We start from the raw sequence: 60,948 nt of genomic DNA, 5'->3' as shown, positions 1-60,948 counted from the left end.
GGGTCACAAAGAGTCGGACACAACTGAGCAACTTAACTGAACTGAATTGAAGAATGTTCAGCAAATCGGAATACGATTTTAATGAAGTTTGATTTCAGGAGGGCCACTTAATTATATAAACTCAAAACTCTTTTACGTTCAATCCGAGGAGGTAATAAAAAGTATCCAGCTCAACCAAGAGTCATGGAAATCGTGAAAATAGGAGCTCCTAAGACGTCTGCAGAGAGCTGTGAGCAGAGTACACAGCTGGGAGAGATGAAAACACAGCATTTTCCTGGGTATTGTTTCTCGGCACTGGATCACAGCTTCAAAATGTGTATGTCCCATTCTTAGCACAATGCTCTAACTTACACCCTAGTAAATATTTTTGCAAGATAATATTTAACGATAAAGGTATTTTGCTCACTAGACTTTCCCTGTCAGCAACTGGAAATTGACCTCTAACTTGGCCAAAGCTGAACAAACAGTGGAGGTGGCTATTTGCATCTGTGGCTTCTAAAATGCCTTCCTTTTTAAAATCTGGTATGAAAGAGTTTCCTCTAGTAAAAAGGGGAAAAAAAAAAAAAGAAGTACCAAAACAAAAGCCTCCTATTATTCTCTTTTTTCTTCCTTTTCTTCCCCTCCTTCCCCATTTTTTTAATGTGGGCCATTTTTATGTCTTTATTGAATTTGTTACAATCTTTTTTCTGTTTGATGTTTTGGTTTTTATGGTTGTGAGGTATGTGCGATCTTAGCTCCCCCACCAAGGATGGAACCTGCACCCTAGAATTGAAAGGTGAAATCTTAACAGTTAGACTGTCAATGACGTCCTTCCACTCTTTCCAGTTTTGACACGTCCCTTAGACCAGCAAAAGAGGAGTCTATTTTGGAAAGCCAAATAGTTAACATTGATGAGCCGAATGCCATTTGCAATAACTCCTCACCGTCTTGCCTAATTAAAGATGAGATTATGATGTGTGGAATTATGCCATGTTATCACAGGGAATTTGAATTTTTAAGTGTTTCCTCACTATCTCACCTCCTTTCCTCCCTCTGAAACATCTAGGGAAGTGATGCTGGAAGGTGAATATGACCACACTGCACTGAACTACACAGAAAAGCCCCCATCTATGTCAGGCAGAATGTTTTACCACCAAGACATCATTCCCTCGGGGGTCCAGGATCTGATGTTGTGATTTTACCACAACTTTCCTAAAAGTCACTTCCCTTCTCTAAGCCTCAGTTTCTTCTCAGTAAAATGAAAAGTCTAGAAAGACATGTTTTTGGCATTTGGCAATTTTATGAATGGTAAGAGGCAACAACTGGCGGCAGAAATTTTGCAGAAGACCTTGCTTTTGCAGATTTAGAACATTCAGGCCAGTTCTAAGAGGTCATGTTCTGTCCACATCTGACCTCGACCTTATGGAAGAAAATACGAAGCGTACAGTGTAACACAGCAACTCATTTGTTGTGAGTTTGGTGTTGAATAAGGGATCTGGCAGACTTATTTTTTTGGATTTATTTTTGGATTGTTTTCCAAGCACCTCGGAGCACCACTGGACCCCCCGGAGCAGTTTGGAAGCTTCACCTCAACCCAGAGACCATCAGCTGTGGGCAGCCTTGGGGGCAGGTTTCACTGTATCTATGGGGATTGAACTGTATAGGTGGGATGTAGATCCAAGTCCATATACTATGGAGAAATACTCCTTCCCAAAATGGCTCAGGACTATTTTAAAGTCACAGCTAATGATTTACTGTCTGACGCCCTGGGGCTCGCCTGAGTCTAAAAATAGTTGTTCTCTCGCTTGGGGAGGGAGAATGGCTGAGAACAGCGAGAAGCAAAACCTGAACCACCAGGAAACACACACCAAAGTCACATCCAGCCCCCGAGATCTGATTGTCAAAGGGTGGCTGTGACAGTTGATTCCCCATCAGTTACATTTGTAAAGGTGTTTTGAGGATGGAAATAAAATGAGAGCCAACCGGGCACGTCCTTTGGGCTTAAAGACCAAGTCGAAAATTGTATTACATCACCTCTGTAAAAGCAGCTTAGTGACATCAGAGAAATGACTGCAGCGAATGGCCCACTGAGGGCTGACAATTGCCCCTTGACCCAGGTGGGGTCAGCCCTCAGGCTCCTCAATTCCAAAAGATGGACTTAACGCTGGAGAAAGGCTGAAGCCAGCCTTTCTCTCCCCAAAGCAGACCATAGGTTATTTGGCCCTTATCCAAGGACTGAAAACAACACTTTGTCCAGGCATTTCTGGGAGCTCATACTTGTGTAAAGGAACTGACACTGCTTTGTGTGTGTGTTTGTGGGGGGAGGGTGGTCTTTAAGGAATATTTGATTAATATACTTATGCTGAGACCTCCCTATGATAACTTAAATACTAGGAAAGGAAAATTCAGGCCAATTTTTTCTATTACTTTTGCTATTGTTTGGCTTCCCTCTGGCCATTTTCTACTTATCTTACAATACTTCTCTATCCATCCAGCTGTCCATCTATCTGTCGTAGGATGGAGAGATTAAACGGGGAAGTTTCAAGTTTCAGGTGGACTGTTTCACTTGCATTTCTATTAACATATTGTACAGTGACTGTTTAATCTTTGGGCAAGATATTGAGAGGAGGTTGGGGTGGGAGAGAGAGACTGTACTTGGGTGCTTGACTTACCCAGCTGGGACTCAGTCTTTATTTCCCGTGTGTCTATTATTTCGCTGCCTCAGACTGCAGTTGAGACTGCAGATAAATTTAGAAAGCACATTTGAATACAGGAAATGGTTTCTGATAAAGAAAAACATGCCTCCCCACCCCCCGAAATACACACACACACACACACACACACACACACACACACACATACACACACGGGATGACCTCCCCGCAACTCAGACATAGTCTGTGAGTCCTGTGTTGCAGGACGTCCTCTAGTCTGGGGTGAAGGACACGGTCCAGTATGGCTTGTTTTGCTGCTTCGGTTGAAGTTCAATTCCTTGAGTTAGGTTACTTTTACCCTCTGAGGTCAGTCATGATAGACAGCCTGCAGAGTTCCAGATGGGAAATTCATGGATTCCAAGCATTTCAGTTTCTTTTCATTCAAATGGATAAAAACTAAGGGAATACATGCCACTTGCATTGTCACATTGTATGGGAGCAAAAATATGATGCCATATTGTCTCATTTTATAAGAAAATCCTGAAAGAGTCTTATGTTTAAGCAAGGTACCAAATGCTTTATGAGGTCTCTTCTAAGGCATGATTTACCATGTAAACATCATGTAGGTGACTAAGGAAAATACGCACTGTGAGTTGTTTAGTGCTTAGAAGAGTTTTAAGTGGTGTAGCTTGAAAAGATATTACAACAATCAATTATCGATGTAGGGGGAATGCCACATAGTATTGGTTCTCTCGCACAAGTTAGGTTTTTCCATTGCAGTGTATTCCAGTGGCATTATTCCTTGATTTTTATTAATAATAAATTCAGTACAGAATGTTAAGAGAGTATTAGGAGCTATTTTAGAATATATATTTTCCCATTAAATTTACTCATAGTCTTTTCCATAAGAAGAAATATGTTCTTCTGTAAGAAAATATATAGTTGATGATAGAAACTTTTCCTCATCTCACTTAAAAATAAGAATATCTTATTTCAGGTTAGTCCTCACTCTAAAAGAGTTTAGAAATCTTAGAAATGTGTAAATCTTTTAGAAATACATCCTGTATCCCCTTTAATTCAATCTCATCTTTTTACCTTTAACATGATTAGACTCCTAAATAGTGGCCTTGCAGCAAACCAAAGAAAAAACAAGAAAGCACTCAGGCTCAGTTCAAGAATCAGAAATTTGAGTTAACTTTCTCAAGGATGTATCAATGTAGACTCAGAAATACACTCATTTGGAAGGAGGCAGAAGTCAGCTCAGAAAGTTATATATTAAGGCGGGATCCAGGAGGGAAATTCCTGTACTGTAACTCTACATTATTTGGAAACAGTGACAGGAGTGAAGGAGAAACTGTAGCCAAAGGGGAACAGGTGTTGGAGAAATTCCTGCTCAACCGCCAGGCCTTGGAAAGGACCCAAGGGACTCTGCTCCCTGATGGGCCGAGGTTCTCAGGTCAGTGCTGGTTCTCGTTGGACGCCTGCTGCCCAGAGAGCTGATACAGGACCATCTACACAGGACACAACAGCAAAGGTTTTTTCTTTTACTTTGGCCGCACCACGGGGCTTGCAGGATCTTGGAATTAGAGCTGGAACCTCAGTGAAAGCCCCGAGTCCTAACTGTTGGACCACCAGGGAATTCCCAAGCATCGTCTTTAAAGGTGCCATTGTGCACTGTTACACTGTACTTCCATCATTTATTCAGTAGGTCTCATGACCTATTTATACAGGTGGTCTGTGTGATAAAAACCACATGAGGACTCAAGAAAACCGCCCTATTTCAAAGTCAATTTCTTGTGAGAAATTTCTCCAGTTATTCTGGAGGAAGAAGCCTGCTTGTATGGCCCAGGAATGATTGGCAAACCAATAATAATACTCTGTTGTTGTTTTTCCAAAGAGAAGAAAAACATCTCATCAGAGAGAAATCTGAAGGCTTAGAACCGAAATCACGTGGTATTGTCAGCTGCTGTGTCAGATATGACCATCAAGGAGCGGGGACCTGAGGAACATGGTGCAGGGTGAGAGCTGGAGCTGGGCTGCTGATAGGAGAGGCTCCTGCCTGATCTCAGGGATGAGGGGTGAAAGCCTAGGAAGGTCCTCAAGCCCCAGGATGACGGGGTGAAGGTAGAAGAGGGCAGGCCGATTTCCTCCCATCTAACCAGCGACTGTTGGGATATTTGCCAACAACACGTTCTATGTTTCAGATTGAGAAGTAGAACCTTGAGGATAAAACTATCCTAAAGCATCCAAGCCAATGGTTCTCACCTGGGGGTGATCTGGCCCTTCCTCTCACTGCCTTTGCCAGGGGCCACTGGGCAGTGTCTGGACACATCTTGGGGGTCATAACTGGGGGTGCGGGTGCTACTGGCATTTAGTGGATGGGGGCCAGAGGTGTGGCTGGTCCTCCCCCAGTGCTCAAGGTGGCCCCACCTGTGGGAATATCTGGGCTGAACGTCAGTAGAAATGTGGAGACGTAGTCTAAAGTAGTTGGAAGGAAGTAGATTTTAAATGTATGTATATACACAATTATTAGCATGTTTCTCATATAATGTAAATTATATATAATCTATATAGTATATAAGTATATAGTTTATGTAATTTATATAGTAAAATATAAACATTTGTTTATATATAATAATATATTAAATGTATTATATATCATATTTTCACATATTATAATATATGAGCTTCCTTGGTGGCTCAGTTGGTAAAGAATCTGCCTTCAGTGCAGAAGACCTGGGCCCAATTCCTGGATTGGGAAGATCCCCTGGAGAAGGAAATGGCAACCACTCCAGTATTCTTGCCTGGAGAATCCCATGGACAGAAGACCTGGTGGACTACAGTCCGTGAGGTAGCATAGCGTCAGACAGGACTGAGTGACTAACACTTTCACATTATAATACATAAATATATTATGAGTATATTATAAATGTATTTATATAGATATATATTATTAATTATATAGCATTATATGATTGATCATAAATTTTATATAATTTATGATTATTTATAATTTGATTGTACATGAAAAAATATTAATAGTTATATATGCATGTATTTATAAGTTTATACATATATACATGTGCATAGGCATATGAAACAGAAAGAAAACTCTGGGTTAGAAAGCTAAACTTGTTGCCTTACAGGGGACGATAACAAGAGTGTGGTCCATGTGCCTGGCCCCCCACGAGCTCACATAGCCCGACAATCCTAAGTTTTCTCATCTGTAACAGTGTGATAAAAATAATGTCTACTCCAATGGGCTCAAGGATGTAACTGTATAACACAGGGAACATAACCAATATTTAGTAATAACTGTAAATGGGAAGTAACCTTTAAAAACTGTTTAAAAAATTTAAAAATAATGCCTACTGCAGAGTTTCCAAGAGTATTAAATAATATAAATCACTTACATTGGTGTTTTGTGAATAATAAACCTTGAATAGATATTTTCTCTAATTTTTCAGTTTTTAGCATTGCACCTGAGCCATTACATGGAAATGAACCTAAATTTGAGGTGTTTCAGAAAAATCATGTATTAACATGAGATCCTTAGTGTTGGTTAATAAAGAAATGAAATGCAATTCTCAGTAAGAGCTCTTGTTTTCTAGATCTTGCCACAGACTATAAAGGGAGTGAAGTGGTATCTGTTGGAAGAATCCCAAATGGAGCAGCAGGACAGGGCATGAACCTCAGCCTTTCAACTGGTGGAAGGACCCATGTCCCTCGTAACAGGCTCTGGTGCCTTCAGGGCAAAAGCCCAAGAGCCAGTGGTGAAGTGAAAGTTGTTCAGTCGTGTCCGACTCTTTGTGACCCCATGGACTATACAGTCCATGGAATTCTCCAGGCCAGGATACTGACGTGGGTAGCCTTTCCCTTTTCCAGAGGATCTTCCCAACCCAGGAATGGAACCCAGGTCTCCCACATTGCAGGCGAATTCTTTACCAGCTGAGCCACCAGGGAAGTCTGGGGACTAGCCAGTGGGATAGCCACGAAATCAGGGTTCACCATGAGCTCAGTCGCTTCTCGAGCCCTTCCAAGGAAAAGTTAACTCACCGGCACAGAAGTGTCCTTTCTCACCACTTCTAGTGGAGTGTAACATTTTTGAATGGCCTTGTGGAGCTTTCTGGGCTGTGGTTTATGCAAGAATGTTCCAAGAACCTAACCAGTCGAGGAGGTGCAGACGAGAAGGTGATGGGAGCTGCACACCCTCCCAATACCGTCTGCCCATGTGGAGAGGGACTTGGGACAGCTGACCCCGAGGAACCTCACCAACAAGCGTCCCGTGAGTGACTCAGCAGTGCACTGGCCGCTGTCCCGTCTGAATTTTCCCACGGAAGGGGGTCGGCGTGGAGCAAGGGCAGTGGGCTCCTTTTCTGTATTAACTGTGTGTAAGTACTTGAGGCAGATCTTTACTTTCCCCAGGACCCCACACAGCTCCGCCACTGGAGATGCTCCAGAAGAGGGAGGGTGAGTCCCGTCCCTTCCACACAGAATGGGGATGCATCCTTCTTTTTCTAATATAAATTATGAAGTTGAAGTTCCAGATTGAAAGAACAAGCGTTTTTTTTAAATTTTTCCTGTGAGAGAAATACCCCCTAAAAAGGGGCAAAGAATTCTCTAACATCTTACATGAACATAACACCCATTTAACTAAGAGACATACCCTGCAGGGGCCACACACACCTTAAAGTAGGTAATTAAGTCCTTGGGGCAGAGTCCCAGAGGTGGGAGAAGGTGCCTGTGGTGCAGATGGGAGGTGGTGCCTGGCTCAGCCTGGTGGGTGTGATGAGCTGGGTGTGTCCCCTCCCCTTGCCCGCACCCTCCTCCTTTCCCCACTCTATCTGTCACAGCAGAGATGCTCCCACAGCTGAGCACATTCAGGAACACGGCGCTGAGCTGGCTTTTTAAACCCAGGAACACGAGGATGGTAAAAGAGCGGCTTCAGGGATACTCAGCTCTGGCTTCACTGAACTTATCTGTTTTCCTTATTCCAGTTATTATTCGAGCAAATGGAATCACGTGGAAGATCTGACAGGTGGGTGGAAAGGGATGGAGAGCAGAGGACACCGAGTTTTTCAGGCACAAGAACAATAGCAGAGACGTCAGCGGGACGGCTCCATCCTTGGCCACGCTGGCTTGTGCTGCAGAGGTGCCTGGTGGGTCCCCGATGCTGGGTCACCTGAGACAGGTGTCCTGTGTGGCTGGCCTCTGTCCTGCCTGTTGACTTGGGGACAGCTGTGACTTGGGAGCCTGTTGCGCCCTCTGCCCCACCCCCATGTCCCAGCTCCCCCGGGGCAGTGGGACTCTGTGTGTCAACCTCCCACCCATCCTAGAAATAGTTGGTTTGCTCTAGGGTCCTCTGGATGCCGGGGCACCATGAACCCCCCTCTTTCCTTTCCCAGGATCAGACCCATGACACACCGTGTGGCCTCAAGATGGATTCAAGCTGCAAACCTCAGGCTGAAAGGGCCCAGCGAACATGTGGTGGACTTCCCCCGACCCCGTCCAAGGTGAGGTCATTGAGACGATGGGCTCCTAAAACAATCAAAGAGGCTTTTTGTTTTCTTCTTCAAATATGTTCCATGTTATATTCAGAATGATGTAGAGTGACAAGTGTTCTTGAAACTTTGCCTGTGTTGAAGGCCAGGATACGGAGTGATCATGACAAGAACTGTAAGACTGACCAGCAGGGTCAGGGGACACCTTTCAGGTCCCTATCTCTCCACCTCTGAGCTCACAGTACTTTTCTTTTAAAACAGTTTATGCTTAGGAAGGACCCTTATGCCTTCCTTATCCTTAGAGAAACTCGAGCTTAACTTTCAACACCAAGGAGAACACTGAACACTGGTAATGACCAGTCCTTTCTTTTACAAAGTGGCCCCAAAATACGTACACTTCTTTTCTCTCTGGTGGCTCAGAGGTTAAAGTGTCTGCCTGCAATGCAGGAGACCCGGGTTCGAACCCTGGGTCGGGAAGATCCCCTGGAGAAGGAAATGGCAACCCACTCCAGTATTCTTGCCTGGAGAATCCCATGGAGAGAGGAGCCTGGTAGGCTACAGTCCATGGGGTCGCAAAGAATTGGACACGACTGAGCAACTTCATTTCACTTTTCTCTTTCTTTTTTTTGGTACATGTTTAGGGGTGAGAATCTGCATAATATTTAGGATGAAGAGAAGCTGAACTTTTAATCTCTGAGCAAAAGGCCTTGGGTAACTTTCAAGTTCCTCTGAATCTTCTGATTTTCACTCTGGTTCAAAAACCATAGCTCCACATGCAGTTGAGAGAGCATTTTCTCCCATTTGTGACTTCTGCATTTGGTATCAACTCCCTGGTTATGTGCCTGGCTTCGGGAATGAGGCCATGTTCTCTTTCCAGCATCAGGGCACTTCTCTATGATGGGAAGAACAGCTCAGAGTGAGCCAGAGACCACCAACCCATCCAGGCAGCAGACACCAGTGTGTCCTGTCTTGTCCAAATGCTCATCTGGATGATGTAAGGGTGCAGAGAAGCTGTTCTTAGTGATACGCCTGATACAGGAAATGAAAGACGGAACCAATGGTTTCGACCAAGTCACAGCAGAACTGAAAGTCTGCAAATAAAAATTACAGATCCTTAATCACAACTTTCTCTCTGCTCAGACTGTATAAAAACACGCAATTCTATAGGAGACTTATCTTTTATTTTTTGTTCAAAATCTCTTGAGTCATCTTGACTTCTGTCTCTTGATTTAGGTTTGACTCTGAAAGCAAAGCAATAGTAAAACACCTCATTTCCCTGCTCTGCATGTTCTGCACTCGGGGGTATTCTTCACCCAGGGTCCCGCTTAGAGGACCATCCTTCCTTCACAGCCTCACCGTGCTCAGCTAGATCTACTCTCCGGGCATCCTTGAGACAGTGGAGAAGAACCTCAAACCCTGACTCTTTGTTTCATTTCTAAGCCACGTATCTGGGACTTAAAAAAAAGCGTATGGAGATAAAGCCATCACTGACTGTGCAAAGGCGTGTTAGCCAAAAAAATAAGTTGGACACATCTATTAAAAATTGAAGACTAAATGAGCTGCAATTATAAGCCAAGGTAATCTTTTCAAGACCCCAGCCCCAAATGTGTAAGCCTTTCATCCTTGGGGTTCTTGCTTTTGACTTGCTGAATCTGCAGTTAGAAAATGGGACTCAAACAATTTTTCAATTCTTTGAGCATCTATCTTTGGATCCAGACTCATTCTGAAAAGCGTTAAAAGACCAAATGTGTATGTTTTCTGCATTTGGGGGAAAAGGGAACTGATCGTGAGCAGCCTTCAGAATTCTCTCGTGGGCGAATAATGAAGCTCAGATTGCTGACGAGTGACACTGTCCTCCAGCATTTGTTCTCAGGAAACCTTCGGAGACCTGCAGCTCACGAGGACCCCCTCCCACCCATCTGCTCGCTGGAAGTGACAGTTGAATTAAAATTTGTTTTTCTCTCCATAAGAACATAGCAAATAGATTTCATATGGGAAGCGACTTGCAAACCCAAGCTCTTCTGTTATGAACACACCATGTCAAGATATTTTAGTAAGCATGCATTACTTATTGGACCTGAGAGCCTTTAAGCAGCACCTAAGAGTTTATTTTTTTCAGTCTGTAGATTTTATTGTTTTAATGGGAGGTACCTAAGGGCAAGTGGATTCCTCCAAGCTTGTCCTCAGTGTCATTCTTGCCAAAGCAGGAGCATGTGGTGGACAGAAGGATGGAAGCCTGAGAATTCTTAGGCATGACAGAAGCTGTTTAACAAATAAGGATAAAAACAGTTTCTTCATTGGATTAACTATAGGGATAAAGTAACCTTCTATATCAATTAACACAAAATTACCCCCAAAACTAATTATCCTGGAAATAAATTTTTCTAAGCAATAGTCATCTGTAAGGTTAGTACATCCCCCATCTCTGAGTCTACAGCGTGCTGCCCCACCTGACTCTACAGGCTGAATTGAACCCACAACTGTGAGGCCATGAGCTAAGCTGGGCTCTGCTTCACTGCCTACTCCCCAGCCTCCTGGACCGTTCCTTTCTTGGCCTCTAGAAAAGATAAGTTCCCTTCATTTGAGAAGAAAGGGAATTAATATTTGCAAATGCCTGTTTCATATGATTCCCAGAGAGTTTTGCAAGGAAGATATTGTCCCTTTTTCACAGATGTCACGCTGAAGGCTCAGAGGGGTTGAGTGACACACACACGGTCACATAGCTCAGGCATGGCAGAACTTGAACTTGGTTCTAAATCCCCCTGCATTCTATTGTCCCAGGCCTCCTCCCAGGGCACAAGTCATAACCCCACTATCCAGTTTTGTGAGGACACGCCTCGAATCTCTTCAGGTGTCTCACCCAGGTCCTTCCTTCTGGTCTGAGGCTGAGGGTGCGGTGCCTCTTGGACTCAGGCCCGGGAGACTAAGTCCTGATGAGATGCGTCAGGCGACCTTCCTAAGCCTGACCGATTTTCCCAGAACAGGTACGGATAGGTGAGGAAAGTGCAGAATCTTGCTCGACAGCCCCACCCCCAGGGCCCCCTCCTGACTCACGGGCCATCTAGGGGCGAGTTGAGGAGACCTGAGTCACTGCAGCTCCCAGAGGGCCGCGCCCCGTGAGCCTGAATAACACCCCAGTTACCCTGCAGTGCCAAGGGGTCACCAGCAGTTTAGCTGAATAAAGATCTGTGTGATGCTTGGGGCTCAGGGACACTGGCTGCTGCAGCCTTAGCCCCTTTCTTAGACAGGGACGGGGGCGCCTGCTCTCATGGGTTTGGGGGAGAGTGAAGTGAAACAGTATTCACCATGGATTTGTGGACACACTCAGCCCCATGACAGACATGCCATCTGAAGAGCAGCAGTGGACTCCGAAAGCCCAGGCTGCAATGGGTGCTGTTGCAACCCATTCTCCATCCCCCAGTTGTGGCCGGCCCACGACCTCCAAGGTCAAGGAAGCTGCCATGACCGTGACTCAGCAGGAAGCAGACAGAGTGGGGAGCCAGAAGGCCTGGGTTCTAACAGGGCTAACATTGAGGCCTTGCTAAATAAGAGTTCATGGCATTTGTATTTCAGATTCAGGGAGCAACACACAGGGAATAACAGGCAGAGAACAGAAAGCTGCAGCTCTGAAATTGGTCCCTGTTGAAGCTATATACTGTGGGGGTTAGACATGTGATATTTGAGGAGCCTGGGCTCTGTATCTACAAGACGTTATAGGATTGAGCTCAAAGCTGAAGCAGATTATACTGTCTGTCATGTGTTGAGCCCTTTGTCATTCAGTTGCTAAGACATATCCAACTCTTTGTGAGCCCATGGTCTGCAGTACGCCAGGCTTCCCTGTCCTTCACTATCTCCCGGAGTTTGCTCAAACTCACGTCCATTAAGTTAGTAATGCCATCCAACCATCTCATCCTCTGTCATCCCCTTCTCCTCCTGCCCTCAATCTTTCCTAGCACCAGGGTCTTCTCAAATGAGTCAGTTCTTCACATCAGGTGGCCAAAGTATTGGAGCTTCAGTTTCAGCCTCAGTCCTTCCAATAAATATTCAGTTGATTTCCTTCAGGATTGATTGGTTTGATCACCTTGCTCTCCAAGGGACTCTCAAGAGTCTTTTCCAACACCACAATTCAAAAGCATAAGTTCTTCAGCACTCAGCCTTCTTTATGGTCCAACTCTCACATCCACACATGACTACTGGAAAAACCATGGCTTTGACTATACAGACCTTTGTCAGCAAAGTGATGTCTCTGCTTTTTAACATGCTACCTACGTTTGTCATAGCTTTCATAGGCTTGTTGAGTCCTTGCCAGCAGGTAAATTCCTCCCATCTGGACTCTGCTTCCTGGGATGGGGGGACCTGAGAGGGAGATGTCCCCCATTTAAGAAGGGGACACTCCAGAGTATAAGGGACTCCAGGAGATCTCATCTTATGGTTAGAAACTTCCAAAGCTGCCCTTTGGCTCAGGTCTGCTGGATCCTAAAGCACTTCCACCTTCTGATCTAAGGCCTGTGCAGAGACTCATCCCCAGTGGTCCCTCACTCACTTCATTGCAGTTGTAGGAAGGGGATGGATGGATAGGTTTGGCCATTGACCACTGCACTAGGAGGGGCCTCAGAAAAAATGTTGAGTAATTGAACGGGAAATTTCACCGAAGTAGTGACCAGCCCATCTGTTCTGTAGGTATAAGCCTCGAGTGTGGTCTGTACCCACGGAGCAGATACTGTTTGTTTGCGGCTGTCTCTGCTGTTACTTGCTAGGAGTGGAGAGGTGAAGGAGTCTGGTCACTGTTCTGTTGTCCTCCAGTCCTGAACTCATCTTGCTCCCAAAGTTTTCTCTAACCTTAAAGCACAGCAAACACGAACCTTCAGGATGACAACATCGAGTGTAGGCAAAGCATGCTCTATCTGAGTTACGCAAATGAGGGTGATCTGACCATTTCATAACCAGGCAGCTGCCAGTCAGTTCAACCAGTGCTTAGCAACACCACCAACTCAGGAAACCTTCTACCAGCAACGCCTGTCCTCTTTATATGAAGAGAACTCTCAGTAGTGGGCCCATAGTAGAAACTGACTGATCGTTAGGCAAAGATGAATATTATCTATGTGACATGCGTATCCAAGACAGGGAACTACAGCAGCATCTCCTTGTAAGGCAGAAAGCAGGCAGCTGCAGTCCTGATTTCTGTCTTTCATTTTTTTAAAGTAACTTGCTGGAGCAGAGCTGGCAAAAGTGTAGGCATATTCAACAAATAGTCTTAACTGCTCAAGTCATACCGAGAATAGTAGCTGTATCTGTATGCACTATTTTAGACTGACATTTTTCTATATCTGTGAATTTCAGGAGAGTATTTTAAAATTATTTCTCCTGGATGACAAAAAAGAAAGCACAGCAATCATCTGAATCTGAATCGAGCAAACTCTGATGGGAATCACCCCCCTTGGCTCCAGGTCCCAAGCTGATCTCGTTCCATGGATCATTTCTAGTCCTAATGACAGTCAGCACCTTGGCTATTTATTATCATCCCCAGTGTCACAGGTGAGAAAATCAAAGCAGAAGGAGGTAAAAAAAAAAGGGAAGTGGGTGGGCTGCAGCATCCTAGTATTTGAGCCCAGTCTTCCAGGGATGCTGTAGTTCCAATACTTTGGCCACCTGATGAGAGGCGTCAACTCATTGTAAAAGACCCTGATACTGGGAAAGATTGAGGGCAGGAGGAGAAAGGGGTGGCAGAGGATGAGATGGTTGGATGGCATCATCAACTCAATGGTCTTGAGTTTGAGTAAACTCTGGGAGATATTGAAGGACAGGGGAGCCTGGCATGCTGCAGTCCATCAGGTCTCAAAGAGTCAGACACAACTGAGCAACTGAACAACAACTCCATTTGAGGTGTCTTTTCTGTGGGTTTGCTCCTGATGGCTGTGGCACCAGTCTCAGCGATCCAGGGAGACAGGCATCTCTGCCTCGGAGACATGGAACATCTTGACTGAAGTGACAGAGCTGGGGCTGACCCTGGCCAGGGACCAGCCTTCAAGCACCGGAGCATTTTATTTGTTGATGAGATGTCCTGAAAGGATGCTTCCCTGGGGTGGCTCATAAAAATCAATCGACTGGGAAAGTTGCTAAAAAAAATGATGGCATGTGAGAAAAGTTTCTACCCAAGGGATGTGAGACAAAAACAGCCTTTTATCTAAGAAAAGTGGACGTAGCCTCATTTCCTCTAGGTCTCCTGGGACCGGGGACAGAATCAGAAATGTTGGTGTGGGTCTTCTAGTCAATGCCTGCAGCCGAAGTAGAAAGGGCCCCTTGCTCAGGTGACTAGTCAATACCTGTGGCCCCTGTAGCAGGGCCCCTTCCTCAGTTGAGAGCAGGCTCAGAGCTTCTGGAACTCGTCCTGGTTACACAGATGCATGTGGGAGCAATTCAAAGTCAGTTTTTTCACCTCAAACGCTCACCAGATCATGTTACTTTCAGCAGAGAAAAGACTGCAAGCCCTGGTAGTGAGCGATCACATCCAACACATGATGAGTCACATGATGATGACAGCTTAGTCACCCACTTGACCTTGAAGGAAAGACCACCCCCCTGGACTGCAAGCAGCAAAACCGATTTCCAATGGCAGAATGTAGGAGCAGGCTGTGAGAGAGGAACTTGCAGACATTTTAACTGGTCATCAGGGACACCATGCCAATTGCTCAGTTGTGTCCAGCTCTTTGTGATCCCATGGACTGTAGCCTACCAGGCTCCTCTGTCCATGGGATCCTCCAGGCAAGAATACTGGAGTGGGTTGCCATTTCCTTCTCTGGGGGATCTTCCAGACCCAGAGATTGAACCCACGTCTCCTGTGTTGGCAAGGGGATTCTTTACTGCTGAGCCATCCCAGAAGCCCACCCATTTATTCCTCCTGTGCCAAAGACTCATATCCAGAATTAAAAATGCATTGTATTTAGTGTGGAAGTAATACGTCAGAACATTCGAGTATTTAAATTGTACTGACAAGTCTAGAAAGCTGGTTTTCCTACAGCTTTGCTTTCATTTCCCCGAGCAGCTCCACTCAGAGGCATGAGGCTCCTTCTGGAGCGTTCAATGCGCCTCTATTCAATTCACATGAGCTGAAGGCAGGGGCACTTGCTAGGTGATGCCTGCTGGCCACAGATCCAGCTGGTGCCATTTACACAGAGAGCCACGCCCACAGGTGCATGGATTTCCCCAATCGTTTTCCTCTAATCTTCAGCTACTTCCTCTTCTTGAATAACTTTTCCGTCTAAGGCAACAGGGGAGAAGAATGGGCTGAACACAAGTCATGCTCAGCCTTTCTGGCCACTGAGGGGTAGACATCTATCTAACAATAGACATCCAGAGATAGATGTACCAGAGAGGTCTCATACAGTGGATCAGTTGGGCAGCTGGATTTTATTTAGCGCTTATCCCCAGAATTAAGGTCTCTGTGCTTTGGCCACAGGAGGAAGTCGTGGTAGGGTCATCCTTTCATTCATTCATTGAAGAGGCATTACTAGAGTACCCTCACCAGGGGCTGGGCTCTCAGACATGTAAAACTGTGGGTACACAGTCTTGGCCCAAAGGGACTCCTACTCAGGGGGAGGGAGGGAGACAGGGTGGGAGGCAGAGAGAGAGAAAGAGAGGAGAGGGAGACTAAGGAAGCCCAGAGCAGAGGCAGGTGATGGATCCAGATTCTGGAGAGCAGACAAGGCCTGGGGGGGCGGGGACACTTTCCTCTGTTTCTGATGATTACCCCTTGAGGAGGATGCACCAGGTACTCACGCTCTGCAGCACAGATGGAAACAAATACATCTGCGTCCTGATTGAGAGCTCCCAGGCTGTCATATGTAGAGGCTCCAGCACTATTGCAGAAGTCAGGGGGGCATCAGGCGTGACTCCCAACCCCGCGGCTGGGCTGTGTGGTCAGATGGGGGCCCCTGGGGACTGCTTAGCAGGTCTAATGGATCCCTAGTCGAAGGCTGTGAGCTGATGGCGAAGGACCATGGGTGCACAGAGTGTACTGTCATCGGCACGTCTTAGTACACACACAGCCAGCTTTGCTCTGAAAGGCTCAGCTCTCTAGCCAAGCATCACGAACGAGAAAACAGGCACCTCCCACTGGTGTCAGAGGAGGCAAGCAGGAGGCAAGGGACAGGACCTCTGGGAAAGGGACCCTCCGTGGCTGGCGTGGTCTGGGAGGCTGGGGGCCAGTTTGGTGTATAAGCTACAGTTTGAAGAGAAGGCTTGGGACTCAGTCTTCTGCTCTGGCAGCCAGAGGGGCTCGTTGCAGGGTGCCCGACAGCTCGTCGACACTCCCCAGTGAGTGAGTGAATGAACAAATGAATGGGCTTTGCCCCCAGTGCTCCATCACTGACTCCTGAGGACTATGGAGGATGCAGACATGGTTCTGCCCCACACTTTACATAGAGGTGGGCACCTGTGATGTCTATAGCATCTAAAAATTGGAGACATCAACAGATAGCAAAGCAGATCCTATTATGACAATGGAGAGATGGGCTGGCTTATCTCTGGGGCTGTCTCCCACTGACTGTATGGCTTGGTTGACTGGGCCTTGGGTTCATTCCCTGCAAGAGGAGAATGTGGGTGGCTGCCCTGCTGACCACTGGAAGCCTGAGGAGCAAATGAGGGTTGACCCATGTGCTGGCTTTTGACTTTGTCACCCAGAGGGGCAGCCTGCATCCCATCATCCCAGTGCTTGCTTCTTGAAGGAAATGGCCATGAGATGATTTTACACACAGACAACAGTGACACCAAAACAAACAAAACCTCTGCAGATATATGGCATTTTATTTACACTAAGGAGACGCAGAACGCATGTCGATGGGGGTTAGCGCGTAAGAAAATGGGTGGTGAAAATTAAAAAAGAAGCAAACAAACACCGGTTAACTCAAAACAAGACAAAATAAAGAAAATAACCAACAAGTGTATCTGAAGGTAAGCGCAGAAATTTTAATTGGAGAGAATGTATGCCAAATTCAAGTGCTTCTAGCATCTAGGCTGCTGCCTGCTCATGGATGAGATATTCCAGACACAGAATCCATTTAATCAGGAAGAAAGTAACAAGTCAAATACTGCACTAATTCCAGAGAACTGCGAGGAGACTGTGGTTCAGTGGCCAGCCAGACACAGCCCACCTGACTCAGAAGAATCAGACCTGTCTCAGGGCTTTCCTGGTGGTTCAGAAGGTAAAGAATCTACCTGCAATTCAAAAGACCCGAGTTCAATCCCTGGGTCGGGAAGATCCCCTAGAGAAGATAATGGCTACCCATTTCAGTATTCTTGCCTGGAGAACCCCATAGACAGAGTAGCCTGGTGGTCTATAGTCCATGGGGTCACAAAGAGTCGGACACGGCTGAGCGACTCATACAATTTCAGGATTTACAGCTGCTTCTGAAAATGGCAGTCACAACCGAAACCTCTGGGTTCTGTGTCATTCATCAAAAGCAATGTAAGTTCAGCTCACTGAGCCTATTGGTCCTTTCAGTTCTGCCACTGGTCAGAGTGTTCACCGCTTTCAGCAGGAAAGCGCGTTTCTCTGGAAGACGTGTAGAACTTCCTTCCTGTAAGATTGCAGTGCAGCAAGCATTTCAGGAAGAAGCTGCTTTATTGATCATAAAATGCAACGTAAACATGGGCTTGTCCCTGCACTGAATTCAATGCAAAATTATGTTGTGGAAATTAAATGTGGCTGACTTTTTCCTAATGCTGTGAGTTAAATTCCACTGCTAGACATATTTGACAGGAAGACAAAAATTATTTTCCTAATTGAGAGATAAGTATCCACCATGAGATACTATTGACTATTAACATGGGATACCGTGACTACTATTGATCCCTATATCCCTTGTCTCTAATCTTTCAATGATCTGAAAAGGGTCTCACTATTCTCATTTCAGAGATGGGGAAAAACAAAGCTGAAAGGGTTTCAAGTAACCATCTCCAAGCCAGGGATTAGCGATTCATTTCTCATGAGCTACAGGTGAGAACGGTCATCACTGCCTCTCAGGAACACAATAGGGTAATACCTGCCCAGTCTTTGCAAAATACAATTCATAGAATTCCCTTAAAAACACATACACAATTCTTAGCGTGGACTACTGTTAAGGATTTCCAAGGAAAGTCACCATAAAGAAAGGTGAACGATGTTCCCTGAACGACTTTCCCCATCCTCATCCTGTCTCTTCATTTCCGGGTGCCATTCGGACTGGTTGCTGGAATTCTCACCTCCTTAAAGGGTGAGTTCTTTGTTACCTACGGGAAGCCCAGTAGGTGGTCATGGCTGATTAATGATGAACCAGAAGCTGCTGGTAAGCCTTCCTCTCTCAAATGCCATAAACATTTCTGGCCAAAATAGGACTGAACCTGCTCCCTTTGTCCCCTCCTCCTGAGTGCTCCAAATGTGCCCTGCATCAGGGGCTGGAGAAACCCAGGGGGTGGGTGGTGATCCCCTGGGCCGTCCTCAAGGGTTACTCTTCACCCAGCAGAGGCTCCCATCCCAGCTTCACTGGGGCTCGTTCAGGTCGCAGGGGGCAGCCTCACCCATGCCGGACTCTCAGAGGTCTCAGCTCCTGTCACCTCCTCTCCATCATCTGATGTAGCTGGACGACAGACAGACAGACATTCCAAATTATATCGTCACGGTTCGGTCCGTAGGAAACACTGAGGTTCTCTTCCATTTTCTTCAACTAAATATTTTATCTATCTGAATGTTGCCCAAAGACAAGTTTATCACAAAGAGTTAAATCTTTATAGTTAAAACACTCATACCTGTATACATATATGTCTCTTGCGAAGTCAGCACAGCTTTTGAACTTTCGAGTAAATGACCTATTTGGGGGAGGATGGTAAACTGAGTGAACATAGGGGTGACAGTCGGTGAAGATTTTGTCAAATTTCTGTTGAAAGGGAAGATGGCACAGTTCATTTACTGTCGCTTCACCTGCTCCACGGGGGCACCACCCTGCCATCTCCACAGCCATGCAATCAGCAAACGACACCCAGGCAGAGCTGCCTGCTTTTACGGTGAGTTAATTGATAAAGCCTATGCTTGTCATCACCTATCTCGCACATCTGGAAGCAGGTCTTACACAACAGTGAAATGTGGTAACGTGAAGCTTAACAAACCGAGGGGAACAGAGCTAGGCTCAGTCCATACATGCAAGTCACCAGCATGTGTGCTTGGAAATCAACCAAGTACAAAGCTTCCAAGATGTGATTTCTGCATCATGGTGAACATGATCCACTGTCAGCAGCTAAGCCTTGTAAAAAGTTACTAATTGTTCACATCAGCTTTGGATAGGAGCTATGAATTTAAGGAAGAGTTCTAGATCATATGACATCTTTTTTTTTTTTTCTTTTAGTACAATTATGTAAAGGGAAGTCAGCACAAGGTTTAGCAACATGAATGTGCAGGAACTCACGGTGACAAAGGGCATTCTAGTTAAATCTGACTTTTATTGAAAATTCTGTGCTTACTGCTCAGTCCAGCACGGCTCCTATGAGGACATGTGGTATCCAGACTCCATCTCGTCTTTGTCTCTTTCCATTCATAGACGTTTAGGGAATTCTCATTAAAATTACTTAGAGTGAAACAGAGAGACCATGTTATAAAATAAATCTGGTTAAATACACTTTGCTGTATTGCCTCATTTATGTGATGCATGGACCTAATTTTCTTCTCTTTGTGTCTTAACTATGTACATTAGGTGATGCTTGCCAATTAATGCAGGATGTCACATCCCCGATTGCTTTCTCGAGCTTCTTAAACATTAAAAATAAATACGTGCCATCTGTCTCATTTCTTGAAAGCAATTCAAAATGGTTACTTTTGTTTGCTTAGGATTACAGCACAGTTTATAGCTTCAGTGCTTCTGAATTATAAGAAAGTTCTGTCTCCCTTTCTTAAACGTAACTTCATTTTAAGGTAAATCCATCAGGATGAGTGGAAGGCTCTGGTGAGGCAGAAACTAGTGCCAGATGGTGATTAAACCCTTGGTCTTTGGCATTTGAGAGACGTGGCCTGGATGCCAGGCTCCTACTGAACCACCTAGAAAAAGCAGCTTCATCTAGTGGTGCCTCAGTAGTCCTCACCTATGAAATGGGGATAATGTCTGCCATATGAAGTACACTGGGAAATACATATAAAGTAACACACAGACACACATATATAACATATTCCCTCCCCGGCTCATAGTTAAGACACAACAAATGGTAGATACTATTGTTTTCATCATCACCCAGTTTGAGGAGGGGAATATTTCAAGTTGGGAAGGAAAGTTGTTAAAAAAAAAAAAAAAGACTAGCTTACCACAAGCCGCAACTACTAAAGCCTGTGTGTCTGGGAGCCCGTGCTCTGTAACAAGAGAAGCCACCGCAGTAAGGAACTGTGGCACCATAACTAGAGAAAAGCCTTTGCAGCAATGAAGACCCAGCAGAGCCAAAGATAAAAAAAGAAAATAATAAATAAATGCAATTTTAAGAAACTTAGAGAAAAAGAAAAAAATAGCTCATGGTGGCATAAGGTTAAAAATTAAGAAGGAAGTTACACAGGAAAGCTATGTTCTTTCTCCACAGCAATTAAAATATAAAACTAAACAACCTGACTCCACCGCCTCCCCCGCCCTCTGGGCACACAGGTCAGCTGGGAACCTGTGCAATGGGATTGGTGAGATGGGAGAACTTAGAGGCTTTGGGTCTGCTGTGGCTACAATGGCTGTTTTCAAAGAGTTGTTTCTTGTTTTTGTTTTTAATTTAAAAAATGGTATGTATTATGGCACCAAATGTCTAAATAACTTAACTATAATTAAAGGGGCAAGGGGATATTTGAGAACGTTCCCCTTTCCATTCTCAGTCAGAGCAATTTTCTCAACAATACCATCTACTGTGGCGTGAAGGAACTCTCTAGATCTGAGCGGAGCATTCCAAGGAGGGTGGACGTGTAATTTGAAGCCCACCCTATACTCACAGACCACAGAATTGCAGTGCTCTACAAAATGCTAGATACATGTGACCAAGCCCAAAATATTTCAGCAATAAGAAAGCTGAAGTCCAGTGTGGCTCAGTAAACTGTCCAAAAGCACACAGATCTTTTCTTTTAGCTAGGTTTCAACACTTTTGTTAAGCAGAGTGAAAATTTTTGTCCTTCTATAAATATCCTGGGTTTACAGCTGATTCCTCGCATGGCAGTTCTCCTAGCAGCCTTATTTGAACATAACTGGGCTGTTCGGCATAGTCCTCGCATGACAAAGTGGTCAAGTCTCACTAGTAGCCGAGAATGCATTATCAAGCCTTTATTTAGCTCTACAGTCGGGGCAATCCAACTATTAGTCATCCTGACATGTGCTTCGAACACAACACACCCAAGAGTACCAGCAAAAACTGCATCTGCTTCCTTCACCCTCCCACACCACACTCCTTTCGAATGGCTGATATTTTTACCACAGTTCTAGAAAGAAAATTACTTAACATTCCTAATCTGGGGACGCACTTCAGCTTCTCCTCCCCAATTATCAAATTAAAAGGCAGCTTGTGTAAACCCTGCTCACAAGGCAAAATGTAGAACTGCTACAGACGCAGGGAGCCCTTTCAGCAACAATCAGAGAACTTCCTTAAACTAAGAACGAGCTTAAGAAGCTCGATCTCTTGGAAATTTCCACCATCCCACCGCCCTCTCCAGAAGGCGCATACCAGTTCTACCCTGTCCCCACTAAGGAGCTTAATATGATCTGAACACAAACTCGTTTGCCACTCATCACACAGCAGGCCTATGATCTCATGCTAGGAAGCGTTTCTAGAAAACCAAAAGCTACCCTATTTTCAAAAAAACTTTACATTGAATGAATCCCATCTGCCTTAAGGAAAAAAAAAATCTGGCGATCAGGTAAATAATCTTTCACCTCCTGCCCTATTTTGCTGGTCTGACCAGAGAAGGTGGTGGTGGGGGAGAGGTAAGGGAGATGTCCTGAAGGCCAGAGGGATGGCTCTGGGGCTTGCTGTCCCCACTGTGTCCTTTCCACTCTCTTGAGTGACATCCCAGCCAGGTGTTCAGGCCAGGTTGGGGGTGGGCCCCAGCTCTGATGGCCTTGGTGGAACAGGTGCCCAGGAGCATCTGACCTTGAACAGGTCTCCAGGAGCATCGGAAATGAACAGGAGGTGCTTGTCCCATGTTCCTCGGATGCCTCTGCAGTTTATTCCCAGGCTGGAGTAACAGCGAAAGCACAGCCAGAGTTTCCTCCTGGGCCCCAAAGCCTGGTGGCCAGGCCCTGGAGGAGAACCCAGTGCGCATCAGGGGACCAACCCCAGGCTCCTATTTCCACTTTTGCTGCCAGGACGGTGAGTGGGAGGAAGACAGGCAAGTGGCTGCTGGGGTTGCATAAGGAAGATTTCTCAAGGAGGAGCCCAGTGATTAATCTGGCAGGAATTTGTTTCAACACTCCCTTCCTCCACCCCCCCCCACAAAAACAGCCAGACTCAAGATGCTGATAAGAATTCTTTTATGTTATTCCAATAAAAAATACATTCATACAGAAATATAACAATCTTGCAAAAAACAATTTCAAATAAAATCTTGTAAAACAAAATTTTACAAAAATCTTACAAAGATTTTTTTTTTAGATAACAGGGTGCTTCAAAAAAAAAAAGAAATTTCACTAATAGAAATTTTTTAACGTCAAGCAAAAAGTTTCTGCTTGATTGAGGCTCAGTTATCACCTGAACAGAATTGTAATTCTTTATGTACTTGCTTATTATGAAAATTACAGGCATTGACATACATGGCACCCAGCCCCACCCAATCAAACCACTACATGGTGTTTCATAAGTGAGACAAGCCAGTGCAAGTTTTTTATTTTTTGTCTTTTGTTTACCTTCTTGCTTAATGGAACTGTTATGGCTAAGCACACAGCAGGGCCAAAAAAGGAGTTTTTTTCCAAAATCCAGCAAATCAAGTGTCTGGATTTGGAACAGCCAAAAGAAAAAAGTGCATTTTCCCCCTCAGCAAAATGATTTCTTTAGGTAAGTGTATCCATCAGCCCAGATTAAAAAAAAAAAAGTTATATGAGCTTTTACCGTTGCTCATTTTCAGGAAGATCAAACAAAATACCAGCCCAGCCAGACTCATGTGTATATATATATATATATATATATGTGTGTGTGTATATATATATATATATATATATATGTATATACACACACATATATATAAAGAGAAGATCCACACCCTCGACCAGCAGCTGCATGGAGGATCAGCTATCCATGCTGCGGTATGCCAATTCGGGGAAATTACTTGTTGGAAAAACTGGAAGAATCTCTGTGCTGGAAAAAAAATAGCTTTATCTGCATAAAAAATGCTCTCAAAAAGAATCTGTGATTAGCTTACTTTTAGGTTAGATCTTCAATAAGGCTGACATTCAAAATCAAAACCTTAGTGTGTCTGAGACCAAACAACCAGCGGGCTAGTATTCTGTTCATGGCAGTTCTGAATGGCCAAGGGACCCTATAACAGACCCGCCAATTACGATGAATGACTTGGCAGTGTGGAAGAGATCTGATGCCAAGGGCCTGTGGCAAATTGTTAAATTAAAGATAAAGCCTTTATAAAAGTTATAGTTTTCATTTTTACCTCCTTTATGGCCATTTTGAAATAGGTCTTCACAGGCTGTGGAATTTTCTAGCTATACATTCTAATTTCTCCTTAAAAAAATATTTATATATTATTCATATATATGTATATATATATACACACACACACATACACATACTATACACACAAATGTACATACACAAGAATTTCGCCCACTTTTTAAAAAAGTAATATACCTTCTGTGTTACCAACAGATAGCTAGATAGATACGCGAGAAACTTGTGCCTTTTAAGCAAATACATTGTTTTTTAATACTTCGGTATCTTTAATACATGTGAAAATGTTACATATTAAACACAGCCGGTGTATGCTCTGTACAAGTGTTGTGCAAAGTCTATACTGAAGTCTCACCCTCAGGGTGGCAGAAATGGTCTGATTTTCCAATTATCATGTGTTTCCCACTTGAACACTGACAGTCAAGTTGTCTAAGCTATTGAGTAAATACTGACTTGTTTGGGGGGTTTTCATCTATTTGACTTTGTGAAGTAGGACCTTAAAGAGATATTTTTTTTTTTCTGTATTAAATATTGATACAGTACAAAGCCAGGTGAAAAAAGAGCCTTAATAAAGCATGCATCACCCATTCCCCTGTATGAGACCCCCACAGGAGGGGCCACTTGCGTAAGGCACCATTATTAAGATCTACAGTGCATTAACAGCTAGAAAACCAGAAATGAGTCCTCAAGGCATAAATAAGAGAAACTTAGCTGCATGAGAAAACAGTTTCTAAGCTTTAGTGGTTTTATCCACCCAACTGAGAAAAATTTTAGGTTCTGAGTCTAGTGGGACATTAGACCAGCGATTCCCAGCCTTGGTGTCCCGGACGCCCAACTCGTGCCCAATGTCTCCCAAGGGCATCTTGAAATTCTCCAAAAAGATAATACGAATTCGGAACCACTGACAAAATAGTCCTACACTGCACAACGCCTCTCTAGAAGGGGAGTGTTATGAATAAATCCAAGGGGCGGGGGTGGGGGGGGGAGCATCATGTATTGCCAGGCCCAGATGGCTAGGGGGTCACCTGATTCAACCAATCGTTATCTTAGCTGCTCAGTGAACTTGGAACCAAAACGGTAGTCCTGATTTAAAAATGGAAAAGCAGATAATTCCCCAGACCATGCATTACTTTTGTCTTAGAAGGAAAAGTTATCCACGTGTTATGTTTGTAGGTACACAGCGTATACAACAGGTAACAAATGAACTCTGTCGCAGCAAGCAGCACCAGCTACTCACTTCACACAGCTGAACCGAACACCGAACGCTCCCGTCACACACCGAGGGGGGAGGGGCTCTCCCCACCAACACCCACTCGTCACTTGGGGTCCTGACTGCCCACGCCTGCCCTCCGCATCTTCCCTTCTTCTTGTCTTTGTTTTTTCTCTCCTCTAAGGCGCAGACACCCCCTCAGGAAATGACAGATGGTCATCTCGTCTCACAGAACACGCCTCACACACAGAACATTCAAACTCTGTTTTTTTTTTTTCTGTCTCTTGCAGTCTCGCCAGGGAAAGGACGTGCCTCGTCACCCAGTCCGTAGGAGACCCTCCACATACAGCCCACCCACCACTAACATTCTCAGTGCACATGCTCACGGCAAAGGCTTAGGGACCACTCAGAGGACAGGTAACCAGTGGCGAGCCGGGGCCACCCAGACACCACACACCCCGGGTGCCCTGCCGCTTCGGACGTGACTGTTCTCGCCCTCGAAAGACCTTCCCAGTAGGTCCTGGAGGCGACCAGGCAGGGTGCAAAATGGCTTTGGCTGGAACATGCACCCTCCTTCTGCGGCCGTCTCAGCCTGGAAGCCTTTTTAGCCCGCAGGAGTTGCCGCTCTGCCCCCTCAGAGGTGTCTCTTCATGTGCAGGGCCAGGTGGTCGGACCTGGAGAAACACCTGTGGAGAGAATCGGGGTCCCAGACATCAGTTCTCCTGCCCGACCCGTCACAGACCTCTGCCCCGAGCTCCCCAACCTCAGCCTCTCCCCAGGAAGGTGCACTCCCCCCCGCTGAGTCACCCTATCCTCATTTGGGGCAGGAAATTCCAACGGACAGAAGTATCTACATCAAAGAGGCCACCAGTGAGTTCCTGGGAATGTCACTGGACTTCACTACCAGGCCTTCAAATCTGAAAACCGATCAAGGGTCGCTCCTCGGAAAGTATGAACAAAATCACTCTATTCTCAGGCACTCAAGTACCTGGGGCTTCCTACCCTGGACAATGGGCAAACAAGAGCCTTTTAAAAAAAGTCCTGGGCTGAAAAGAGAAATGCCACTGCAGGCCCAGAGGACGGCTGCCCGCTGCAGGGTGGCGGCATGCCTGCTCCTGGGGATGGCACCCCCGCCCCTGTGGTTCATGCACGTACCTGTCACAGTGAGAACATTTAAAAGGCTTGGCACCAGTGTGCTTTCTGAAGTGTCTGGTTAACTCATCGCTTCTTGCAAAACGCCACTCACACCCTTCCCATGAGCATCTGTAAGGCTTTTCTCCTGGGAAGAGAGCACATGACAGGCACGCCATGACTTCACTGAGCACTGAGGGAGGGGCCCCGCGACCCCAACACACGGCCTGAGAGTCCTCTCAGGAGCAGGCTAGAGGGACACTGCCCTCAGGAACTCAGAACACACACCGGTTAGGGCTGGGAGCTGACCCTCCCAAGGTATCAGGCAGGGGCTCTTTCCTGACCTAGCCTGGGGACTCCCAGTGCTGGGGGACGGACCCAAGCTTGGCAGGGCCGCATGACTGTGACCAGAGCCAACATGGAAGAATGACAATTACTCAGACTGGAGAAATACTTCCGAGGTGATGTGTCAGGCCACTGGACCCACAGCCTTGGCCAGGCCTGGGTTTTTACTGCTTTCTCCATGGAAACGGTTTCTCTCAAGCACTTATTTTGTTCCTTACTCACTTCCCCGTGGAATGAGGCTCTGTAGTTTCCTCCGGGAAACTACATTTCTCCAAAACCGAGGTCATGAGTTTCTGGGAAGCCCCATTCCAAAGCCTTCAAAGCACTTTCTAAAGGACCTGCAAGACACCCAGTTGACTTCATCCCTTGGCCATTTTACAAATAGGATTTCACTAAAGGTGCTACCTGAGAAATTAAAAAAAAAAAAAAAAAAAAATTCCCACAGCTAGTCCTGAGTGTGCTGCTGGGACCATCGGGAGCTGGTCTAGGGCACCCGGGTCCTGATTCCAGCTCTGCCTTGAGCTGCTTTGGGAATTCCCATCTCCTCTCATTACTGGCAGCATGAGATTCTGTGTGACATGACCCTAAAGACCCTTCCCAGCTCTAAGATGTCTGATATTCCAGCAGTTATCCTAGGCTGTCATAGTAACTTGAAACGGAACTATTCTCCAGATTGTGATATTTCATTAGGAAGTTATCATTGTTTTAAAAACTGGCATCAGAAAGCAAAGGCAGTATGACATGCAGAGAAATCCTTACTAGGCGCCCGCCGACGATACCGCTTCACAGTCGATAGGGCCAGCCAAGACAACCCCCAACGGTGGCTGGCACCCATGTGTGCCACACGGCTGGGCCACCCCCTCCCAACCCTCGAACTTCATGTCCACAAGTCAGAGGCAACTCCACATAACATGATGCACGGACACTGCCGACTGGGCACAGTGGGGCCACTATAACCCAGGTGGTTGGGAGTGGGCAGGGGACTGGGTGTAGACAAAGAATGTTATTTACCTCTTGAGTGTTTAATCAGAAAGCGATAAACCATTCATCGGGCACAAAAGTCCAGTCTTTCAGCGCCTACTCTGTCCTCCCCAGAGACCCAACTCTTTTGAGGGGGGGAAGAAAGGAGGTGAGGATGTGTCTGCTCAGACAGCCTCCTGCCCAGCCCCCTCCCAGGGCGGGTGAAATTCAGCAGCGCCCCACCGCCCAGGTCGCAGGAGGGACTGACCTGTGTGGGTGCGCTGGTGTGCTTTCAAGTGGGAGCTTTTGGTGTAAACTTTCCTGCAGCCATTAAAGTGGCAGCGATGCACCCGCCTGCGGCCGTCGGGGGAGGCGTCCCCGCTGCCCTTGTCGCCCGGCTTCCCTGAGGTCCCGCCCCGCGCCTTCCCGGGGGGGTGCAGCTCGCCAGGCACGCAGCCCCACAGGTGCGAGGGCTCCCTGCTCAGTTCTGGGGAGGACGGAGGCGTGGAGGTGACCGAGGAGCTCAGATTCCCCGAATTGACCAAGACTTCGCTGATGGGGTCAGAGGTAAACTTGGTGGTGGGTGAGAGCTCCTCGGAGCTGTCGGAGGACTCGCTGCTCACATCCGAGTTCAGGCTGTTGGTCTCCAGGTTGTAGCTGAAGCTGGGGCTGTGGAGCGCATCCTCGGGTGGGCCAGAGGACACCTTCAGGTCCGCGTCCTCCTTTTTCTCCCGAGCCAGGATGATTTTGGTCCACAGATCTTCCTGGCTGTCGAATTTGATCTCGGAGGCTGACACATAGCAGGGCTCGCTCTGCAAGTAACGTTCCAACTCCAGACAGGTCTGTGCAAAAGAATCACAGGGAGGCACGTGATTGTGACCACACCGAAAACGGAACCGAAAGCACAATTCCAAAAGAAACAAAACAAAACATGCAGGAGCCAAGGGCAGATCAACTGTGGCCTTGCCACTATAGGACTCCGTGTCTGTAGCAGAGCGAGAGGAGAGCTATCTCTAAGAACGGGACACGTTCAGAAGGAAAACCAGGGCGAAGCCTCTCCTCGCTTCCCCGAGGTGGACCACAATGGCCACAAATGGCTGATGGCCACAGAGGAGCTAGTTTCTGTTAAGAGTTACAGTGTTGACGTTTCTAATGAGTTTCTGTTAGCCACACAAAGGACACCAGCCTCCGACACCCCCACCCCCACCCAACAGGTTTAACCAGATTATCTGACAGCCTCCAGAACCCTGTGCATGAAGGACACCCAGGCAGCCTGCTTCTGCGGGCCTGCTGCACGCAGCACAGTGAGCTCTGACATGGCCATATGTCCCCCCTGGAGAACCGCTGACAGCACAGGCCGCGCCCAGCCGGGGTGGATGCAGCCAGGGGGACGTCTAGGGTCAGGAACATCAACCGAGCTGCCCAGAAGCTACCCGTTTCCTGTGGAGGAGCCCAGACCTTAGTAGGCTTTCAAAGAATGCCATTCCCAAGTGCAGGGCCATGTGCACACACAACTTAAATGACTTCCACAGTGGTCAGAAGAAAACAACAACAGGAGTGGAGAAATGGTTCCAGAATGGCCATCTGCTTTTGTAAAGGATGCGGGAGGGGAAATTCCTTTCCCGGCCCTGCTGGGAGTCCCACAATGGACGAGAACTTTATCTGCTGGCCAAGAGTACAACTGTATGAGTCATCACTCTATTTCTTTCACGCAATGCCAAAGGAGACTTCCTTTTGAAATTCTGACCAGCGGCCAAAAAAAGGACCCAGTTCAAATATACATGCAGTGTGTCATGGACAGAGTGCCCCCCCCCAGCCCCACAACCAACCTTTCCAGAAGCTACAACTGCCGAGACACCAGCATCCCCTCTCCCCACCATCTCAAACTTTCTAGCCACTGGAAAAGAAAAACGGTAGGAAACATTTTAGGATTAAATTATGTCTGCCTTATCTTCACTAGGATCAACTGCCTACATGTCCATATAAGGTTGTCTATACAACTGCAAGTCTACAGATTTACATTGCTACAGCAAACGCCGCTCTCTTTTTTAAGGAAATCATTTTCAGGGCTAGCCAAGCCCACCCAAAGGGCTCAGGCTTGCTTATTTAGCAGGGTGCCTGCTATCAGAACATATCCTTCCCTCCTCCCCGCCCCCCCCCCCACTCTTCACACCGCAAGCAGGAGCAAGCAGAGGGGGAAAAAAACAATCATTGTTTTCTTGTTACCCCTAAAATTAAACGTCTAGGTTACAAAGCACCCTCCAGTGTTCTGAGGAGAGACTGGCAAGATATTTCATGGATGTTCCAAAGAAAAAGGAAAGCATGTTTACTGAGACCTTGTTAAACTTTAATAATCTGGCTAATTTAAAATCCCCATTATGCCGAGGAGCACTGGGGACCAGAATGAAGCTCTCGGGGAGAGTTTAAAAGCCTCTGAAGGCAACCCAGAGCTCACTCAGCCTGGCTTGTGGCCCGAATCCCAAATGCCCAAGGAAACTACTTAGATCGATTTCAATCACATCCTAGGAAGCTTCTTTAGGAGGAAAAGCTGGGAGGGGAGAGGGAAGGGAGGGCTGTGAACAATGAGGCAGGCATGTGAAGGTTGTTCCACTTTGCATTTCATCCCCCTTAAAAGCCTTATAAGCTTTGAAACCCACAGAATATATGAGATCTGCTAATTCACTTTGTGACAAAAAGCAAACAGCCTAGTAGGGCAGAGACAACCCCAAACCCTCCTTCTCTCTTTTAAAGACAATGGGACAAGTGTCAGAATCTCTCTTCTTTCAGGCAATCCTAACGCAGAAGGGGGAAAAATTAAGTTTTTTTAATGTCCAATGCCCAAAATTCCAATTCCACTAAAAAATGCCAGAAACAGAGACTCCCCTTCCCAAACTGAGACTAGAAGCAATTCGGACAGGCTCATTGTCATATGACTGATAAGTCACTGGTTGTGCAAACATTGGGGTTTTTTTTTCCTTTTTTTTTTTCTGGTCAACAAAAGAAGCAGGTAAGAAAAACAAGGCAGATGGAGGCAAATCTTAAGGATTCCAAACGTAAGGAAACGGAAAATGGCCTGGTAGAGAAAAGGAGCTTGTGGGTGTTTCGCTGGTGAAATTCTTAAGTAAAAAAGAAAGAAAAACCTGTATGTACAAACACCAAAAAAGCAAAACGAAAACAAAATCCCTTAAAAAAAAGAAAAAATAGCCTTGGCAGTCCATGCAGGTTCATATGACCAGGTCCAGCTGTGGAGAGCCTGGAGCTGGAACAAGCACCAAACTTCTGCCAAGGGCTGGGGCCGAGATCAGGCCGCGGAGCTGGGTCTACGCTCGGGAGGACGGTTCAGTAGCCCCAGCAAACGGCAAGAACACGGGGAGCGCTCGGCGCCGCTGCGCCCCACTCAGATGACAACTCCGCTCCACGCTCTGAAAGGCCCCTTTAAAGTGCCTTCTGCGCCGGAGGCACAAGTACGTTTTAACAGTAATTATATTTAAAAAATTTTTTTTAAAAATTTTACCCAAACCATAAAAAAATAAATAAATAAATAAAAAGAACTGCACTTCCAAGCACACACCGTCCTGCGGGTGCATGCACGCACTCCCTGCTCGGCGCACCGGGGCACCTGGCCCACGAAAATCCCTATTTACCTGTTGCCAATATTCCTCCAGGGAGGGCAGAGCCGAGAAGTAACCAGTCTCGTGCACAATCTGGAGTTCCTGGAAGATGCTGCACATTGGGAGCACATCCATGTCGGGTTGGAAGAGACCGTCCCCGCTGCTGTAAAAACAGGGAGGCGTGCGGTCTGCAGTCGGGAGCGCGGCGGCCGTGCCTGCAGCGCCGGGGAAGTTCATGCAAACTCAAGTGCGCAGCGATTAGGCGCCGCGGGTTCGCGTCCTGGCCGGAGCCCGGAGACGCGCTCGCGAGCCCGCACAATATTTGCAAACACCGGACTGACTGCAAACGTAACCCCTGCAAAACTTCCCTATTCAAAGCTCCGCTGCCAGCCTCCCCTCCTCCCCGCCCAGCTCCCCCCGCCACCGCCTCCCCACGTGACTCGCCCGCGCCCGCCCCGCGCGCCGCCCAATCACGCCGCTCCCGGCCCGGGGGCTGCGCGGAGATGATGTCAGCTCCGGCCAATCGCGGGCGGCGGCTCACCGCAGCCCCGCCTGGCGTGACCGAGCCTCTCCATCACCGCCCTCGCCATTGGGGGAATTCGAACTTCGGCCGGTTCTGATTGGGAGGCGGTTTCGCAGGCTATTTTTAGCAGGGTATATAAGGCGCGGGCCGCCTCGCGCCGGAGGAGTCGGCGCTGGGAGGTGCGCGGCCGAGAGGCTGCGTGCGCCGCGGCCGACGGGACCGAGGGGACCCGGTGTCCCTACCCTTCCCGTCCCGGTCGCGGCCCCGGTCTTCCCGTCCTCCTCCCCGCAGCCCTGGTCCACATCTGTCGGGCCGATCGCCCGGGGCCGGTCCCGGTACCCCCGTCGTCCCGTCCCCGTCCTTGTCCCCTCAGCCCTGGTTCACGTCCGTCGGGTCGGTCGCCTGGGCCCTGGTCCCCTGACCCTAGCCCAGCGGTCCAGCGCGCGGCCGCCGAGCTGAGGGGAGCGCGGCTGGGTCCCCTCTGTCCCTCCCTCCGACCTCGGGCTGGCCAGCCGTTCTCTGGCCCCCTTAGTCCTTCCACCCTCTCGGTGCCCCCCTCCTGCCCCAGTTGTAGATTCCCGTTTCCATCCCCGTCTGTCCCGCTCTTTCCCCGTTCCTTTCCGCTCCGTTATCCCTCTGTACCCGCCCCGTTTCCATCTGCAACCCCCCCACACCGTGTCCCCCTCCCTCCCCGTTCCATCCCCCTCTGTCCCCAGGTGGCACCTGTGACCCCGGGGTGGGGGGCTGACCAGCCCCACAGGTGTGCTGAGGGACACGGAGGGCCCTAGTCCCCAGGCTGTGTTGTATATGAATCTGAGTTTCCCCCTTCAAGCCTCCCTCCCAAGGACAGGGCACTTACCTGCGGGACCACGGCTGTGCCACATCCTCACCCCTCTGCCTGCCTAACCTGCAGGAGCAGAGTTGCCTGCAAGACCCAGGTTGGATCTCCTGGCTCTTGAGGGGGTTATGTACACTCTTGATTCTACCGGAACACATTTTTATTTTAAAAAAGAGGGTATCTTGTTGGGGCAGGGAGGGTTATAAATAGAGGGAGCCTATAACCAATCTTAGTAGGGTCCCCCATCCACACCAGCTGTGTATATTTTAGAAACCCAGGGTCTGATCCCAAACCTACAGAGTCCCAGCCATTGTGTTTTACCCAAGCTCTCCCAGTGAATCTGTTGCCACTGAAGTCTGGGAAATGGGGGTTCTAGACACTGTCCTTGTACTTGTTGCCTACCACAGAGCAGTCCTCATTCCAAGACCATTTGGAGACCCTCAGGAAGATTAACAACTAGTCTTGTCCCTAGTGAATGTGAAAACAATTCAAGTTATGTTGAAGCTGACATTTAATGTGGTTTTTTTTTTTGCTATATAAATTATCTCCTGAAATATACCAAAATGTTCATTTTCTAGCAAAATGCCAAGACCAAGAAGAATATGCCTTTTAAAATTCGAAATGGAAAACTGAATTATAGCTACTACCTCCATTTTTATTTCAAAATAGAGTTAAATGAGATATTTTTTAAATAAAGTTGGTTTTTTTTTAATGAAGTATGTAAAGACTTTTGAGAGGATTTTGTATGTTAGATTTTAGCAGACTTGAGTTTGCCTATGACCCTGTAAGATGCTCGGCAGGGACCTTGTCGATCAAAAGTTAGGGAAGGATATTATCTTATTGTATCTATTGCATTAAAAAGTCTCTAAAGATGATTCACGGTGAGCTGATTGCAATGATCACTGGCTTGTATTCAGTGTTAATTTATCCTGGAAGCAGTGTCATGACTGGCCCTCCACAGAGGAGACATGGATTGGGACTGGCTTGCCTTGAACCAGCTTCAGGCTGTGCCCACCCATTGTTGCCTAGCAGCTGGTTGTATTTGGGACGTGGGTCTGAGAGTGAGCTTATATCAGGGAGTAGATTTTCTCAGTAATTGATGGCAATGATCCAGGGAAGCAAGAATCCAGTAAATATGCAAGGGAAACAGCATCCTGGACTGTAAGGAGGAGAGTTAGGTGAAGGGGAAGAGACACTGTCCAAGGGAAGGCGCCATGATAACTCTCTGTGCAGTGCATGTGGGTGTCATGGTTATAGTGTTCTTGTTCACCTTTTGGACAATTTTTCTTTTGCTTTCCTGTAATATTTTATATTTTATTGAAGTATAGTTGATTTAAAACATGTAAATTTCAGGTGTACTACATAGTGATTCACAATTTTTCAAGATTATACTCCATTTATAGTTATTATGATGTATTGACTATATTTCTTATGTTGTACACTATATCCTTGTAGCTTATTTTTTATACATAATAGTTGGTACTTCTTAATCTCCTACCCCTATCTTACCCCTTCCTCCATCCCTCTTCCCCCTGGTAACCACTAGTTTGTTCTCATCATCTGTGAGTCAGTTTCTGTTATATTCATTTGTTTGTTTTACTTTTTTGAGATTCCATATATGTCATAATATACTTATTTATTTTTCTCCATCTGACTTATTTCACTGGGCATAATATACTCCAGGTCCATCCATGTTATTGACAAATTTTCATTCTTTTTTTATGGCTGAGTAGTATTCCAGTGTGTGTGTGTGTTTTCATATCTTGGCTATTGTAAATAATGCTGCTATAAATGTTGGGGTGCATGAATCTTTTCAAATTAGTGTTTTCATTTTTTTCATATATATGCCCAGAAGTAGAATTGCTGGATCATATGATAGTCCTATGTTTTGTTTCTTGAGCAACTTCCATTTTGTTTGTTTTCCATAGTGGCTGCATCAAGTTATAGTCCCACTGACCATGTCAGAGAGTTCCCTTTTGTCTACACCCTGACCAACATTTACTGTTTGTGAATTTTTTTAAATTGAAGTATAGTTGATTTACAGCCTCATGTTTCAGGTGTACAGCACAGGGATATAATTATATGTGTGTGTGTGTGTATATGTATATATATATTTACATTTCTTTCAGATTCTATTTCCTTATAGGTTATTACAAAATATTTAGTATAGTTCCCTGTGCCCTATACTAAGTCCTTATTAGTTATCTATTTTATATACAGTAGTATTTGTGAACTTCTTAATGATAGCCATTCTAACCAGGATGTGCTTAGTCTCTCAGTTGTGTCTGACTCTTTGCGACCCCATGGACTGCAACCTGCCAGGCTCCTCTGTCCATGGGATTTTCCAGGTAAGAATACTGAAGTGGGTTGCCATGTCCTCCTCCAGGGGATCTTCCCAACACAGGTATGGAACCCAGGTCTCCTGTATTGCAGGCAGATTCTTGACCACCTGAGCCACCAGGGAAGCCCCTCTAATCAGGGTGAAGTGATCTCTTATTGAGGTTTTGATTTGCCTTTCCCTGGTGATTAGTGATGTTGAGCATCTCTTCATGGTAATTATTTATTGTTTTTAATGCATTTCTCTCTCTACTTTCCTGTAGAATGTAAGTTTGTCATTGTCTTGTACGTGCACTTCTCAGTGCTTAGATTATATAGTTTATTTTTAAAATAGCCGAATTGGACACAATACAGATACACTCAAAATGGTAATTTTCAGGGGGGGAAAAAGTGTAGAAACAGAATACACAGGTTGAATTTCAAAGAGAATAACTGTCATGACTTCCCTCTGTATCCATTAGCCCTTCAGCACATGCTACTCACGTCCTATGGACTGGCTAGGTATTTGGGATTCATACCGTTCATAGAGCAGGCAAAACTCCCTGAGACAGAGGACAAGGCAGGAGATGCACAGGGAGGTCGTTATCTTGAAGCAATGGCATTTCCACTCCTGGTGCACATGACTTCTTGGTGGGAAATAATGTCAGCTTCCTACATAAAAAAGGGCATGCATGGGATCTAAGCAATACTATAGCTGATTTTAAAAAAACAAACAAGGAAGGATCATAGAAGGCAAAAGTCATTGAGAGGGTAGAAGCATGGCACCGTACAAAGGATGGGCTGTAGACTCTAGTTATGCTAGGTGTGCAACCTTGATCGTGTCCTTTAAATGGAGATAAAAATTAGTTTGGTAGAATTGAAGATTATGCATCACAGTCTCTGGTTCGTGGCAGAGAGTGGTCATTCAGTAAGCTGAGGGCAGTCAGCATTCAGACATTCATCCATTCGTGAATTCAGCACCCGTCCATCTTCACGTCTGCTGTGCACGGCTGTTCTTCGCCGAGTGTTGAGACTCTGAGATTCAGTACACGTGGTGGCTGCCACCTCCGCTCTTTAACAGGCCAAAGAAAATGAAGATTTTATAGATTGTCTGGCTTTTTGTTGTTATTGAGGGGAAGAAGCAACATAGAAAACATAGATGTACAACATGTTTTTTAAAGAACATAAAAAAATAGGCAGAATATTTGAACAGATACTTCACAAGAAATATATATAAATGGTTAATAAATACATAAGAATGTGTTTGACGTTGTTCATCATCAGGAAAATGTGAAATACAGCCCACTGAAACAGCTACAGTTAAGAAGCCCTGAGACCTGGAGAGTTGGTGGGGAGGTATGATGAGCAACCAGAACTTTGCTACAATTTGGTGAGGATGTAAAATGCTACAACTGCTTGTGTAAATGGTCTGGCTGTTTTTAATAAAGTGCAACATACATGTATTCTGTGATTAAGCTCTTCCATCTTCCATGCATTTAAGCAAAAGCTCTGAAAGAATGTGTTCACAAAGAGATTGGTGCAAGATCATTCATAGCAGTTTATCCTTAATAGTCAAACACTGGATGTTGCCCAGGTGTCCATCACAGGACATGTGGTATTCTTGTCCAGTGTGGTACTGCTTGTCAGCAAACAGAGCAAACTACTGCACGTCTGGCATTGCCAACACATCTCAGGAATGTTAGAATGAGTGAAAGAAGCCTTATACAGATGAATACCTACTGCAAGATTCAGGTTACATGAAGTTCTAAAACGGGTAAAACTGATGTTTCCTTGCTTCTGGCCAGTAGGACTGGAGTTTGACTGGGAAGGGGCATGAGGAAGCTCTCTTGGTGTTGAGTGATGGGTCATGGGTCATGGTCATGGGCGATGAGTTTGTTCTATGTTTGGATGGAGGTGCAGGTTATGCAAGTGATTGCATTTGTCCCTACTGATCCATATTTAACTTTCTGTAAATTTCACATGCACACATAAACTCACATGCACACAAAGAACCATAAACAAATTTGAACTAGTTAATGATGGGGAAGCTGAAGAGGGGAAGTGTACTAAGGTATGCAGTCTTCTTAGAAGAGAGAAAGACAAAGAGACAGAAAGGATGTTGATTTAAAGCATCTAGTGAGTCAGAATATAAAATTCATATTTGTCTATCATATATTAGCTCAGTATAGATGTAGTATGGATGTTTGTACTTGGTTTAGTAAGTGCAAACATGGTGGCTTGAAACAACTGAAATTTATTCTTTCCTGGTTCTGGAACCACGAGTCTGAACGAAGGTGCTGGCAGGGCCCAGTCCCTCTGGGTGCTCTGAAAGAGGGTCCTCCTGCTCTTCCAGCTGCTGGTGGCTCCCAGCTTCCTTGGTTTATGGCTGCATCCCTCTCATCTCACCTCCCTGGTGCATGACCTCTTCCTCTTCTGTCTAAGATATCCCTTTCTCGTCTCTTCTAAAAACACATGTCATTGGATTTAGGGCCCACCTGCATAATCCGGGATGATCTCATCTCAGGAAACGTAATTTAACTACATCTGCAAAGCCCCATTTTCCAAATAAGATCATGCTAATAGGTTCCAGGGTCTTAATGTGATTATCTTCTGGGAGGTCTTTTTTTGTGTGTGCAGTCCATACAACAATATAAATTAACTTGTATTAAATAGTATTTAGTAGTAGAATAATGGAGTATGATGGACTCCACCTAGTTTCCTAGATTGTCAACATTAAACATTTTTGGATAGTAAAGAATATGTTACTTAAGATTTTAGAATTTTTTAAAAGATAATATGGTCACTTTTAGAGCTTAATCTGGGTCCCTGGTAAGACAGGAAAGAATCTGCCCACAATGCAGAAGACCTGGGTTCGATCCCTGGGTCAGGAAGATCCCCTGGAGAAGGGCATGGCAACCCACTCCAGTATCCTTGCATGGAGAATCCCATGGACAGAGGAGCCTGGCAGGCTGCAGTTGATGGGTTTGCAAAGAGTCGGACATGACTGAGTGACTACACACACACATACAGAGCTTAATCCTTTTGTTCTAAAAAATAAAAGCTAGTATCCATCAGCCCTTTCGGGCACAAGTCTCAGTGTTCCCATAAAAACTTGATAGACACGGGGGCCACCCATGTTGAGTGTGGTGTGTCCAGGACACAGAGCTGGTCTCTGCTGAAAGCAGAGGAAAAGAGAACTTCTGGACAGTGGATGAGGGATTTGGAATAAGGCCCCCTTCCTTCCAGCATTTCAGAATCAAGTCATCAGCCTGGAGAAGGCAGAGGAGACCTTTCTAGAGGCGGGCGGTGCAGCGGGAATGTGGGAGGGAGGTGTCAATTTCACTTAGGAATCGGGAGCATCATGATGGTGGTCTTGACAGTGGTGACAAGCAGATTGAAGGACCAGAATCGATGCTGGCCTGCTGCCCAGTGTTATGAGGAGGTGAGCACTGGGAGGGTGACACTGGAGGACACGAGGGGAATTTTTCTTGGAAAGCAGTTCCAGCAGGAGTGTGGGCCAGCAGCTGGAAGATGGCATGACAGGCAGGCAAGAGGGAAGAAGGAGCTGGGCAGTGATGATAACCAGGAAGTGGCTCTCGTGAGGTGGGCCAAACAGAAACAGAGCTGGACACTGCATTCTTTACCAATGACTAGGCTTGGGGCTTTCTGTGCATTATCCACATGAATCCTTACCATCACGCCACTGCTGAGGAGTTAAGTGAAGAAGAAATCAAGGCACAAGAGTTTATATAACATACTCAAAATTATCCTTATTCCTTATATAAGCAGACATTACATTTTGTATGGGCTTCCCTCATAGCTCAGTTGGTAAAGAATCCGCCTGTGATGCAGGAGACCCAGGTTCAATTCCTGGATCGGGAAGATCCCCTGGAGAAGGGAAAGGCTTCCCACTCCAGTATTCTGGACTGGAGAATTCAATGGACTAAGTCCATGGGGTTGCAAAGAGTCGGACACAACTGAGCGACTTTCACTCGGTGAAATGTTTAGCAGCCCAAGTTTGGCTATCATTATCCCGTTTTATAGACCTGGAAACTGAAGTGAACAGAGGTGAACTGCTCCCTTCCCCGGGGTCACTTGGCTGTGTATTGCAGCCCATGGTGAAAGGTGGGAGAGCTAGGTGGGGGATGCCCCAGAGAGATGGGGCTGGGAACTGGGCCAGGGCAGTCTGAGCACCAGGCAGGATCACAGAGCTGTATGGTGTTGGTGATGGGGATGAGAGAAAAGAAGGCAGGTTTCATTCTGAGGATAACAGGATTTGGTACCAGGGAAATAAAGCAACTTGTAATCCCTCTCAGGTCTGGAGCAATGAGCTGAGGGCCTGCAGACTGGCCTTGATCGCATTATCTCGCCCGGGTCCTGGCTGCTGAAACTGCTGCTGTCACATCGCTGCCACTGCTTCCTCCAGCCCTCCCAGATTTGGTCAGCCAAGTGTGTGTCCAATCTTTGAATATTGAGAGCCCAGTGTGCCTGTCCTTTGGGACTCAGCCCCAGTGCACCCTTGGGAGGCTTCCCCATCAGTCCATCTCAGTGCCAGGCCCCTCGCCATGCCCCCTGCCACCTCTGTGTTGTGCTCTTCCCCTCCTCGAGAACTGTGAGCTCCCTAAAAGAGGCCCCGACTCCCATCTCACATCTCATCACCACAACACGGCATTCAAAGATGGATAGGGTTTATGGTTCCAGTCAGATGCTTCATCAACTCAATTAACTTCCTGCAAACTGGTGCCTGGGAGACCAACTTTCCACCTGTTCTCCTGTTTGGAGGTTGCTGCTGTCTTCTGTAACTTGTGAATTCCAGTCTTCCTTATTAGACTGTCCACTTTGAGGAACTAGTACCTGAGTTTTCAGCCACTCTTCCTTCCTCGGAAACATCAGTGGGCACCCATCTTAGGAGAATTTTCTAAAGGAGGTAATGTTGCTGACTAGCATGTAAAGCAGCCTCTAATAATTAAGATTCAGAGCTAGAGTTTACAAGAAGGCAAAAAGAAAAGGGAAGATTGCCAAAGATTAATGATTGACACACTTGGTATGAATCCAAAACCTGTAATAGGGCACTAAAATGTTAAAGAAAAAGAACATGAAAAAATTATGATTGAGTAAAACAACCGAAGATTTGCTAAAGTAAGTAAGACTAATGTCTGAGCTTGTAAATTAAAATAGTTATGTTTATCTTTGCTGGTGAAGGCCTTTCGTGTTATTTTGATCAACTATGTCCTATATAAAAATGAACCACCAATAATGCCGTCTTAAAATTTCACAATCAGTAGAAATTCCCTAAGGAAATTAAATTTCAAAGGAGGAAAATAGTAGAGATGATCAGGTTTTGAGCACCTGCACTGCTTTGTATACATGACACCAATTCACCCTTCCAGGATGTCTCTACCAACCTAGAGAAGTAAATACTCAGTTCATTTCAGGCAAGTCACTCTGTCATGTCCAACTCTTTGCGACCCCATGGACTGCAGCATGCCAGGCCTCCCTGTCCATCACCAACTCCTGGAGTCTACCCAAACTCATGTCCATTAAGTCGGTGATGCCATCCAAACATCTCATCCTCTGCCATCCCCTTCTCCTTCTGCCTTCAATCTTTCCCAGCATCACGGTCTTTTCAGATGAGTCAGCTCTTCGCATTAGGTGGCCAAAGTATTGGAGTTTCAGCTTCAACATCAGTCCTTCCAATGAACACTCAGGACTGATCTCCTTTAGGATGGACCTGTTGGATCTCCTTGCTGCCCAAGGGACTCTTAAGAGTCTCCTCCAGCACCACAGTTGAAAAGCATCAATTCTTCGGTGATCAGCTTTCTTTATATTCCAACTCTCACATCCATACATGACCACTGGAAAAACCATAGCCTCGACTAGACGGATCTTTGTTGGCAAAGTAATGTTTCTGCTTTTCAATATGCTGTCTAGGTTGGTCATAGCTTTTCTTCCAAGGAGCAAGCATCTTTTAATTTCATGGCTGCAGTCACCATCTGCAGTAATTTTGGAGCCCCCAAAAATAAAGTCAGACACTGTTTCCACTTTTTCCCCATCTATTTGTCATGAAGTGATGGGACCCAATGCTATGATCTTAGTTTTCTGAATGTTGAGTTTTAAGCCAACTTTTTCACTCTCCTCTTTCACTTTCATCAAGATGCTATTTAGTCCTTCTTCACTTTCTGCCATAAGGGTGATGTAATGTGCATATCTGAGGTTATTGATATTTCTCCCAGCAATCTTGATTCCAGCTTGTGCTTCCTCCAGCCCAGCATTTCTCATGATGTACTCTGCATATAAGTTAAATAAGCAGGGAGACAATATACAGCCTTGACTTACTCTTTTTCCTATTTGGAACCAGTCCATTGTTCCATGTCCAGTTCTAACTGTTGCTTCCTGACCTGCATACAGCTTTCTCAGTAGGCAGGTCAGGTGGTCTGGTATTCCCATCTCTTTCAGAATTTTCCACAGTTTGTTGTGATCCACACAAAGGCTTTGGCATAGTCAATGAAGCAGAAATAGATGTTTTTCTGGAACTCTCTTGCTTTTTTGATGATCAGTGGATGTTGGCAATTTGATCTCTGGTTCCTCTTCCTTTTCTAAAACGAGCTTAAACATCTGGAAGTTCACGGTTCACATATTGCTGAAACCTGGCTTGGAGAATTTTAAGCATTACTTTACTAGCATGTGAGATGAGTGCAATTGTGTGGTAGTTTGAGCATCCTTTGGCATTGCCTTTCTTTGGGATTGGAATGAAAATTTATCTTTTCCAGTCTTATGTCCACTGCCGAGTTTTCCAAATTTGCTGGCATATTGAATGCAGCACATTCACAGCATTATCTTTTAGGATTTGAGATAGCTCAACTGGAATTGCATCATCTCCACTAGCTTTGTTCATAGTGATGCTTCCTAAGGCCCACTTGACTTCACATTCCAGGATGTCTGGCTTTAGGTGAGTGATCACACTATTGTGATTATCTGGGTCATGAAGATCTTTTTGGTACAGTTCTTCTGTGTATTCTTGCCACCTCTTCTTAATATCTTCTGTTTCTGTTAGGTCCATACCATTTCTGTCCTTTATTGTATTCATCTTTGCATGAAATGTTCCCTTGCTATCTCTAATTTTCTTAAAGAAATCTCTAGACTTTCTCATTCTATTGTTTTCCTCTATTTCTTTGCATTGATCGCTGAGGAAGGCTTTCTTATCTCTCCTTGCTCTTCTTTGGAACTCTGCATTCAGATGGGTATATCTTTTCTTTTCTCCTTTGCCTTTAGCTTCTCTTCTTTTCTCAGGTGTTTGTAAGGCCTCCTCAGACAGCCATTTTGCTTTTTTGCATTTCTTTTTCTTGGGGATGGTCTTGATCCCTGTCTCCTGTACAATATCATGAACCTCTATCGATAGTTCATCAGGCACTCTGTCTATCAGATCTAGTCCCTTAAATCTATTTCTCACTTCCACTGTATAATTGTAAGGGATTTGATTTAGGCCATACCTGAATGGTCTAGTGGTTTTCCCTACTTTCTTCAATTTAAGTCTGAATTTGGCAATAAGGAGCTCATGATCTAAGCCACAGTCAGCTCCTGGTCTTGTTTTTGCTGACTGAATAGAGCTTCTCCATCTTTGGCTGCAAAGAATATAATCAATCTGATTTCGGTGTTGACCATCTGGTGAGGTCCATGTGTAGAGTCTTCTCTTGTGTTGTTGGAAGAGCGTGTTTGCTATGACCAGTGCGTTCTCTTAGCAAAACTCTATTAGCCTTTGCCCTGCTTCATTCTGTACTCCAAAGCCAAATTTTCCTGTTACTCCAGGTGTTTCTTGACTTCTTATTTTTGCATTCCAGTCCCCTATAATGAAAAGGACTTCTTTTTTGGGTGTTAGTTCTAAAAGGTCTTGTAGGTCTTCATAGAAATGTTCAGCTTCAGCTTCTTCAGATTACTGGTCGGGGCACAGACTTGGAGTACCGTGATACTGAATAGTTTGCCTTGGAAATGAACAGAGATCATTCTGTCGTTTTTGAGATTGCATCCAAGTACTGCATTTCGGACTCTTTTGGTGACTATGATGGGTACTCCATTTCTTCTAAGGGAGTCCTGCCCACAGTAGTAGATATATTGGTCATCTGAGTTAAATTCACCCATTCTAGTCCATTTTAGTTCACTGATTCCTTAAATGTCGATGTTCACTCTTGCTATCTCCTGTTTGACCACTTCCAATTTGCCTTGATTCATGGACCTAACATTCCAGGTTCCTATGCAATATTGCTCTTTACAGCATCAGACCTTGCTTCTATCACCAGTCACATCCACAACTGGGTGTTGCTTTTGCTTTGGCTCCGTCTCTTCATTCTTTCTGGAGTTATTTCTCCACTGATCTCCAGTAGCATATTGGGCACCTATCAACCTGGAGAGTTCATCTTTCAGTGTCCTATCTTTTTGCCTTTTCATACTGTTCATGGGATTCTCAAGACGAGAATACTGAAGTGGTTTGCCATTTCCTTCTCCAGTGGACCACATTTTGTCAGCACTCTCCACCATGACCCGTCTATCTTGGGTGGCCCTACACAGCATGACTTAGTTTTGTTGAGTTAGACAAGGCTGTGGTCCATGTGATTAGATTGGTTAGTTTTCTGTGATTGTGGTTTCAGTCTGTCTCAGGGCTTTACATATTGGTTCGTGTCTTTGTCTGTAGTGTTTAGCACAAAGCCTAGAATCTAGCTGCAGCTCAATAAATACTTTTTGAAGGTTGATAACCTGAGTGACCTATGCATGCACAAGGGATGGATTTATCTACAGGTTAATGCTGTAGTATTTTCTAATTTTAGGAAACAAACATAAAATTGGCTTTTTAATTCAATTGACTAGTGATTTTTCTTAACACTTCTGCTCCCAGCAGAACATCTCTGTTTGCTGATCTGATTAAGAACATGGAACACTCCACAGCAGACATTCTCCAAGATTTAATTCCTGTGATGCCAAAGCTGCTGAGAGTAGAGTAAATGCAGGCTTCACTTCTGGTAAAAAATCTTTGCTTGGGTCCCTTGTGTAACTGAGCCATTTGTATGAGTGCATCATTTGCACGATTGGTTTTCTGGAGGGATTTCTTTTCTGCTTTAGTAAGGGGTCCTCTCCTTCTCTCTGACTCCAGGATCCCACAGGAGCTCTGGGCAGTGTGGGGGCCTTGTGGCCTCCCCAGCCCAGCGGCCACCTTGCACACTGAGGCATCACCAGTCGGGAGGCATCACCCAGGGGTCCTGGGCACGTGTGAAGGGCTCTGGGAAGGGGTGTCTGAGGTGAGAGAGGTAGGTGTCAGGGCCCAACTGGAATTCTAACAACAAAGGCTATTAACAACATGCTTCACTTAAAAACACGCTTCCTTTCCAGGAGTGGTTGGCGATGAAACGAGCTCATGTATGCTTAGCTCATAGTAGAAGTTCTGCTAATTATAAGTAGGATTTTGTCTACGGCCCAGGGACAAATTTAGCCTGACTCCTGGGAAGATTCTACAGATAGAAGACAGCGGTCATGTCAACCGGCGACCACAGAGGCCTGTCCTCCCGGGGAGCACAGTGGTGGGCATGGGGAGAAGGGCAAGATGGTGGAGGGTGACCATCTCGCCTTTGCTCGGTGACATAGGCATCAGGCCACACTCCGCCCTCCTCCCCTGCCCTGCTCCCAGCCTCAGACAGTGGGACTGTTCCAGAGTGGCCCCAAGTTGGGACGTCTTCTTGTTCCTTGGTGGCCAGCGTGCAGTGGGCAGAGCCAGGGGCACCTCCGTGCAGCCTGCTCAGTGACTCTGGTCCCAGCACACTCAGTCTTCCTTAATTTCTTTGTTTGCTTGGCTTTCATTTCCCTCCAAAAGTCTTGGTTGGGAGTAGACACACCCAGACACTCAGATATTCAGAGATGCTCACATTTGCAGACACACTCAGAAACATATATTCACACCCACAAAAACACAGACATTCACAGGCACGTGTATTCACAGGCATGCTTACACAGAGATACACACACATACACACACAATGGTTACCTGGTTGTATTGAGGAGAGTTCTCTCTTGGGATGTTCTTGTTCCAGTTGGCTTAAGGTAAATTACAACCTGAGTATCTTTAGACTACTTTCAAAATATAGTATTGTTGTGACAAACCAATTCATAAAAACATGTCAGGTTTCAGAGTGTTTCAATAATTAATTTTGGGGTCTGAGGCTGTTGCACATATTTGTCTAGAATTACCTATCCTCAGACACCTTGCTATGGAAAGAAAACCCTCTGGGTGATGAGCTATTTATAGCACTATTTTAAAAGTTTACCTTGTTGAAAGGCAACATCTCTTTGGGAGTTAAATCCTGGAGCTGCCTGGCAGAAAAATTGGTACTTGGAAATCACATGTTGTCATGGTAGCGAGAAAACCTTACGACGTGACTGTTTCTTTGTGCAATGAGCATATGACCGAAAAGCCTTGAACTTCTGGGGTGAGAAATCATGTCACTCTCCTGAGCCCAGGAGCCCTTATAGATGTCAGAGCAGAGAGATGTTTTCTTAATGCTTTAAGGTAAAATATTACAGAGCCCAAGAAAACATGGGACTCTAAAAAGCAAATTGACAAAATCTGTCATTTTAGAAAAACTGAATTTATCCAGGACTCCTTGTCTCCAGGAAAATCATGGAGAGGGAATGTCAGGAGCTGTGGTTTTCCTGAATAGGTCTCGGCTTGTGTACTTCACGAGCCATTCTTGAGAAAAGTCAATTTTTCATACATTTACAGGAATAATTTGCTTCAGATCTGCAATGATGGCTTGAAACCGCATGTATTTCTGAAACTGCCAATCCAGGATAATGTCTGGGGTATCTTTTTTTTTTTAATACTACTTAAATTAGATCTATGCAGAGTGTGGAAACAGCAGATATCTGGCAATCCACAGACCAGTCAAGAAAAATAAAAAAAGGAACTTTCTTTGAGCAGACAAAGTGACAGTCTTGGGCCGTTATCAGCAGAGCTGTGTGTAGCGAATGCGCGAATCATTTCAGAGATAATGAGACATTAAGTTTCTTGGTTCACTATTTAAAAATATAAAACCAACAATTACAGATGGAAACTATTCATTCTGAGATTTAAGGAGGGAAAAGAAGAAAAAAAAAAATGAGAGAGAGAGAGGGCCTTTGTCTTTTGAACGCTTGAGCATGCTATAGAGAATTGAACCAGGGCAGTCCTGATTCTCCCACGAGGGGAGATGGCAAGGCTTTGAGAGAATGGATGAGCAGGACCCGTGTGCCCTGGTTCTGGCTCTGCTTGTGACCCAGGCCGGGCTTCCAGCCAACCCTCTGTCTCCTGAGCAGTAGGAGGCCCACAGTGGGACTGAAGGTCCCCCGCCAAGCCATCCAGTCTCCCCACATCATCCCAAAGTGGGAGAAAGTGAAAGTGTGAGTCCCACTCTTTGTGACCCAGTTGACTGTAAGCCGCCAGGCTCCTCTGTCCAAGGGATTCTCCAGGCAAGAATCCTAGGGTGGGTTGTCATTCCCTTCTCCAGGGGATGTTCCGGACCCAGGAATGAAAAGTGGGTCTCCTGCACTGCAGCAGATACTCTACTGTCTGAGCCACCAGGGAAGCCTCAAAGTGGGAGGAGTTTATAGAAAATACACAATGCACAGGTGGAGGTTTGGTTTACTAGAAAAATCAGTGATTGACAAGAAATGTCAAGCATCTAACTCCATCGTCAGTGAAGCTTTTCTACTTGAATCACTTAAGGGCTGGATGGGGGACTTTGTGAACAACTAAAGATCAAAATTTTTTAAATCCTTCATTTCTCATTTGAAGCACATTTCAGTAGAAAAGGCATGGTTCTTGAACACCCCCATGAGCTATTACACACACACTCAGTATTTAATAGGCAATCATATTCAGTCGTTTATGTGGCAATTTGTTTAAACGTCTTATACTTTGAAACACATTTTTTTATATTATTCATTTGCCCTGTGTAGATGCAAAGGTGTATCAGACAAAGGCAAACTTCAGTTCAACCCTAGTCATAGTGAAGTTAGTAAAAGCTAAAATTGCAGTACCTTTCAATGTCTGTGAGCGTGTCCCTAACCACTTTTAAGTTTGCAGTTAGAAGCAGTCATATACTATTCAGAGGTGTGAAAGGTTTTACAACTGAATGCCAAATACCAGATTCCATATCCTTAAAAATACTAAGCATACATTTCCTTTCATTAAAAAATACTCATTTGATCCTGTACGATACTTGTGAAGCTTATTTTGCAATAATTTGATGATGATATATCGATTGAGGAACTCTCCCCTAATTTCCTAGAAAACATTCATTAAAATCTCAAAGCGGTCTCTGATACATTTTTTCCTCAAAGAAAATGTATTATTTGGAAAACAAACGCTGTTGCCTTGCGATAGGTCTTTTTTTTTTTTTTTTTTTTTTTTTACAAGTGAGCCAACACAACGGAATAAAATATATGATTGGTCGTGGCTGAGTCACTTCCTGTTTCAATAACAAGAGTGTCATTAGCAAAACTGTAAGCAGCACAGTTTGTCACCGTGTGTGTGGCTTTGTTTGTATACGTTGCCAGAAACAAGTTATTAGGGAAAACACACTCATTGCTCTATTACCAAGAAAGAAAGTTTCGGCGAGTGGTTTTGGCAGCAGCTGTTGCCTTGTTTATTATTTATCTATAACCAAAGCTTCCCTAACGAAAGGGACAGTGTTTGACCAGCAGCCTAAGTGCAGCTGCAGTTTTACCCAGGGAAGTCATAACACCAAAGCCCTAACACGAATGCACATTGGCTTCCGAAGACTGAGAGGTGCGCTCTAGCCGTGTGGCAGAGGGACTGGACATCAGGGAACCGAACTTTTGCCTGGCTTGGCTACCGAGTGACCATTTGAGCTTGGGTTTGCATTTCCACTTCTACAAAACAGCAGTGTTGAATTGTACAGTCTCAGAGCCTCCTTCTAGCAAAAAAACAGCTCTTTTCCTGGAATCAGGAAATTGAGCTGGCATTCTTCACATATGGATGTCTGATGGTCGCTGAGTTTAGAAACTGCCCCCTCCCCAAGATTCTCCACCCCCACCCTCTGGGCTCATTAAGGTGATTCATCTGTGATTCATCACCATGCTACCTCCAGGGCAGGATGGCTCCTGCCTTGGTGCTACCACTTGTGAAAAATGCTGTGACTCGGCAGCTGGAGGAGTCCAGACCCAGCCCCCAGTCAGATTAGGTAGACGGCATTGTCTGGAGCTCTGAGGGCACAGGTGAGGTTGAGAGGGGAACAGAGGCCTCTAGTCCTCATGCTTCTGAAATCTTGGACGCTGACGTGATTTGGCTCAGATTCTCAACACAGAGACCCACTTCAAGGACCTGCCGGGTTTATCTGCAGGAAACCACCTGGCTAAGCCATGGGTGTCCACCCCCTCGAGTGAAGGTGACCCAGCATCTTATCAGAGGGAGCTTCAGAACAATGCCCAGTCATGGCTGTGCCCCAGTTAAGAATCCCGTTGCTTGTGAGGGAACATCTGGACTCACCATTTCTCTTTCAAACCCCTCCAAGAGAATTCGTTCCTGACCACATGGCTCTTTCGAATGTAGGCTAAAAATGCATCCCAAGTTTCCTTCTAAAGGCATCATGAAGCTGTAATAATTAACATCTTATTTTCATTCAGTAGAATTCTACACTGACCTCTAATCTGGTGGGAGATATTCTATAAGTGCTAAGTCAATATTTGTTCTTGGTTGTAAAAAATGAGTAAAATGGGCAAGACCCTACTTTCCTGTCACTGATAACCCAGGGTGGCCTGTGTGTGAGCAATGCTTGCACACAGCTGGGTCGGACTCGGCTATAACCGCCAATCTGGTGCCTCCTGCACCGACCCCACTTATCTCTGATCCGTGCACACTCCTTATTCCCTCTGTGCTCCACGTGGGACTTGGCCACATGCACACTGTTTACGATGCTGCTGAAAATGTCTTAATACTTTTCCTTGGAAGCCTGGTATTGGGGGGAGGGGGTGAACTATGGGAAAGTGTGTCATCAGCAGGCATTGGGCCCATGGAGTGATTATGAGCCATGGGTCCTGGTTCTGGTTCTGATCAGACACTGTTTGGAGAGCCTCAAGTGGGCTCATTTAGGATCTCCATCCATTCAGGAGTGATGTGGTCCACAACTTGAGTTTAGAAGTAATTTGGATCTCTGGGTCCTGGGCAGAACCTAGGAAATACAAAGTCCGCTCCTCAGTTGCTTCTGCTTATCAAGAGCTTGTGGGCTGTGCAGGAACTGGGGCTGTAATTTCTTGCTTCCGCTCACTTTAAAGCAACAGTTAGGTCATCGATGGTCTCCGGCCTGTCTGCTGTGGGCAATGTCACGGGATGTGGATTCTCCTACCTGGGAGGGACAGAATCCACCTGGTCTCTCACTCGCCATTTGACGGTCTCAGAATTATTCCTCCAGGCTTTCCCTTAGCTGGGGATCTAGCTGAAGAGTTCCCAGTCCCCAGCCCCTGTGGGTTTCCTTAGCAGCTTCTCACCACTCTACTTCCCAGCCAGGACGTGATAAAGAGCTGTAAGCCCGCCTCCTCTCCCTTGGCTTATTTCCACCATGAACCTTCTCCCCTAAGGCCCTGGCTTTGCTCAGGATTCTCTTCCCTCCTGGAAGCATCCTGCCTCCTCCTGAAGCGCATCGTCCCCCATCCCTGGTACGATGGCTCTTCTTCTGTGCATTTGCTGCGCCCTGTGTCCCCATGAGATACTAGAGCATTTCTTGGACAACTATGGTTTCATTTGCACAGCATCTTCAGTTAAGGATGTGGGTCAGGGATGTCTTTTTCCTTGACTCCCAGCCCACCATAGATGCACGGTTTCTAGTCAGAGCTTCCAGCTGTGGGACTGCATGCCAGTCTTGCCTTGGTCTCAGTTCCCTCACTTATGGCCTAGGGACGCTCTGACCTGTCTCAGGGCATCTCCTGGTCCTGTGGACAGTGGCTGTCTCCTTTCAGCTCCCAGCAGCCCTGGGGAAGTCAGCTTATTTGTTCTCCTTGGAAAGCTCCTCAGAAGGATGTTTCCGCCCCAGGTCTGTTAACAGTGTTTCAGATTTGAGGTTCAGAACAGAGCGCTGTCAGCTGGCTTGATGGTGGGCCCCACGTCCCCTGTGCCTCCCCCAACCAGGGCGAGAGGCCAGGGTCAGAGCTGTTGGCAGGCGATGAGCAGCCGTTCCTGCTGCTGTGGTTGTCAACCCTGCTGCTATTTTGGGGCCTGTATTGTTCACTCAGGGTTTCGTTTTCCTTTGCCATCTATTTTGGCACGGCCTTGCTCCCAAAGGGCAGGGTCTGTCGTGGCCGACGGCTCGTCCACATCTTTGTTCAAGTTTACGTGGTGACATGTCACCTCCAGAAAGAAAAAAACAAATGTGAGAGCACGAGCACACGATCTTCCATGCAGAATTGTTTTTAAACACTTTAAAGCAAAAGAGACATCTTAGAACGTTTTCATTTTCATATGTGAAATTGAGGAAGTCAGATTTACCCAGTGATGTAAATTAGGGGGGAAGGGACAGGCTGTGAGGACCAGTCTACAGTGTGTGCCTGCGTGTGCACCTGTGTGTGTGTGTTCTGTGTGCATTCATGAAATCCCTCATCTACTCTTCTCTTTGCTGAATGACATGCTTCTTGGGCCCCCAGGACCAAGGCTCTCTAGTCTCACTGAAACAGCCTGTAGATATGTGTGTCCCTGAGAACTTCAGCATGTGACTGTATAGTCGTGGAGGGGCTGGCACAATGAGCTCCGGCTGTGGGTATGTAACACATACTTGACAGCACGTGCTGTGCTCACGAGGGTCATGGTATTTTGTGTCGATCTTCAGCTTAATTCTGAGTGCCAGACCCAGGCAGTCGAGGAGGGCAGGGGCCAGCCAGGAGGTGTGGGGACTCTACGTGGAACTGGCCATGCTCTGTGGACAACTGAGGAATTAGCCTTCACACTGAGGCTTGTACGAACCGAAGCGTCTTATCTCGCTCCCAGATCTGGCAGCTCTGCATGTCTGGTTAACTGGGCTTACAGGAAAAACACTCACAGGTGAAAGACCTTTGGCATACACTCCTAACTTTCAGTTCCGAGGACGGTGAGTTCCCGGTACAAGGGAGTGGGAGTTGACGTCACCGAAAAGATATTGCCTTGCTTTGAAATCTGCAAGTGCTTTCAAAGTCCTCCTGTACACACGGCTGAAAATGTGTTTCCCAATTGTCATGGGCAACTTCGTATAAACAGATGTTCCAGAAACAAATCAACCAAATACAAAAACACTTTGGTTTGTGTTCAAGAATGCAACATGGTATTTACATGTGCCTTACTATGCTGTTTTCACTGACAAAGTTCCCGGAAGAGATTGTTAGGACTGAAAGTCCAAAATTAGCTCTGGGACAAGAGTGAATAATTTCGACAGGCACTCTGAAATGGTTTGTGTGTTTGAAGCCATATATGGGTGAAAGTAGCCATTTCAACAGGAAGTAAAAAAAAAAATAAGGAAAACTTTTTGCACACAACAGAAAAATGCTTACACTTTCATCCATGAAAAGGAGTTCAAATTCCCAAGGCATGCTGAATGAGACTCCAGGTAGGTTTTAAACTCGCTTTTATAAAACTTATTTGAAATGCTTCACTAACTTTCAGGGTGAAATAAGGAAATGTTGCTTCCACTAATTATTATTTAGCAGTTGGCTAGCATTTCACTTCCGTATATGTGCTCCTTCTCATAACTAAAAACTAGTGAACATTTAATTGAATTTTGATGATAATCTTAATAGCATCATCGTACATTATTCCTTAAAGCAATTTCATGTTTGCAAATTGCTTTTGCATTCCTTTTAGCTAGTTACATAACTTACTTTGCTCAAAGAGTAAAATTAAATTCCTACAAATATAATGTGTTTTTGATGCTTCAGTGTAAATACAAATATGTCAAGGAAAGCACGGAAATGATCTCGTTTCAATAGGGGTTCATCAGTGCTCGTCACTAAGTGTCTCTCCACGGCATTTCTGTTGGACCACATGCTGCCGTCCTCACAGGTCTAGGAGCGGCCTTGAGATTAATAAGTTCTAGAATATGGCATAACTAATGAGAACTTCCTGTATAGCACAGAGAACTCTGGCCAATGCTCTCTGGTGACAAAGAGGGGTGTATGTATGTGTGTAGCTGACTCATTTTGCTGTACAGCAGAAACTAACACCACATTGTAAAGCAACCATACTCCGATAGCAGAAATTTTTAATAATAAAAATAAATAAAATATGGCATTTCCTGGCATGCAGTCAATTGATTCAATCATCTAAACTCTCATCCGCTGACATCCTTGACCATCAGGCCTGGAGCTGGTTAGACTCCAGAAGCAGTTCCAAACTTGGTGTTCTGAAGGAGGGGTCCCTGCTCTTTAATGGTCATCCTGAAGGGCTCGTCGATTTCCACTGTGGAAGAGTAGCCAAGGGAAGCCCCTCAAGCAGGTGCTCTCTTTATTGGAAACTCTTTGTGAGAAAATCTTAATGTCGGATAGCCATCAAGGAACAGTCCAATCTGAGTAACCTCAGAATGCTAAACTGGGTGAAGAATGGCTCCGCAAGAGAGTTGCTGTTATTCTTACTGTTAAAAAATAAAAATAATCCTTCTACAGGGCTTGTGTGTTCAGGCTCAGCCTCCAGACAGCCAGTGGACCTGTAGGGGCTGGAGTCGGGGGTGGGAAGGTGAGGAGGTGGCTGTGAGTTGGGAAGTTGCCTTGAGGATGCCATGGAGGTACGTTTCAGGAAGAGCTGGGTTTCACGATCTAGGTGTGCTGTAGGGCTATGCCATTCAGCACCCAGCTGTTGTCCATGCCATCAGTCTAGTCAAAATATTGCAGGGTCATCTGTTTGGAGGCACCCCAGGTGGGAGAGAGAGGGGTGGACTTTGAGCAGTTGGGAGTGTTTCCCTAACTCACTCAACAACCTTTCCCTTAGAAGATCAACCCCCTGCCCCCCTGGAAATGCCTCCAGGGCTACAGTTCTGATAACATCAGGAGGCCTGAGGATGTTTTGAGGACTTTAATCTCCAACCTGTGTCCTCTGCCCACACCTGCTGTCTTCACCTGGAGTCAGGAGAAGGGCCTTAGGCTAATCTAGTCTGAATCTGCCTGGATCCCCAACCTCTTCTCTCTGGAGAGTCCTCCACTAGTCCCCTCTCTGCTGACGCTTTCCCCAGTTGTGTTGACTGTGGCTGCCAGGACAGTCTACCTCCAAAGACCATGCTCCCCCGGGGCCCCCACACACCTTCTACTTAAACCACGTCTCTTGCTTGGAGCATCCAAGATGGTGGAAGGTCAAGTGGCTGGTGAGGTCTGTCTTGGGTAAAACATACAACTTACAGAACAGAAAACCTCCTTGTTAACAAAAGAGAAATTTCCCTCATATTCTTTGATTCTACAAGAGGCAGGGCCTTTAAACATTTTTCTGAGAATTGGAGTTTTTCTCCTTTTATTCCTGCTTAAAATTTTTAAAAATTGAGATGTCATGAGCATATATACTCTATTATATATTAGTTACATGTGTGCCACATTACAATTCAATACATGTATATACTGTGAAATGATGGCTGCAATTAAGTCTAGTTAGCATCTGTCACCATCCATAGCAGCAAAATTTTTTTTTCATGTGATGAGAGCTCTTAAACTCTACTCTCTAAGCAACTGTCAAATACACATTGCAGTATTGTTAACCATAGTCACCATGCTGCATATTACGTGTATAATACAGTAAGGAGTTTTACTCCTTAATGTAGAAATAAGCGGTTTTGAAATTTGAGTCACACGGCGATCAGTTTGGACCTTCTTAGTAGGTATGTATTATATACTTTCAAAAGCAATGCTCACTTATTAACAATGCTTGTGAGAATTAACAGAGTACAGTATAACCTCATCAATTTTTCCCCTTGGAGAGGAAAGACAAAAATCGATCACACTGACCCATCAGCAGACACGACCTGGGCATTTCTGAATGAGTGAAAATTGCAGATCCAAAAGGGCCCCTGAGTACCTGCAAGGCTGTGGAGGTTGTGCTGGTAAACACTGCAGCCCTCAAGTACTGGTCACTGGGCCATCGTGCAGATGGCTATCAGAGGATTCAAATACCATCTTCCTCTTCATCGGTGCTTTGTGTTCCCTTTATTGACGCACGTCCCATATCACCATAGTAACACTGCTCATTCCTGCCATAATTCCCCTTCAAGATAGTAGGGGGCACTTCAGGAGGGCCGAACAGAATCCATAGGGACTCAGGTTGGGACGTGAGAAAGTACCCCTCCCCCAAATTCTGTCATGGCTGAGACTCTACTCCATAGGATATAGTGCTTCATATTCCTCACATATATTGCTGTGCTTTATGATAAATATATTTTAGACATTAATTGAAAAAAAGAAACCTTTCCCCTAAATCTAAAACTTACAGGTATAAGAGCTAGCATTTCTTTCCATTTTTAGTTAAGCCCTAAATATTTCTGAGCTCTTCATTTCCAGAATGGGCACAAGGTTGATACAAAACCCACAGACTGACTCTCCAGGATACCTGTTCTATGGCTTTGATGTGCTTACCTGTGGTTTGGGCCCATGACTAAGCTCTCTCCTCCCTCAACTCACACGGAGGGCTTCCCAGCGGTCAGCCTTTTCCTTGTAGATGGAATTGATTCCATAAACACTCATAATCCACCATGCGGGGTTCCCTTTCAGTGACCATTCATCATCCTTCTTGGATTAGAGCATGTATCAAAATAACTCCCCCAAAGATATCTACCTCTGCCACTACCTCTCATAATTCACATGGAACCACCAGAAAATACTACGCAGGTGGCTAAAGAGAATGGTTGTGTCCACATGTCCCTCATGGGGCAGGTGTTTCCTTTCTGGTTTGTGGCCCTGACTTCTTCCGAAGCCGGCCACCCCGTCCGTCCTCCCACATCCATCCTCTGTGCTGCAGGTCTGCCTCCGTCTGACCATCATGTCTCCACTCCAGGTTTTAAGCAATTGGAAGGTGCACACCACAGTGTTTATCAAATCACAGCTTCCCTGGGGTTGGGTAGAGACATCCTCTCTTGGCACAAAATGATGTTCTCACCTTGTCTGGTGTGGTTCCTTTGTATGTGAGGGAAACCAAGGGCTTAACTAATGAAATTTGGTCAGTCTCCAAATCACATAGCGGGTAACTTTCAAAGCCAGAATTCAGGTCTAAGTTGAGTTGACTCCCCAGTCTGGGAGGCTTATGTTGTGTCTCATCCCTGACATTTTCCTGCCCCCAGGACACATCAGAAACTGCCTGCTGCTCCCGCATGGAAACGGGGGCCACCTGCCCTTCATGGTTATGCAGAGTCCACACGCTAAATTTGGTTCCATTAACTAGACTCACGGAGCACTTAAAATACTATCATGATATTCACTTTCTACGTAAGAAGCATCACAGGCTTCTGAATGCGAACGTTCTCTAGAGGATGTGAAATCCACTCTAGAGGAAGTGAAATCCACCAATCTTTCTGAATATGACTTTAGGTCTACATTTCAGGCATCCCCGAGGATCCTCTGATACCTTCTTCACAATGACGTCTTATCTTTTGCTGCCTGAGCATCTTCTCGTGTATAACAAGTGAACAGAAGCCTTTCCTTTGTTTCCCCTTCTGGCTCTGCAAAAATACAGAGGGGGAAAAGGGGACTATTTTACAGTACTGATGAATTTGGTTTTTAAACTGTGCTTCCTCACTTGGGTGCAGTGTGGGTCACGTGGTGAAGCAGGCACATCTGTGTGAGTGTCGTGAGCCTCTGCAGGCAAGCTAACTCAGAAGGCTGAGGTGACTGAATTTACTATTACACCTTCAGACGTGGGCTGCCCCAACTGTCACCCTTGGGATGGAGAGGAGAGCTCCCCACCCCCCATATGACAGATCACTCTGACCCTGATGTGTGGCTGTGGAATTAAATCCGGGTCAGGCTGACACTTCCTAGTAACAGCACCTCATCCACTGCCTTTACTTTTATCCCCCCACCCCCTATTCCTAGGATCCTTTAAAAGATGTCTAGGAGTTGGATACTCCAGCACCCTCCTCAGGGCTCTGGACTCACCTCAGGTCAAGGAGCACCCTTCCTGTGCTCCTGGTTGGGCATCCATTTAATGGTACATAGTGCATAACTGCTGCTGTGGGCAGGTTACTCCCACCTTTAGCTACTTTTCCTGGCGACCTTGCAGGCCAGGACTTGGGACGGGCTCTAGCATGCAGTTCTCACATGGGGCCCCTCATGCCATTGCAGCTGGACCTTGTCCAGAGCTGCTGTCCCCCGAAGGCTGCCTGGGCTGGAGGTTGGGGTGGCTTGGTGCTGTTGGCTATGAGCTTGGCCAAGGTACCACCTGGAGCGCCAGCAGGTGGTCCCCATGACACCAGACTGCGGAGCTGGATGTGCAAGCATCCTGAGAGAACCATATCGGGGTGCACAGCCTTCCCTGACCACACTTCAAGAGTGTTGTAGCTTCACGTTCACCATAAGCTGTGTTTGAAGCTACCGCACCTCCAACCAAAGTCAATGGGGGGGGGGATGTAAGCCCCACCCCACAAAGGTAGAAAACCCAAAACATGAGGCACCATTTGTCATCTATGTTAGGCTCGTTCCTAATTCAATCACACATTTTTGGGAGCAAGTTGACATTGGGTCCTTTGTGCTCTCACCAGCCTGCTTAGACATGACACAGAGCAACATGGAGGCATTTTGTTCAAAGAAGAGCAACACAGTGGTATCTTGATGTGACAAGCATGTCAGACTGGGGGTCATTATTTGCTGATCACAATTAAATTTTGTGTAGCATATTTCTGACTGCACATATAAATAGACTAGCTATGGATAAGGTTCTAATGGTGCCCTAGCCTCATTTTCTGTGGTGATATAACCTTGGAAGTGGGACCTGCCAGCCCTACATGTCTTCTGATATATCCATTTAAGACTATTCTGGCCCTGAGGCTCACTTATTTGTCCAGTTCTAGACTTGAATTTTGAGGGAGGAGGCAGTTGGTCGCCTGCTCTCTGTCCTTCTCCAACTGGGAGTCTGAACTTCACCAGCCCAGAACGCTTCACTTGATACTTTTTGCTAAGAAGCGCATGCTTGTGGCTACGTCTGGAGAATCTTGTTTTCCAGGAAGCTCGTGAGAAAAACAACAGAGCTAAAGCAAGCCCAGGGGAAAATGCATTTGGGGCAGGCTTCTGACCCAGGAGAAGGGTTCATCTGTGTTTGTACGAAGCACAGCCCCACCCCCAAGCCAAGCTTCCTAAGCGGAAGGTAGACAAGCAGGCTGAGGCCATGTGACATCATTTTCCATCCTGGAGACTCCTCCCTATCTCAGTGCAGGAATGAGTCCAAATGAACCCAACAGAAACCTGGACCTGCACACAGGGGACCTCACCATTTACTGTCCCCATTTGTCTGTGACCTCAAAGGTTCAGGACATGAACAGTGACTGCTCCCCATGGAAATCGGTGGACCCATCTGTAAACACATAGCAAGGTAACAGATTCCACTGCTCAGTAAAAGAACACGGCTCAAGGGACACTACCGTTGGCTGGGGAAATAGCCATCCTTCTCGTGGAAGTTACACTCGTGACCACATCACTTGTACTCCTATGCAGGAGCACGGCTGAAGTGTGTCCTCATCCTCGTCTTCTGCACTTGCTTATGAACTTCTTCACAAGTAGGGCCAATGTCCCTCTTCAAGCTTTCGTATCCTTAGGGGAAATATATGCTACAGCTCATTAGGGGTGCTTAAAAATATTTACTTCCTATCCCGCAACTCAGTTTGTAGAAAGTAGCAGAGACTGTGCAGGGTTGGTTGTCTTGAGAAGGTTCATTGTATGAAGGTGTGATACAAGGTGAAAGAAAGCTGTACAATAGAAGGTAGACACCACAGGTTCAGTTCATATTCTGCTTGTCAACCCACTGCCCTAAGGTTGATCAGGAAGGCTGTGGGGGTCATTACTAATACTTTTATTTTAAAGTTGAAGTATAATTGATTCATAGTGTTTCAGGTGTATAGCATGGTGATCTAGTTGTGTGCATTATATATGTTATGTGTATATAATATATATGTTATTATGAAAGTGAAAGTGAAATTTGCTCAATCATGTCCAACTCTTTGTGACTCCATGGACTATAGCCTGCTAAGCTTCTCTTGTCCGTGGAATTCTCCAGACAAGAATACTGGAGTGGGTTGCATTCCCTTCTCCAGGGGATCTTCCCGACCCAAGGATCAAACCCAGGTCTCCCTCATTGCAGGCGGATTCTTTACTAGCTGAGCCACCAGGGAAGCCCTCATATATATTACTATATATATATATATATATATAAATGCCACAATGGGAACTTTGATAAACAAAAATTTTACAATAAGCTTTCAGTAAATAAGATAAAGATGTTTTTCTCATGAGTAATCTTTGGACATTCTCCAAGAACATGTTCAGATAGTGTAACATGTGGATGCTGACATGATGTTTTTGTAAATCAACTTCCTTTCGGAAGGAAGACACAGAATCAGGATGTACCCACACAGAAGAGCTTTAGTCATAGGACCAATGATTTCACACTCACGTGCAGATAATTTACTGCAGCACTTTTTATTCTAAAGCAGGATATCACCTTAGACTATTTGGAAAGATGGCAGTTCTGCAGTTTTGTGGTATCTTCAGCATCTATTGCACTTTACAGAAAAAATGCATTTATTTCAAGAATTCTACTAAAAGTATCTAAGGATGGCACCTTTTCCAAAGAATCCATGTATGTCATCCAGATGTCAGCTTAAGAAGGTGGCCTCTCTGTTTTCTATGATGGTGCAGTCAGAGATGGTAGAGATGTCAGCTGTTTAAATTAAATGAAAATACATGAGTCTTTTCCACCCCCAACAACAACAACAAAAAAACCCTCTTTTTTTTTCTGAAATCATCAGAAGTTATTGGAAAACGTGAAGCTAACTGAATTTCTTGTTCATTTCATTTTCTCTCTCAAATAGCAACTCTGTTGCCTGATCTACATTCGGTGAGTTAAACACAGTATTTAGTGTGAATTAAAATCTACAAGGCCCTTAATCATGGCATCATTAAGACTGATGCATGGAAAAGAATCATATTTCAGTCAGGAATGGCATTATTGCTACTACTTTCTCCATTTGTCCCACTCTGTCCCTCCCCCACTGTGTCCACAAGTCCATTCTCTACATCCAGGTCTCTATTCCTTCCCTGCCCATAGATTCATCAATACAACCTTTTAGATTCCATTTATATGCGTTAATATACAATATTTGTTCTTCTCTTTCTGACTTATTTCATTCTGTATAAATCATGTGTGAAGTGGATACCTGCTAAGAGGTGGCTGTGTAACACAGGAAGTCCAGTCTGGCACTCTGTGATGACCTAGAGGGGTGGGATTGGGGAACAGAGTGGGGCGCAAGAGGGAGGGGTTATATGTACAATTATGGCTGATTATACATATATATATTGGGCTTCCCCGGTGACTCAGGTAGTAAAGAATCTACCTGCAATGCCAGAGACTTGGGTTTAATCCCTGGGTCGGGAAGGTCCCTTGGAGAAGGAAATGGCTGCCCTCTCCAGTATTCTTGTCTGGAGAATCCCACGGACAGAGGAGCCTGATGGGCTACAGTCCATGGGTCGCAAAAATTTGGACACGACTGAGTGACTAATGCTTTCACTTTCATACATATATCATTTATGGCTGATTAAGACCCTAGTGCTGGGAAAGATTGAAGGCAGGAGGAGAAGGGGACAACAGAGGACGAGATGGTTGGATGGCATCACCAACTCAATGGACATGAGTTTGAGCAAGCTCTGGGAGATGGTGAAGGACAGGGAAGCCTGGCGTGCTGCAGTGCATGGGGTCGCAAAGATTTGGACATGACTGAGAGACTGAACCGGAGAAGGAAATGGCAACCCACTCCAGTACTCTTGCCTGGAAAATCCCACGGCGGAGGAGCCTGGTAGGCTGCAGTCCATGGGGTCGCTGAGAGTTGGACACGACTTAACAACTTCGCTTTAAATTTTCACTTTCGTGCATTGGAGAAGGAAATGGTAACCCACTCCAGTGTTCTTGCCTGGAGAATCCCAGGGACGGGGGAGCCTGGTGGGCTGCTGTCTATGGGGTCACACAGAGACGGACACGACTGAAGTGACTTAGCAGCAGCAGCAGCAGCAGAGAGACTGAAAAACAATGACAAATGACTGATTTGCATTGTTGTATGACAAAAACCAACATAATATTGTAAAAAATTAAAGAAAAAAAGTATAACGTTGTGTTGTAGGAAGCACATGAGACATGATGTGACTTCTTTCCTTAAGGACATTGTTTCTTTGGCTAGCTCTTTCGTTTAAGGAGGAAGAAAGCTGAGCACTTTCATTTTGGTTTCTGGGAAATTCGGCTATTCTTCCCTCTTGTTTATCAACAAGATGAGTAAGTGCTATCAGCTACACTGATTAGATACTTGGCAAACATGCCTAAGACCAGCCCCAGCTACGCCCAGAGATCTTCAGAGAGAAAGAAAACCTGGATGAAATACAATGTAGACCGGGGATAAGATGCTGCCGGGAGAAAGTAGGAGACAATGGAGAGTCTTAACAGATACTGAGAATTACCTTTTGTCTGTAACCCATCTGATTTCCACAGATACTAATTTATATTTGGAAAGGAAAGGAAAAGCCTATAGTTCTTGTCCATATAGATTCCCTTGTTCTAGGTATGGCATTAAGGTTTGTGGGAATGAACGTGAAATGATAGAATACAATGATCAGGGTGCTTTCAAGTACTTTATCTCACTGACATTCCCAAGCCCAGTGTGGACTTTGAAGAGATATCAATGTCTCTATAAAACAGAAGAAGACTCAGAACTTGATGAAATGTAGTAACTTCCTTGGGGAGCCACTTGGCTAGTGAAGTGCAGATTTGAGGGTTAGAGCTAGTCCGTATGCTAATTCTCTCTTCTCTGAGTGGCATAAGGAACAAATACTTTTAAAGTGTATATTCTACTTGTTTCTGTGCAGTATCAGAAGAAAAGGCAATTTCCTTTTCACTTTGGTATATTAAGAATGAAACATTTGAAATGCATGCTTAAAAAATGAAATATATACGTAGTATGATTTTCTCATATGGTGGATCTCAATGACTATGAATCTGTAGTGTTTCTGGGA

The 60,948-nt window shown here is 45.6% G+C and overlaps 1 protein-coding gene and 1 long non-coding RNA gene across 4 annotated transcripts; one reads left to right on the top strand and one right to left on the bottom strand.

Annotated features, from left to right (window-relative positions):
* The first annotated feature begins 2,607 nt into the window (after positions 1-2,607).
* LOC145533350 (uncharacterized) lies at positions 2,608-19,778 on the top strand. Its single transcript, XR_014074013.1, has 8 exons — positions 2,608-4,651; positions 6,245-6,918; positions 7,059-7,103; positions 7,631-7,671; positions 8,039-8,146; positions 18,046-18,128; positions 19,060-19,171; positions 19,510-19,778. It is a non-coding gene; the product is annotated as an uncharacterized LOC145533350 (long non-coding RNA).
* Positions 19,779-25,152: 5,374 nt separating this feature from the next.
* KLF6 (KLF transcription factor 6) lies at positions 25,153-31,386 on the bottom strand. Of its 3 annotated transcripts, none has more exons than XM_081560558.1 (4): positions 31,076-31,386; positions 27,700-28,273; positions 26,151-26,274; positions 25,153-25,681 (listed from the first exon to the last, which is right to left on the bottom strand). In XM_081560558.1, the coding sequence occupies exons 1-4, from the start codon at positions 31,277-31,279 to the stop codon at positions 25,630-25,632; spliced, it is 954 nt and encodes a 317-aa protein (XP_081416684.1). In that variant the 5' UTR covers positions 31,280-31,386; the 3' UTR covers positions 25,153-25,629. The 3 variants fall into 3 exon arrangements, with proteins under 3 accessions (XP_081416684.1, XP_081416686.1, XP_081416685.1); XM_081560560.1 differs by having other exon boundaries at positions 27,826-28,273; XM_081560559.1 differs by lacking the exon at positions 26,151-26,274.
* Between the last annotated feature and the right edge of the window lie 29,562 nt (positions 31,387-60,948).

Source organism: Giraffa tippelskirchi, chromosome 13, assembly GCF_054371585.1.
Source record: "Giraffa tippelskirchi isolate mGirTip1 chromosome 13, T2T-mGirTip1v1.2.pri, whole genome shotgun sequence".
NCBI classification, from domain to species: domain Eukaryota; kingdom Metazoa; phylum Chordata; class Mammalia; order Artiodactyla; family Giraffidae; genus Giraffa; species Giraffa tippelskirchi.
This window is presented reverse-complemented; position numbering and strand designations above follow the sequence as displayed.

Coding starts and splice junctions, on each gene's coding strand:
- KLF6 (XM_081560558.1), bottom strand. CDS start 31,279: ATGAACTTCCCCGGCGCTGCAGGCACGGCCGCCGCGCTCCCGACTGCA. Junction 28,274..31,075: donor TGGAGGAATATTGGCAACAG/GTAAATAGGGAT, acceptor TCTTTTGCACAG/ACCTGTCTGGAGTTGGAACG. Junction 26,275..27,699: donor ACACCAGCGCACCCACACAG/GTCAGTCCCTCC, acceptor CTCTCTTCCCAG/GAGAAAAGCCTTACAGATGC.